This window comes from Mesocricetus auratus, unplaced genomic scaffold, assembly GCF_017639785.1.
Source record: "Mesocricetus auratus isolate SY011 unplaced genomic scaffold, BCM_Maur_2.0 Super-Scaffold_100029, whole genome shotgun sequence".
In the NCBI taxonomy this organism is placed as follows: domain Eukaryota; kingdom Metazoa; phylum Chordata; class Mammalia; order Rodentia; family Cricetidae; genus Mesocricetus; species Mesocricetus auratus.
In genome coordinates, this window is record NW_024429210.1 from 16,880,258 (window position 1) to 16,952,346 (window position 72,089).

The 72,089-nt window shown below is 38.0% G+C and overlaps 1 pseudogene; it reads right to left on the minus strand.

Moving 5' to 3' along the window:
• Positions 1 to 47,538: 47,538 nt before the first annotated feature.
• On the minus strand, positions 47,539 to 48,477 carry LOC101826612 (annotated as a pseudogene).
• Positions 48,478 to 72,089: the final 23,612 nt, after the last annotated feature.

Here is a 72,089-nt window from a genome sequence, read left to right on the forward strand (position 1 = left end):
TTTTCTTGCTCTCCTCTATTCTTCCCCCGACTCAATCTTCCTGCTCCCTCATGTCCTCCTTTCTCCTACTCTTCTTCCCTTATCTTTTTCCTAACTCCCTCTCCCCTCCCTCTAGGCTCCCAATTTGCTCAGGATATCTTGTCCCTTTACTCTTCTCTGGAGGACTGTATATTTCTCTCTTGGGATCCTCCTTGTTTCTTTGTTTCTCTGGCAGTGTGAATTGTAGTCTGGTAATGGTTTGCTCTATGTCTAAAATCCATATATGAATTAGTACATACCAGTTTGTCTGTTTTTGACTGGGGTACCTCATTCATGATGGTTTCTTCTAGTTCCATTCATTTGCCTGCAAACTTCAAGATCCCATTGTTTTTTTTCTGCTGAGTACTACTCCACTGTGTAAAATTACCATATTTTCATCATCCATTCTTTAGTTGAGAGGCATCTAGGTTGCTTCCAGGTTGTGGCTATTACAAATAAAGCTGCTATGAACATAACTGAACAGATGTCCTTGCTCTATAAGCATGCATCTTTTGGGTATATCCCTAGGAGTGGAATTGCTATATCCTGTGTGGTAGACTAAATCCCATTTTTCTGAGGATCTTCCATACTGATTTCCAAAGTGGCTGTATGAGTTGGCACTCCCATCAGTAGTGGAAAAATCTTCCCCTTTCTCCCCATCTTCTCCAGCATAAACTGTCACTGGTGTTTTTGATTGCAGTCATTCGGATAGCAGTAAGATGGTGTCTCAGTGTTTTGATTTGCATCCTTGATCAGTAAGGATGTTGAACACTTTTTTAATGTCTATCAGCCATTTTAGATTCCTCTATTGAGAATTCTCTATTTAGTTCTATACCCCACTTTTTAATTTGATTGTTTGCTGTTTTGATGACTACCTTAAGTTAATTGTATATTTTAGAAATCAGCCCTTTGTCAGATGTGGGGTTGTTGTAGATCTTTTCCATTCTGTTGGCTGCTGTTTTGTCTTGTTGACTGTGTTCTTTGCTTTTTAGAAGCTTCTCAGTTTCAGGAAGTACCATTCATTATTTATCTATCTCAGTGTCTGTGCTACTGATGTCAAGTTCAGGAAGTACAAAAGTATTCTCTTGTACCAGTTCATTCAAGGGTACCTCCCACTTTCTCTTCTAAGAGGCTCAGTGTGGATGGATAGTTGTTGGTGTCTTTGATCCTTTCAGACTTAAGTTTTGTGCACGGTGATAGACATGGATCCCTCTACATCCAGTTGTGCCAGCACCACTTTTTGAAAATGCTTTCTTTTTTCCAGTGTATATTTTTAGTTTCTTTGTCATAAAGCAGATATTCAGAGGTGTGTGGGTTAATATCAGGGTGTTAAATTTGATTCCATTGGTCTACCTGTCTATTTTTGTGCCAATACCAAGCTGTTTTCAGGACTATAGATCTATAATAGGGCTTGAAGTCAGGAATGGTGATGCCTCGAGAAATACCTTTAATGTACAGGCTTGTGTTGCCTATTCTGGATCTTTTGTTTTTCCACATAAAGTTGAGTGTTGTTCTTTCAAGGTCTGTGAAGAATTGTGTTGGTGTTTTGATGGGGATTGCATTGAATCTGTAGATTGCTTTTGGCATGATTCCCATTTTTACCATGTGGGTCGTACCTATCCAAGAGCATGGGAGATATTTCCATTTTCTGGTATCTTCTTTAATTTCTTCAAAGACTCAAAGTTCTTGCTATACAGGTCTTTCACTTGTTTGGTTAGCATTGTCCCCAGGATATTTTATGTTGTCTGTGGCTATTATAAAGGGTGATGTTTCTCTGATTTATTTCTCAGCCCATTTGTCATCTGTATATAGTAGGGCTGCTGATTTTTTTGAGTTAATCTTATATCCTGTTACTTTGCTGAAGGTATTTTTCAACTAAAGGTGTTCCTGCGTAGAGTTTTTCGGGTCACTTATGTAAACTATCATATCATTGGCAAATAGTGAAAGTTTGATTTCTTCCTTTCCAATTTGTATCCCTTTGATCCATTTTGTTGTCTTATTGTTCTAGCTAGAACTTTAAGTACAATAATGAAGAGATACAGAGAGAGGGGACAACATTTTCTTTTTCCTGATTTTAGAGGAATCATGTTGAGTTTCTCTCCATTTAATTTGAGGTTGGCTGTTGGTTTCCTGTATATTCCTTTTATTACGTTTAGACCTTTATCATGAATGGGTGTTGGATTTTGTCAAAGGCTTTTTCAGCATATAGTGAAAAGATCATGTTATTTTTCTTTTGCAGTTTGTTTATAATGTGGATTACATTGATAGATTTTCATATGTTGAATCATCCCTGCATTGTTGGGATGAAGCTCATTGGATCATGTTGGATTATTTCTCTGATGTGTTCTTGGATTTGATTTAACAATATTTTTTGAGTATTTTTGTATCAATGTTCATGAGGGATATTGGTCTGTATTTCTCTTTCTTAGTTGTGTCTTTGTGTGTCTTGGATTCCAAGGCAATTGTGGCCTTAAAAAGAGTTTAGCAATGAACCTACTGTTTCTGTTGTATGAAACCATTTGAAGAGTATTTGCATTAGCTCTTCTTTGTATTTCTGATAGAATTCTGCACTGAAACCATCTGGCCCTGAGGTCTTTTTGTTTTTTGTTTTTTTGTTTTTTGTTTTTTTTTTGGTTTTGAGACTGGACTGCTTCTATTTCATTAGAGGCTATAGGTCTGTTTAAGTTGCTTATCTGTTCTTGATTTAATTTGAATAAGTGCTATCTATCCAGAAAATTGTTCATTTTTAAAAAATTTTGAATTTTTTGGAGTGCAGGTTTTCAAAGTATGACCTGATGATTCTCTGGATTTCCTAAGTACCTGTTGTTGTGTCCCCCTTTTCATTTATGACTTTGTTAATTTGGATATTTTCTCTATGCCTTTTGGTTACTTTGAATAAAGGTTTGTCTATCTTGTTGATTGCCTCAAAGGACTATTTGTTACATTGATTATGTGTATTGTTTTGTTTGTATGGAATGTTTTATAGATGTCTGTTAAACCCTATTCTGTCATAACATCTATTATTTCCTTTATTTCTTTGTTAAGTTTCTCTCTTGTGGTCCTGTCAAGTGGTGAGAGTGGGGTGTTGATGTTTCCCACTATAAGTGTGTGGGGTTTTGTGTGTGATTTGACTCTTAGTAATGTTTCTTTTATGAATGTGGGTGCCTTTGTATTTGGAGCATAGATATTCAGAATTGAGGCTTCATCATTATGGATTTTTCCTGTGATAAATATGAAATGACTTTCTTCATCTCCTTTGATTGGTTTTAATTTGAAGTCTAATTTGTTAGATATTAAGATAGCTAATCAGGTTGCTTCTTGAGTCCACTTGATTGGAAAATCTTTTACCAGCCCTTTACTCTGAGGTAACATCTGTCTTTGAAGTTAAGGTGTGTTGCTTATATTCAGCAGAAGGATGGCGTTTGTGTTCGTATCCATTTTTTTAGCCTGTGTCTTTTATAGAAGAGTTAAGACCATTAATATTCAGAGAAATTAAGGACCATTCATTGTTAATTCTTGTTTGTTTTGGATTTGTTGTTGGTGACGGTATTTTGTGTGGATGTATCACACATTTTCTTTTGGCTTTTGGTAAAGTGGAGCTATCTATTGTCTATGTTTTTGTGAGTGTAGTTAACTTACATACATTGGAGTTTTCCTTCCAGAAATTTCTGTAGAGCTGGATTAATTGATATGTATTGTTTAAATCTGGTTTTTCATGGAATATTTTGTTTTCTCTATCTAAAGTGATTGAAAGCTTAGCTGCATGTAGTAGTCTGGGTTGGCATCTGTGATCTCTTTGTGTTTGTATCTATCCAGGACCTTCTGGCTTTCAGATATTCCATGGGGAAGTCAGGTGTAATTTTGACAGGTATTCCTTTATATGTTACTACACATTTTTTTCTTTGGTGCTCTTACTATTCTTCCTTTATTCTGTATGTTTGTTGTTTTGGTTATTATGTGGTGAGGGCACATTTTTCTGTTTTCCACTCTATTCAGTGTTCTGTAAGCTTCTTTTACTTTCATTGACATATCTTTCTTTAGGTTGGGAAAGTTTTCTTCTATAATTCTGTTGAATATGTTTTCTGCACATTTGAGTTGGGTTTCTTCACCTTCTTGTATACCTATTATTCTTAGGTTTGGTCTTCTTAAGGTGTCCTAATTCTGGGATATTTTGTGTTAGGGATTTGTTGGATTTAAGAGTCTGAACTGCTTTGTCTGCTAGAAGGGAGTAGACCTACTCACAGTCCCCAGGCCAAGAGATACCAACAAGGTCCTGTATTTATTTTTGATAGATTGCTTAACCAGGACTCAGTGGGTGATTTCTTTGTGTACCTGTCAAGAATTTTTAAGTGCAACTCCCTACTTTTGAATATAAAAGAGTTTTTGGCACGTGCATCAAGCCAGTTTTCCTCCTAGGTAGGTGTTGCTTGATATTTGTTCACACTATTAGTCTGAGACTCTCAATAAAATTTACCTTGAATCAGAGGGTGGAGTTAGGGAGTAGCTGATCAGAATTAGCTGTAGAGGTTTTGGAAGACCCAGGACATATAGAGAGACACAAGAATCACTTTTGGATCAAGGAAGGAGAGAGATGTCACTAGTGACTTCTCTGCTGCTTCTCTGATCATCCTGAATCCACCCTACTATATATAAGTAATAAAACATTATAAGTAATAACTTCAGTAAGGGGATAAGATTGCAAAGTTTGAAAAACACAATATGCTTGATTGTGAAATTCAGATCGATGATGGTATTTTGATGTATGTTGTATGTCATATTTGAGAAATTTTTATGCTAATTTTTGTTATGTGTTTGAAGTTTCCACATCCTGTGTTACTGCTTTGTATCTCTAGTATTTGTGGAAGCTAGGTTACTTCTCAGGTTCTGTCTTTGTTTTCTCCAAAATGATGTTTTATTTTGGCACTCCACAGAACTAGTTGGATGACTCTTCCATGATTAGCTGATAGAAATGTAGTTTCCCCCCTCATATTAACTCATTTTTGAGTGCTTTATATCTTAAAGCTACCTATGACTCCTTCCAGTCACAATTGCAATGTCTGCTTTGCTTATGGCCTCTTTAGTGTATTTGATTGAAGTAATGGGCTGCAGCATCTGAACTGAGAATGACATAGTTCTGTATTTTAGCACTGCTATACAAAAAGGTTGCACATATATTTAATATATAATGTAATATGTGTATATGTACATGTACCTATATTAGTCTTTATCATAAAATTTTGGAGAAGAGCATCTACATGGAGGACAAGAGCTACTGTCTTCCACTGTGGACCCACACCTTCTGGTCAGAATGTTTTCTCTTCCTCTCTGAGAACAGAAGATGAAAGATGGAGTTCAGAGTTCTTCATATATAAGTTCTTTAACAGGCTTCTATGTGTTACGCTTCTCTGTTGACAGATGTTCAGATGGATCATCTTCAAACCTGTCTTTCTACTTACTTGAAACAGACTTCCATCCACACTCTTCCATCTTTCTACTAAATGTGACTTAAACTACAGAGTAAATTTAATAGCTAAGTCAGTGTAGTCCCAGCTTTACAGTTTCCCCCATGTATGTTAAAGATGACAAACTACAGAAAAATGATCCATATAAAGGACATACTAGGAGAAAATATGACAAAGTAGTAAAAACTGTTAAAGTAAAAAATCTTTTAGGCATAATGTATTTAATTCATAGAGGAATTTTTATTAATTTAATTATTAAATGAATATTTTGCAGGTCAGAAGTGAGGAGTAAAGTTTTAAAATAAAAATGTTGGGTAGAATTTTATAAGAATTGCTGTTAGTAGCACTGTGAGCACGAGGCTTAGGTGGTATGCTGAACAAAGGGTCAATAAACAGGTTATGCAGGAATGCAATACAAAGACTTTTTCCTATATGTTGGAAATATAACAGTTTTCAAAAATAAGCATTATTTTATTTTTATGTATTTATGTATTTATTCATGCATTTATGTATGAATGTATGTGTTTAGATAGATCAATAGATAGATGATAGATAGATAGATAATCATTTTAATTTCCTGAGGTCCTATTTCATGAACTGCTTGTGACATATTCAGAGAGCTCTTACTTGAGTCTATATCCTCAATTGTCTTCACTAGTCTTTCTTCTATATGTTTCAGAGTTTTAGATCTAACATTGAGATCTTTGATCTATTTAGAACTGATTTTTGGGAAAAAAAAGAGATTTAAAAAATTACATTTCATTCGTCTGCATTTGATTATCCAGTTTGTCTAGCATATTCACTAAAAAGTAATCTTTTCTGCAATGTGTATTTTTGGCATTGTTGTAAAAAATCAGGTGGCTATAGTCTTGAGAAATTATATAGGTCTTGAATTCTATTCCACGTATCATTGGTTCCCTTTTTGTGCCAGTATTGGGCTGATTTTCATCACTATGGCTCTATGGTATAACTTGAAACCAGGGATGATGGTATCTCCAGTATTGTTTTTTTTTATTCAAGCCTATTTTGGATATTCTGTTATTTAATGTTTTTATATTAATTTTAAGATTTTCTAAAATTTCTGTGTTGGGGGTTCAATGGGTCATTGTATTTAGTCTATAAATTGCTTTGTTAATGTGAAGACTATATAAAGAATTAAAGAAATAAAGCCAAGAAAACAATTCCATTTTTAAAAAGTTATTAAATTAACAGAAAGTTCTCAAAAGAAGAAATATAATTGGCTAAGAAATAATTTTTTAAAATAATCACTATCCTTAACTGTCAGAGAAATGCAAAATATTAACTAAGATTTTTGTATTATCTCACTCAAAGTAGCTAAGGTTAATAAAACAAATGCTCTTGAGTATGTTGGGGACAGGGATTCCTGTGCACTGTTGGTTGGAGTAAGAACATGTATATCCACTAGGGAAATAATTACTGCCTTTATTCAAAATACTGTAAGACACCCCAAAGTGTGTTAGCCAACTATACCCCTCCTTGGCACATAACTAAATAACTTTATTTCCTACAGCAGAGACACATACTCATCAGTGTTTATCACTGTTCTCTTCACAAAAGCCAGGGCACAGAAATAACCTAGATGCCCATCAGCTGATGAATGCCCAGTGAGAGTATGGTGCCCAAATATAATGGAATTTTATTCAACTGTAAAAAAACAAAAGTATTAAGTATGCAGGCAAGTGGAAGAAGCTAGAAAACATTATACCAAAAGAAGTGACTCAAATTCAGAAAGACAGATATCTGATATTCTTACTCATATGTGGATTTAGCCTTAAATTTTTAAATTTCTTTGTTTAACATATAATGAATATAGAAGCTAGAAAACAAGAAGGGGCAAATGGTGTAGAGGAGGGAATAAAGATCTTAAAGGAAGTGCAATAGAACGCAGGTTATATGAAGCAGAAAAAGGAAATAATGAGGAAGTTGTCAATGGAAAAATGAAAAGTAGTGTGTAAAGGAGGAGGGAGAAGAGATAATTAACACTAAGGATTGTAAATGGATGTTTCTCCCCCCCCTGTCAGCTTGCAAATAACCAGTTAGAGGCATAATATTACTTATAAATATTTGGCCAATAGCTCAGGCTTATTACTAATTAGCTGTTACATTTTAAGTTGTCCCATATTCCTTATTCATGGTCTGCCACCTGCTGGTACATTTTTTTAATGTGGTACATTTATCTCTTGCTCCCTCTGCATCTGACAGTGTCTCCTTTGACTCCACTCTTCCTCATTCCATCATTCTCAGTTTGGCTTTCCTCCCTAATTGTACCCTTGTTCAGTCATTGGCCAATCAGCTTCTTTGTTGAGCCAATCACAGTGACGTATATTCACACAACATAAATGAATATTCTACAGCAAAGGCTGTTGAAAAGGAATTAAGGAAACCTATTTAAATATATATATAGTTACACATACATACATACATATATGCATACATACATACATACTCATGCAGAATAGTTTAGTTTGAACTACATGAAGCAGGGGATAAGATTCTCCTCAGAAGCCATAGGTTATCAAACAAGAAGTCTAGTTTCAGGTGTGGGATATCTTTCCTAGAAGTCTTGATCAGGCTTGTCCTAGACATCCTTACAACAGTATTGTCTCTTATTATTGCTCTTATTTGTCCACCAGAAATTGATAAGATCATATTATTGAGCATACCACATACTTGAGTCAAATGACATGGAAAAATTAAGTTTGTATTGATTAGGAAGCTTCTTCTCTGTTGGCAAGTTGTCATACTACCAGAAGTATCTCTGCAGGTTGTGAGGGGAAGAGGTAGGAGAGGGGTGTGACTCAACCAACAGTTATAACCAGATATGAACTCGGTGAGCTACAAACATGGATGCCCTAGATCAGCATGGCAAGATTTGCCCATGGGCCAAACAGTGTCATGAGTGTTAGGGGAGTAACTAAGTGCTTTCTGATTGCATTTATGCCTGAATCACAGGAAGAAACAAATGATTGCTGCTATAAATCTGAACAAGAATACTATAACTATAAACTTCATAGGTCTTAGGGGTGAACTTCCTACTATTTTGGTAGAGACATAGTATAAAACTGCCTTCTAAATTAGGATCTCTCTACCCTTGAATAATGCAGCTCTCAGACCTCATCAGAGAAGTTTCTTTGTGCAGAAGATATTGGTTAGCATAGAAATTCCCATGAGCCCACAGTGCAGAGAATAAATGTCTGTGAAGGACTCAGTCATGAATGGAATATCTATATCAAACATTTTTATCATGGACCATTGCAAAGGAGTAGTCAGTGAGAGTGTAATAGTGAGAGGTTGGGACAAACATACTGAAACAGTGTCTTCAAGAAATGACAAGGACTAGTACACAGATACAGACGCAGTAGCTGCGGCTTTCTGAAAGAGAGTTGGACAGGCTCAGTCCAATCACTATTCCAACACAGAGGGGAGAATGTCCCTTGAACACCTCTTTTATTAAAAGTGCTTTTTTATTTTCCCCTCTCTCATTCCATCCCAGGTTCATCTAACCCCAGGCCTTTCTGTCTTTAGAAAACAAAAAGGCAAAACAAACAAACAAATGAACAAAAAGTACACCCAAAACAACAGAACAAAATAAATCAAACATATAAACAGAGAAAAGGAAAAGATATATTGGGCCATAGTGGATATTCCAAAACCTATGAGCTTATGGACAGCAAAATTGTACTCCATAGGTTATGAAGGAAAGAAAGAAAGGAAGAAAGAAATAAAGGAAGGAACACGGAGGGAGAGAAGGAGGGATAGAAGGAGGGAATTAAAAAGGAGAAAGAGAACATGATGAGATGGGAACTATGAGGTAGACAATGGACCTGGGAGCATTTAGTGGCAGGAGTTGGGTGTGATAAAAAAAGTCTTGTCTGCATGGATGAAGTTCTCAAAGAATAATAATATATCAGTGGCACTGGGTGGTGGGGACTAAAGGAAGGCCGGGGACACAGGCCGTGTGGAGGAGAGCAGGCTTCTTTTGCACCTCAGCCCCACCCTCCCCTACATTTCAGTCTTGTAGTCTGGTGCCCACTTCGGTCTTGCCTGCTAAGAGAGCGTGTGTTCTTTAGTGCTCCTGGCAGGATCGAGGGCTGGGGTACCGGAGTCTTTGGAGTTGGTCACTGGCTGTATGAGGGAGGACTTCCCGAATAGAGATGGATTTGGAGCTGATATGTCTTTCGTAAGTGCCTGAATAAATAAGTCGGGCTGTGTGCACAGAGACAGTCTCATGAGAAAAGTGACTTTACTCAGTCTCAGCAAGATAGAAGATAACTTGAACCTGAAGCTTGACCGTTCAGTGTGTCCTTGTAGCCTGTGTAGCTGATGAGAAACACCTGCCAGTGAGGAGGTGGAGAAGAGGGACACAGTATTAGAACGTCAGAAATTACACGGCTCTTCATGGTGGAAAAAGGTGACGGCAAAATTCGAAGATGGAAGAGACTGGGTGGGTACAGTAGCCATAGTAACTTCACCCAGCACCTCAGGAGAGTGTCCAGGTCTGAGAGATGCTGTGGAAGCAGCATGGAAGGGACACTCTGTCAGTCAGAGGGTGTGTCTTAGGGAGAGTTAGTGCTCAGAGCACAGGCTTCAACTGTGTCACTCAGCTTGTTTTTACATCAGAAGTTTTAGTGGCACCCTTGCTGCCACTTGTTGCCATCTGCAGTTTCCGAGGTGGCAGCAGGGAGCACAGCAGGACACTGCCACCTTCCCAGGAGGCAGAGCCACTTCTTTGTCTGGATGGGATCATTTCTGGAAAATCACATTTTCTCCTAAAGGCAAAATGCTTGTAGGTTTTGCCTCTTACTTTTTATATACTTTTGAAGAAGCACTTGTTCCCCTTCCGGTATATGGGCTGATTTTTCTATAATAAAGTGTTTTTATTTGCGTAAAAAAGAATGCAGTGCTTAATGGCAATTTGAGAAATGCAAACAAAACATTACTTTGCAGTTTTTTTTTCCTATCGGAAGAATATAGTACTTGTTCTAAGAATGTGAACACTCTGAGTGAGAGTACATCAATGGAATACCTTGACTATGGCTAAAATATGATTTTAATTTGACGAGAAGGACTCAATGTCCTACTGCCAGGGGCCCCTTAAGGAACGAATATTATCAATTGGACTAGAAACTGTTCTTGGGATATTTTGGTGAAGAATGTGACTACTATCTACCCTTATCGAGAAAATGGGCCTATTAAGTGGTTATTAATGGTTACTTTTATGTAGATATGTAATGAAAAGGAGTAGGTAAACAAGGAAAAATACAAAACGTATACAGTTTAAGGAGAGACGTAGCACCAGGAAGTGTAATGAAGTGAATCCAATGCTCAAGGAAATAAAAGGTTTAAAGAAAAGCCTGATGCTAAATGGAAAAAAATGAGTGGTAAACTCAGGGCAAAACTCGACCCAGCTAAGTTTCCAAGTTGTGAAAAGGAATTAAAGGAAAACTTAAGCACTGAGGGAAACCATCAATTTTAGAAAGCTGGTGCAGAAATAACTGAAGGAGGAGGGCATGTTCCAGCCCCAGTAAGCAGTAGAACTTGAAGCTTCAGCCATGTGGTTCTGGCTCTTGAGTAAAGTATAGAAGAAAGGGATTGTGTAACTTCCCTCCATGGCTAAGGAAAACCACCAAGGCTATTTGTGTATTAGGGAATGTCCCCACATGGAGACCCGGAGAGAACATTCTTTGAAGTTGTAAAAGTGAAGCATGGATTGCCTTGGAGACTCCAAGATGTTAGTAATGAAAGATGTTAGTAAAGCTCTACCAAGGAGAGCTGCAGACCAGGTGTAGAACCAGCCCAAAAGAGAGAAGACTGTTGTAGTCACCAATGCTAAAAGGAGTTTGAGTTCTGAAGAGTGCATAATGTCAGAAATGGAGATGAAGAAATTGCACTTGGTCTTGCTGGTTTTAGGTCTTATTTTGGTCCAATATTTCCTTACTCTATTCCCTATCCTCCCTTTTGGAATGTTAATGTATATTCTATGCCATTGATTGTTGGAAGTATGTGATATGCTTTTGATTTTGAGTTTGTGGCATAATAGAATTAAGATAATGCAATGAGTCTCAGAGACTTTGGAATTTGAAAGCGTGTTGAGACTCATTGATTACGGAGACTTTTGATGCTGGATTAAATGCATTTTACATTATGATATAGCTACAAGCCTATGGGGGACAGAGAGTGGATTGTAGTGACTTGAATGAAAATAGTTCATATAGGCTCCTAGATTTGAATGCCCAGTAACCAGGGAGTAAATTAGGAGATGTGGTCTTGTTGGAGGCAGTGTCATTTGGGTTGGGCTTGAAGTCCACACCTAGCCCAGAGTCTCATTCTCATTTTCTGTCTGTCTGTCTGTCTGTCTGTCTGTCTGTCTGTCTGTCTGTCTCTCTCTGTCTGTCTGTCTGTCTGTCTGTCTGTCTGTCTCTCTCTCTCTTTCTGTGTGTGTGTGTGTTCTCTTTTTAGCTGCAAACCAGGACATAGCTCCCAGCTACTGCTCTAGTGTTATGTGTGCTGTCTTGCCATCTACCTTGATGATAATGAACTAAGCCTCTGAAACTTTAAATAAGACCCCAATTGTATGCCTTATTTCATAAAAATTACCTTGGTAATTGTGTCTCTTCACATCAATAGGACAGTAAGACACTGTCTTCTCATTACCTCTACATGCCTCATCCTTCTTTTCTTTAGTGTACCAGTCATTGGACTTATGTACCAGTAAATCCAGTATGATCTTAGCTGAGGAAACTTAAACATCTTCAAGGCTCTCATCTTCTAAGGTCATGTTTGCAGGATCTCCAGGTTAGGCTCTAGAAAAATCTATTTAAGAACCTATGGTTCAAATTACTATCTTCTTTCTCTTCACCTCATAAGAGTATGACTGCTAGATCATACTAAGCAAGTGTATCCTCAAACCAATCATTTTCTTTACACACATTGTAATTAAGATTTATTCTGTCTAGATTTTTACAAGGGGACTTGTATCTTGTTTTATGCTTTTTTCACCTTTTTCTTTTTCAATTTATGTTACTAGGTGTAGTTTGTTCTGGACTTTTACAACTTCTACATAGAGAATTAGAGATTTTCCTCAGACTTCTAAAGACCAACTAAGTTGTACACCCTTGGGATAACAAATGTTCCTCAAAAGTGAATTGTCACTCTTTTGAGGCATAGACTACAGTTATTTTCTTTTTCTTTTTCTTCTTTGCATCCTTATGACATCATACATTGGTCAATAAAATTGTTCATGACTACAAAAATAGATAATAATATTAAACACTAATCCTGATACATGGTGTTATCTCAGGAATACAATTATACTTCCCCCACACACACAAAGAAACAAGGAAAGAGGAGGGCCATGCTCTCAACATTTTGTCAAAGAGTTGTTACACAGCTAAAATGTTTAACTGCTCAGAACTAACAATTAAAATTAATAGAAATAAAAGAGCATAATGGTATCCAGAACCCCAGGCAAGCTGCTGGTGTTATGGACTGCTAACACTACAGTCCATAACACCAGCAAAAACCCCTTCTCTACCAGAGGACATGCCCATACCCAGAGCCCCTGCACCACCAGAGGTCATGCCAGCAGTCACAACACCAGCTCAGGAACCCTGCTGGACAAAAGGACAATCAGGCCACCAGAACTGCAGACTACTCCAGCAAGAAGACCATACAGGAACCAGAAACCAAGTGGAAAAGCACCCAAGCAACAAAGACAAATTCAAAAATTGACACATAAACTTTTAAATACCTGAAACCCAGATGCTTAGATGCCAGAATAAGACTATTATCAACAATATCTAGGGCAACATGTCATCTCCAAAGCACAGATACAATACTACAGCAAGCCCTGAATATTCCAGCACAGCTGGAGCACAATATAAGGACCTCCAAAACAACTTTATGAAGATGAGAGAAGTCCTTAAAGAGGAAATGAATAAATCACTTAAAGAAATTTAGGAAAAGATAAACAAAAACTTGGAGGAAAGGAATAAATTCTTTAAAGAAAGCCAAGAAAAAAAAGAAACAAATAGTTGAAGGAAATGAATAAAACAGTTCAAGACCAGAAAATGGAAATGGAGGCAGTAAGAAGACACAAGCTAAGGAAATCTTGGAAATGCAAAATTTAGGTAAGTGAACAGGAACTACATATCCAAATATCATAGCACATAGAGATGGAAGAGAAAATTTCAGCAGTAGAAGACATGATAGAAGAAATAGATATACTGTACAGAGAAATGTTAATTCTAATCTATTTCTGACCAAAACAACCAAAAAATCAAGGGCATTATGAAAAAAAGCCTAAACATAATAGGAATAGAAGGAGAAGATTCCTGGCTCAAAGGCACAGAAAGTATTTTTAACAAAATGCTAACCTAAAGAAGACATGTCTATAAAAGTACAAGAAGTTTACAGAATATCAAATAAATTGGACCAGAAAAAAGAGTGCTCTCGCTGCATAATATCGAGAACACTGAACACACAGAAAAAAAGAAAGAATACAAAGGCTGCAAGGAAAATGGCCAAGTAAAATATAAAGCAGACCTATTAGAATTTCCAGTAACTTCTCAATGGAGACTATAAAGCCAGTGTGCCTGAATAGATGTGCTACTTACTCTAAGAGATCACAGATGCCTTCCTAGACTAATATACCCAGTAAAACTTTCAATTTCTATAGATTCAGAAAACAAGATATTCCACAATAAAGTAAAATTGAAACAATACCTATCCACAAATCCAGTCCTACAGAAGGTACTAAAATGAAAATTCCAACTGAAGGAAGATAACTACAACATGAAAACATTAGATAAAACATCTAGAACAGGAAATAATCTCACAGTAGGAAAACCAAAAGAAGTGAGACACACAAACAAACACCACACAACACACACACACACACACACACACACACAGATGCACACATACACACACTACCAATAAAACAATAACAAGAATTAGTGATCATTAGTCATTGATATCTCTCAATATCAATAAATTCAATTCCTCAATAAAAAGATACAGACCAACAGAATGGGTATGAAAACAGAATCCATCCTTCCGCTGCACACAAATAACACACCTCAACATAAAAGATAGACATTTACCCCCATAGTAAAGTGTTGGAAAAAGATTTTACAAGCAAATGGACCTTAAAAAAAGTTGATGTAACCATTCTAACAAAATATACTTCCAACCAAAATTAATCAAACAAAACAGGAAAGGACATTTCATACTCAACAGAGGAAAAAAATGACCAAGATGACTTTTCAATTCTTCACATTTTTCACCAAACAAAAGGACACATAGATTTGTAAAGGAAACACTAATAAACTTTAATCACACATGGACCCTAAAACATTCATAGGGGGAAACTTTATAACCCTACTCTTACCAATGGAGAAATCATCTAGATAAAAATTAAAAAGAGGAATACTGTAGCTAACAGATATTGTGAACCAAATGGACCTAACAGATATTTACAGAACCTTTCAAACACTTTCTTCTTAGCACCTCATGGAACATTCTCCATAGCTGACCACATACTTGGCCTCAAAGCAAGTCTCAACAGACACAAGAAAATTTGGAGAATACTCTGCATCCTATCAGATCACCATGGATTAGAGCTGGATTTCAACAACAACAACAACAACAATAACTGAAACAACAGAATATCCATAAACTCATTGAAACTGACATTTTTCTATTGAATTAAAATATGTCAAGTCAGTAACAAATATAATAAATATTTCCTAGAATTCAATGTAAATGAATGTATAACATACCCAAACTTATGGGACATAATGAAAGCAGTGCTGAGAAGAAAGTTCATAGAACTAAGTGCTTGCGTAAATAATTTGGGGAAATATCACATTGGCAAATAAACAGCATATCTTAAATCCCCAAAACAAAATGAAGCAAACATGCCCAAGAAGAGTAGACGGCAGAATATAATCAAACTGAGGGCTGAAATTAATAAAGTAGAAACAAAAAAGAATTCAAAGAATTAATGAATGAAAGAGTTAGTTCTTTGAGAAAATCAACAAGATAGACGAATTCTTATCCGAATCTAAACAAAAGACAGGGAGAGAATATCCAAATTAACAAAATAAGAAATGAAAAAGGGTACATAAAAGCAGACTGAGGAAATCCAGAGAATCATTAGATCATACTTCAAAAATCTGTGCTCCACAAAATGGAAAATCTAAAGAAATGGACTATTTCTTGATAGGTACCATATACCATAATTAAATCAAGACCCCATAAACAATTTAAACAGAACTCTAACACACAGTGAAATAGAAAATGTTCATTAATAGTCTCCCAAACAAAGAAAAAATCCCAGATCAAGATGGCTTCAACACAGAATTCTATCAGAATTTCAAGGAGGAGTTAGTACCAATAGCCATCAAATTGTTATGCACAATAGAAACATAAGGGATATTTCCAATTTTTTAAATGAGATCACAGATACCCAAACTTAACAAACATGAAACAAATAAAGAATTACAGAGCAATTTCCCTCATGAACACTGATGTAAAAATACTCAATAAAATACTGACAAACTGAATCCAAGCACATATTTAAAAAGAAAATCCACCATGATCAAGTAGACTTCATCCTAGCGATGCAGGGATAGTTCAATATGTGAAAACTGGTCAATGTCATCCACCATATGAACAAGCTGAAAAAGCAAAAGGCCACATGATCATATCATAGATGCTGATAAAGCCTTTGACAAAATCCAACATCCTTTATTGATAAAGGTTCTAAACAGAAGGGGGATACAAGGCAGTATATAGCAAGCCAGCAGCCAACATCAAATTAAACAGAGAGAAACTCAAAGTGATTCCACTAAAATCAGGAATAAGGTAAGTGTCTACTCTCTCCATGTCTATTCACTAGAGTAGACAAAGTTCTAGCTAGAGCAGTAAGGAAGCAAAAGGAGATAAAAAGGATAGAAGTTAGAAAGATCTCCAAGTCTCTAAAGAAAGAAATTGGGGAAGAGATCAGAAAATGAAAGATCTCCTCACCCTATGGATTGGTAGGATTAACATAGTTAAAATGGCAGTTTTACAGAATCTCAACAATCTACAGATTCAGTATAATCCCTATTAAGATTTAAACATAATTCTTCACTGAATTAAAAAACTATACTCAATTAAATATGGAAAAATAAAACAAACAAGCAAAAAATCCAGCATCACTAAAACAATAAAGGAACTTCTAGAAGTATCACCATCCCTAACTTCAAGTTCTACTATAGAGCTATAGTAATAAAAACAGTTTGGTATTATCATAAAAACAGACACATGCATCAATGGAACCCAATTGAAGACATTGATATAAACCCACACACCCATGAGCACCTGGTTTTTGACAAATACACAATGGAAAAAAGAAAGCATCTTCAACAAATAGTACTGGCATACATAGATGGTGGCATGAAGAAGAATGTGAATAGACCCATATTTATCACCTAGTACAAAATTCAAGTGCAAGTTGATCAAAGACCTCAACATAAATCCAGTTACACGGAAGAGAAAGTGGGAAGTAGCCTTGAGTACATTATCACAAGAGACTATTTCCTGAATATAACACCAGTAGCACAGACATTGTGGTTGACAATAAATGACCTCCTAAAACTGTAAAGTTGTAAGGCAAAGGACACTGTCAATAAGACAAAATGGCAACCTTCACAATGGGAAAAGATCTTCACTAATCCTGCATCTGACAGAGGACTGAAACCGAAATATATAAAGAACCCAAGAAAGTAGACATGAAAATACCAAATAATCCCATTTAAAACTGTGATGCAGATTTTAACAGGATTCTAAACAGAAGAATTTCAAATGGCTAAGATATACTTACAGAAGTATTCAACATCCTTAGCTATTGGGGAAATGCAAATCAAAATGACACTGAGATATGATCTTACACATTTAGAATGGCTAAGATAAAAATGCTGTTGAAAGCCTATATCGAGCTGGGTGTTGGTGGAGCATGCCTTTAATCACAGCACTCAGCAGTTGGGAGGCAGATCTCTGTGAGTTCGAGGCCAGCCTGGTCTACAGAGCGAGTTCCAGGACAGCCTCCTAAACAACACAGAGAAACCCTGTCTCAAATAACAAAAAAGGAAAGAAAGAAGGAAAGAAAGAAAGCCTATGTTGGAGAGGATATAGGGTAAGGGAAACTCTCCTTCACTGCTTATGGGAATGCAAACTTGTTCAGCCACTTTGGAAATCAGTATGGTGGGTTTTCAGAAAATTGGCAATCAATCTACCTCAAGACCCAGTTATACAACTGTTCTGTATATACCTAAAAGATTCTCAGTCACACCACAATGACATTTCCTCAACAATGTTCATAGCAGCATTATTCATATTAGCCAGAACCTGGAAACAACCTAGGTGCCCCTCAACTAAAAAAAAATGGATGAAGAAAATGTGATATATTTACACAATGGAGTATTACTCAGTGGTGAAAAATCAATGACATCCTGAAATTTGTGAATAAATCGATGGAAGCAGAAAAAAATCCTCCTGAGTGAGGTAACCCATACTCAGAAAGGCATACATGATATACACTCATTCATAATTGGATATTAGATGTAAAGCAAAGAAAAAAAACCACAGTCCTAGAGAAACTAGGCAACAAGGAGAACCCTAAAAGGGATACATGAATCTCCCTGGAAGAGGAAATAGGTAAGGTCTCCTGGGAAAATTGGGGGCATGGAAGAGTAAAAAGGAGGGGATAGGGGTATGGGAACAATTTGGGGACATGATGGCAGAGGAGAGTCATGAAAGATATATCTTGATATAGGGGGCCATTATGGGTTTAGGGAGAAACATGGTGCCAGGGAAACTTCCAGGAACCCATAAGGATGACCCCAGCTAGAACTCCTAGTGAAGAGGGTGCCTGAACTTGCCTTCCCCTGTAATCAGATTGGTGACTACCCTAATTTTCATTTTAGAGCCTTAGTCCAATAACTAAAGGGAATAGAGGCAGAGATCCACAGCCAAGCACTAGGCGGGGTTCTTGGAGTCCAGTTGAAGAGAGGGAGGAAGAATTATATGAGCAAGGGGCATTAAGATCATAATGGGGAAACCCACAGAGACAGCTTATCTGAGCTTGTGGGAGCTCATGGAGTCTGGACAGACAGCAATGAATCTGGCATGGGATTAACCTAGGCCTCTGAATGTGGGTAACAGCTGTGTAACTTGATCTATTTGTGAGGCCCCCTAACAGTGGGACCAGGACCTGTCCCTGATGCATGAGCTGGCTCTTTGAAACCTATTCCCTCTAGTGTGATGCCTTGCCCAAAGTTGATGCAGAGGGAGGAGATGGCTTTGCCTCAACTTGATAAGCCACACTTCTTTGAATTCCATGGGAAGTCTTATCCCTTTTTTATGAAGATGGAGGAGAAATTTATAGCAGGTAGAAGGCAAGTATGGAGAGGGAATGGGAGAGGAGGAAGGGAAACTGTGATTGGTATGTAAGATGGATAGATAGATAGATAGATAGATAGATAGATAGATAGATAGATAGATAGATATACAGACAAGGAAGCAAAGAAAAAACCCACCTCCCATTTGCATCTTTTCAATACCTCTTTATTTATGCCAGTTGTAATGGCAGCTGCAGTGTATCATGAATCACACCTCCTTTTTCCAAAAACACTGCACCTACAAAATGTTCATTGCAATAAGTCATTGGTCTGTTTTAAGGCCTCTGGTTTTTGCTACACCATGATCACATCAAAACTCCTCTCAGATATCCTGTTGTTGCCAACAAATTCTGTTGCTAGGATTTCCACATAAAATACAAGACACTCAATTTGTAGTTAAGTTCCAAAGAAACAGATACATTCTTGTGAAAGCTGGTCTTTGGTAATATCACATGTTGCATAACAGGCTTTTCTAGGACACACTGGTCTACTTTTTCTCAAAATGAAACACAGAACAGACTGTAATTATTACACCACAGTCCAACTTGGAGAGCTAATGAGTTGGGGTTATTAATAGAAGTATGGATGAGGATCAGGGATGACTCATTGTAACAGCTGTATCACTGAAAAACCCAAGCCAACATGTGTGATACTCAAGAAAGGTACAAACTCAAAAATCTTTGCCTAGCTTTCAGGAAAATCGTATAAGAGTTTCTCTTTACTTTCACAGTTGTTTGTTCCTTTTCACATTGCTGAGGAGGCACCATGGAGAAACTACCATTTTTCTGTTCTCCAAGGCATTTATTCATTTATCTTGGGAATCTCTTGAACTGATTTCTCCCTGCTATTTCAGAGGACAATGATTGAAGGCCAGTTTTTAATGTTAATTTCATTCAAGCTAGAGTATTTGAGAGGAGGGAATCTCAATTAAAAAACAATGTCTCTATAACATCCGGCTGTAGGTAAGCCTGTAGGGAATTTTCTTAGTTGGTGGTTGATATGGGAGACCCACCCCCACATCATCTCCTCCTCTTGATTCCCTACCCTCTTTGAGTTCCTACTCTGACTTCTCTGGATGATGGACTGTGATATTGTCACACAAATCCAGTAGATTCTGTGTGACAAGTTCCACAGACTGAGACGATAACTTCAAAAGAAGGAAGTCTCCTGGAAACGGTTGTGGAACTCTCAGCCTAAGAAAAATATTTAGCCATAGTTCTCATGACAATCTCTGTTCTTCTATTCTTTTCTGATATTAACAAAATGTTCCTGAAAGCCTATGCTGACATTTTACACAAAAGAAGTAAATGAGAAAGCACCCCCTGAGACATGGTCACTGACCATGACCTTGTCTCCAGGAAAACCAGTGCGTTTTGAATCATTCACGTCATTCATATAAGTAAATAGTAATAGTATTAATAAAAATTTTCCCAACAATAAAATTTCATATGGCTGTACATGTGTGACCAAGAATGGTTTTAATGTTTGTTAAAGAAAGCTTTTTGACAAGAAAAAAAGTTAAAATTGCTCTATTTCAAAGACTCACAAGAACTAGGCAACAGAGTCAAACAATTGTGACTAGGTAACAGATGTCAAGCAATAACTAACCATAAAAATTAATTAACCCGATCTTAGAAATAGGTGGTTAGCTACAGTTAGCCTTGAATGATTTTTTGATTTATCATTTTATTAGCCTTGGAAAAGTTGTGTATTACAATGCCTTGTAATGATGATGTCATCTGTCTGCTTCAGTGAACACAAACTCTGAAAAGGCATGCTTTATTCTGGATAAAAAGCCTTGCTAAAAAGCTGCAAAATACACTCAGATTCAAACTGCCTCTGTGTTTGTTTCTGTTTGTCACAGCCAAATCCCACCTAGTCTTCAAGAACCCTCATCCCACGGACCCCAATACTCGGCTGGGGTGGTCTGTGGCAGATGCGAAACTATAAACTAAAATAAATCCCTTCTTCATCAAGTTGATTTTTGTCGTAGCATTTTATTGCCACAATATTAACTTTAATAAAGACAGAAAAATACAACACAGAAATATCCTCATATTAATTTCCTTTTCTTCTCTTGAAACTAAATTTAACTAGCTGTCATATTGTTTTATAGTCTCAAATGGCTATCCTGCTGATGGGTGGTCTCAGAATAAAATGCAATGTGAAGTAATTTGACTTGCCATGTGTATTATTGTACTGTGAGTGAGGACAAATAGTTGGCTATATAACAAGTTAAACAATATTTATAACTAAAATTCCCTATCAATCAGTAATGGGTGCTGATTTTGAAGGCCCTATACTTCATCAGAGGAGCACAAAGATACATTCCTTTTACAGTATTTCAATCACTTCTGGTACCATCAATTTACTAGTCCTCATCTGGAATCCATGGTGTCTGGGATGTAAAAGGAGAGGGATGGCAACAGCTTCTTGGGTAAGTGATACATCGTTTTGTGATACTGCACCTAACAATGCAGGCATCAGTTGCTTTAGAATTAGGGCTTTGATTCTGCCACCAAACAATCGTTTGTCACTAAACCAGTCACAGCCTCACAAACACAGCTGCTGGGGAGAATGCCATGGGATGCATTTGTACTGTCCCAACTGGTTTGACTGAACAGTTCCAATACATTACATACAAACAGACTCTTCTAATGCTATCAATTTCTAGTCAGTCAAACAAATCCCTTGTAGTTCTCTCTATACTACAAACTTTTAAGTGAAACTCCTCATTCTTTAATACCCTCAAATAAAAGTAGAAATCCAGATGATACTCTTCAATAAAATGCTTCCTATCCTTGAAATGCAGTTGGCAAGAACTTTAAATCCCAATCTGGAGAGCAGAGTCATATCAGCAACCAGAAATAATTACAATGAATCTACTGTAAGAGCATATCTTCTGCTTAAAAGCAGCCATTCTAAAATTACTCCAACAGAAAAAAAATGTGCTCATTAAAATTTAAGAAATTGCCAGGCATAGTAGCACACAGCCATAGCATTAGCATCCAGGAGACACAGGCAGGAGGGTTCTGAATTCCAAGCCAGCCTTAGGTACTTAGGGGTCTTGTCAACAAACAACAACAACAACAAAGTTGCAATCGTAAAATCTTCAACTACCACCAAATTAAGTTTTTGTGAAATACATGCAGCCACTCACAAGATGTGGAATGCTTTATATACTCTCTCTTATTCCTTTTATTTGGTATAATTTAACCCCTCTTTTGCTATATATGGAATACTGGGCATGTTATTTCACAGGATGTCAAACCACTGCATGATGTGTAAATATTGTGGAAATAAATGCTACGAACTGAATGTTTATGTCAGCACTCCCTCATTTACATGGTGGTGAATCCCCAAACTCCTGGACAATGTATTTAATAATTAGGTCCTTAGTTTAGATGGGATAAGGAGATGCTTTAATTCCTTGGTGCCACTCTGATTGTTCCTTATAAAGAAACAAGTCGTTTTGGGGAGAAGGCTCAGTTGGTAAAGAGCTTGCCATGTGATTACCTGGGAGCTCTAACTCCCAAGCCCACTGGAAAGCTGATCATAATGACATGGATGCTGACTCCAGAAATGAAGAAGCAGAGTCAGGAGAATCATGAGAGATCCTGACTTCAAAATAAACAAATGACAACTAAAACTAGCACCCCGCCACACAAATCTCAAAAACCATCAGCAACAGCAGAACAAAACAATATGAATGGAGCAATGTTTATTCCCACCCTTCCCTACCATGTGATGATACCTTGAGAAGGCAGACATTTCTGAAACCAGAGCAGGGCCATATTTTGAGGCCAGAAAAATAATCCCAAATGTTCAGTTCTCATAACTGTGAGAAACAATATGGATTGATTAAGCAAAACACTCTAGGGTATTTTGTCACATAGCTCAAACTGATTATGAGTTGAGGAGAGACATGACTCTTATGGGTGGTTGATGAAACAATATTTCACTCTGACCATGCATAGGAGAGATGTAGTGATGGGGTTTGGCCAGGTCTGTCAGTTAGAAGATGTACATACTTAAAATGAAAGAGACTACTTCAAATTAAAAACAAGAAAAAGTATTTTCTGAAGGGACCCTAACTGTCCTGATAATGGCAAACCTGGCCCTAGCAGAATTTGCCCTTCTCTCCAATTCCCTCTGCCTTGCTAAAACCCATTAGACTACATCCCTAGAGCTTGCCCTCAATATCCATTCCATTGTTTGGACACCTTCTTCTGAGGCTCACTAACATAAATCAATAGTGAATCATAAAAGTCCTTTAGATTTAAAGAACAATAAAAATATTACACAGAACTTTGCACACACAGATTCAACAACTTAATAAGGTACTGTCTGATTGCTTGAAAGACACAGAAGTTACATTTACAAATAATAATGTGAATTATATTAATAACCTTAAACTTCTTTAATTTCTATAGAAGTATAGAAATCACAATTTAGGAAGTGCCTACTCTCCAAATCTCCAGTCTCAGATTATTTCATTTGAAAATCCTGGAAAGCATGTTAAGAAATTTTAAACACAAAATCTACACAATTCCTATCCATTGAGTAGAAGAAACACCACTCTCCAGAATATTATGAGTATAATTTTTCACTGTATATAACTGTACATCTGTATGCAACAGTACATAGGATTATAACTGTGCATCTGTATACAATATAACTGTACATGTCTATAAACTGTACATATCTATATAATAATGTATAACTGTACATATGTATATACCTGTATATAACTGTGCATCTGTATATAACTATATATAACTGTACATCTGAATATAACTGCATATAACCACAATTAGCATTTCCCTTGACTGTAGACACAATAATCATAAAAAGGAGACATAATCCATTAAGTTAACAGACCAAACAAATCAGATCACACCAGTTGATTCAAAGAAAGTATTTTGTAAAATTGTAAACAACAACAACAGACAAAGAAAAGGCACTTCAAAAACTGAATAAAACAGCCACAGTTGACATCATGTTCAATGGCAAAAGGCTGTCTTTTCAGATTATTTATGTTTTCTCTATCACTATTTAATATAGCATTGTAAATCCATCCAGTATAACAGTTAGAAAAATAATTAAGAAAAACACAAGTCAGATATGAGGACATAATAGCTTTTGAAGATATAGAAAAATCTCAGGAATTTACAGTAAAACCTGTAGATAGATGAAGTCAGTTAGGTATATCATGTACAAACCATCTTACAAAGATGAATTGTATTTCTACATTTCTATAAACATGTGAACCCTGAAATTATTATTTAAAAGTCAAGTATTCCAATACAAACCTTGAAAAAAGTGAAAAGCAATTATTGGGTGAAAATGACAAAATAGTGATACATATACTGTGTTCATGGATTGTATGAGTTAAGTGTAATAATTATGCCAATTCAAGTAAATCATAGGGAAAAACTGAGACATGTAAAAAATCATAGGGAATTCAGAAATAAATACAATGAAGTCTGATTAATTTTTGAAAAATAGGCAAAAGCAATTAAATATAGGACATATAGCATTTCCAGCTAGCCATACTGAAACAATTTTATACTTGTTGTAATGGAGTTAATCTCAACCTACATCTCACACCTCATACAGAAATTAAATTGGATCATGGACTTAAACAGGAATCATAATATCATAAAGTACTTGAAAAATAAATCGCAGCATATATCATTTACTCAGTGCCTACCATGACTACATGAAATCTAAATGATGTCTCTCTTAGACAACCATTAGTTCCTCTTTCTAAGAGGGCTTTTCACATCAATTTGATTCATAGATTACTTCTACCAAATAAGAGTATTCAAGAGATTGTGAGGTAGTTGCTACTGGTGCTAATATATACTCAGGCAATATAGTATGATGGGATCGTGACTAAAATTTACTATCTTATATTCATATGAACACAATTTTGAAATTATATCGCTATTAATTTGAGAAACTAAATACTTGCAAGCTAATTAAAAATAAAAACAATTCATTGAAGCAGCAATACACTGTTTCAATAACTGGGCATTTAATTTCTATAAATTGATTAAATATATGTACAATAAGAACCAAGAACAGTCTATAAAAGAGCTAAGTCCACAGTTAGTAAAATCATGTGTGTATGAACCTCAAAATGTTTGCAGATGCTATAAATGGAATATCACATAAATACTTGGCTTATAAGTACTTCACTTCTATTTGTTTTCTCATAATAGTTTCCCTTATTTATGTGCTCTAATGTCACAAGAGAATGGGTTCTGGTTACCTTCTTCTATTCACAGCACTAAGGATAGAAGCATGACAGCAAGACAGCAGGGTCTCTTTTTTTCAGAACTAATAAAAATTTTATGGAGATCTAAAAGGAAAAGGTGGCTGACATGTTTACATGGATTTAATCTCCAGTTATACTAATGAAGGCATTCTGCATGTTGACATCTACTTTGAGTTAGTAATGGCTACCAAAAGTTGCCTAGGTTTTTTGTGAATTAGACACTTTGAAATATTTTTGGGTGTGTATCAGATTTTTATATTCAATTTAGAAACAAGCGTGCCTCACATGTCAATGCCAGCTCCCTCTCCTTCCCCTCATCCCCCACACCAAACAACAGCCCCCAATCCCCCATTACATCCACCCTCTGTTCCCAAAGCGGGGCCTCCATAGGAGATATCCAAATTCTGTCATATCATCCTCGGCAGGGCCTAGGCCCTCCCTAATATGTCCAGGCTGAGGGAGCATCTCTCCACGTGGATAGGCTCCCAAAGACCATTCTTTTGACAGGGATAAATGCCCGAGGCTCCATAGATTGCCAAGGCCTCCTCAATGACACCCACATTTGGGGGGTCTGGATCAGTCCAATGCTGGCCTCTCAGCCATCAGTCTGGAGTCTATGAGCTCCTTCTTGTTCAGGTCAGCTGTGTCTTTGGGTTTCACCAGACTGGTCCTGAATCCTTTGCTGATCAATCCTTCCTAGCTGCAACTGAGTTCCAAGAGTTCAGTTCAGTGTTTACCTATGTCTGCCTCTGCTTCCATAAGCCACTGGATGAAGATTCTAGGATGGCATATAAAGTAGTTGTCAATCTCATTATTAGGGAAGGGTATTTAAGGTATTCACTCCACTATTGCTTAGATTGCCAATTGGTGTCATCCTTGTAGATCTCTAGAAATAGCACTAGTGCCAGATCTCTCCTCAAATGTATAATGGCTACCTCTATTATGGTATCTCTCTTCCTGCTGTCCTCTCTTCTTCCCCCGACTTAATCTTCCTGCTCCCGTATCTCTGCCTCTCCACTCTTCTCCCCCTCTCTTTCTTCCAGCTCCCTCTACCCTCCTCCAATGATCCCAATCTGCTCAAGAGATCATGTCCAATTCTCCTTCTCCAGGGTACCAAGCATATCTCTCTTAGGGTCCTCCCTGTTTTCCAGATTCTCTGATGATGGAATTGTAGGCTGGCAATCCCTTGCTCCATGTCTAAAATCCATATATGAGTGAGTACATACTATGTTTGTCTTTTTGTGACTGGTTTACCTCATTAAGTATGATTTCTTCTAGTGCCATCCATTTGTCTGCAAAATACAATATTCCAATTTTTTTCCTGATGAGTAGTACTCCATTATGTAAATGTACCACATTTTCTCTATCCAGTCTTCAGTTGAGGGGCCTCTACATTGCTTCCAGTTTCTGGCTATTACAAATAATGCTGCTTTGAACATAGTTGAACACATGTCTTCATTGTATTAATGTGCACCTTTTGGGTAAATGCCTAAGAGTGGAATTGTTGGATCTTGTGGTAGACAGATTCCTGTTATCCTGAGGTATCTCCATACTGATTTGCAAAGTGGCTGTACAAGTTTGTACTCCCATCAGCAGTGGAGGTGTGTTCCCCTTTCTCCACATCCTCTCCAGCATAAACTGTTATTGGTGTTTTTTATTTTAGCCATTCTAGTATCTCAGAGTTGTTTTGATTTGCATTTCCCTGATGGCTAAGGATATTGAGCACTTTCTTAAGTTTCTATCAGTCATTTTGGACTTCTCTATTGAGAATTCTCTATTCTGTACCTGTTGGGGAAGTCTTATGCTAATAAAGCACTGTCTGGCCAATAGGAATCTAGATAGGTGGGGCTAGGAATCCAGGAGGATGCTGGGTAGGAAAAAGAAGAGGGTCGACATGTAACGCCATGGGTAGGAGCCAGGAACTATTCTCCGGTAAGAAACATACTTAGATTAACAATTATGGGGTAATTACTTAAGGCAGAGCTAGCCAGTAAGGGACAAGCAAGGCCAACAGCTTCATAATTAATATAGCCTCCTGTGTGTTTATTTGGGACTCATGCGGCTCTCGAAACAGGCTGGCGCGGCAGAGCCCAGGCGACTGGCGGGGGATAAACCAAAGTGGCTAGCAAGGAAAAAGCTTCTCTTAACATAATGGTGATCAGGAGTGGGATTGAATTTCCACGCAGAATGACAAAAGCTTTAAAGGAATTTTAGAAACAGAAGAACGGAGAGAAGCACAGATTTTTGGTAGCAGCATTTTTCTCAGGTGTGCTCTGTTTTGCTAACGACAAGCTGAGATTCACGTGGCTCGCTTACGGGAGTCTTCCTGACTCGACATAAAAAAAAAAAAAAAAACAGCAAGATTGTTTTAAGAGACTCTGCTAACGATTGAAAGGTGTGTACGTACAGCTGGAAGTGGCAGCTTTTGCTGGAGGTCAGCATGGACTGAGGCGGTAAGCTGAAATCATGCTTACGCCCGCCATCTTGGAAAAAAAAAAAAAGAGGCAGTTTAAACTGCCGCGGTTTTAACAGATAAGACACGTGGCCAGAAAAACATAAAGATTTACAGTAAAGTCAGACTTGGATGAACAAAACCTTTAAAGGTTTACAGTGTGTTTAAAAATATACGTGAGATTGAGAGAGAAAATGAAACGGCAAAGTGGTAAATAAATACAAAAGCTGGCGTTGTGGTGGCGCACGCCGGTAGGAATTGCTCCAGAGGCAGAGGCAGGCGGATTTCCAAAGAGACACCCTGTCTCAGAGAAAAAGAAATAAAAGTGAAAGAAATAAAGTAATAATAAATAAATAAGCCACGTAAAGATGGAAAATACACAGAGAGTCTGGATACTGTACGCTATTGTGTTTTTCAATTTTTTAATTGCTCAGGAAGGAACAGCTGCTAAAGTACACTTGATTATAAATGCTGCTAAATTAATCCAACTTCTATCTTTTGAAAATGACTTGACTTCAAAATTTAAGTATAAGGATATGTTACTCGGAAAAGGAGTTTTTGCTTATGTTTCTACAGAAAATGAAAAGCTGAGAATTCCTTCCAGGCTTCTGTGGTTTCACGAACCAAGACCCCCGGAAGCAGTGGACCAGGTGTTTCAACGACTGAGACAGCTAAGATGATACAGCTTTACAGACCCCGAAAATACGGACTTATACAGGTTTCTGAGTTTTGTCATGACCACCATGGTGTGAACAGCGCCCCCTTCCAGCAGGAAGCAGTTTGGAATGAGCGACGTCCCAATTCCCATCTTGTTTATAACTCTTTGTTTTCATTTAAATGGGATTGTTTATAATTGGTTAATGATCACAGCCAATTTTTTAATGGTAAAAAGGGGAATTATGGTATGGGTATTGCTTTTCATTTATTGATACAAATTCAAGGTCAATTTTGTGATGTTTATATTTCTCCTCTTGATTAAGCATTGTGCTTATACTGATCTTCTAAAATGTAATGCATAATTGAATACAGACTATAGATAGTTACTTATAATAGAATTTATAGTTAGGTAAGTTAGGTGTTCTAGATATACAGAAATATATTTGAGATAGATAGACAGTCTTCAAACCTCTCAAAGACCTTCAGAACATGGCATTTAAAATGGTTTAGGGTTTGTCTTGACAATGAGAAATGTCTGCTCCTGGCAGCACCAATTACGTGTGAGAGGAAGATGGGCATCGAAGAAACTTGTTATGGAATTTGCTTTCAACATGGCAAGATTAGCCATTTGGGCAAGAAACTGCTCTTGCCTAGATTGTTTGACTATTGTTGTATAATCTGGACATGCAGGACCCATAGGGATGTGACTGCTGAACTCAGTCTTACAGGGTTCCTGCTTCATGAAGAGTCTACGAGACTGTCGGCAGGACAAAGAAAAATGACTGACAGACTGCCAACGCAGATGGACAGTTTGAAATTTCCTGCTTTGCTGAGAAGTGTTCCAGACACATTGTGGCCTATGGGCTGAAGATGGATGCCCCAACGTTACAGAGGAACTTCGGGTGACTGTCCAGGCAGTAAGATATCTCTGTCAATCCTAGTGTTTATATATTATCCTTCTGTGGTCTTTGATGGAGTTGAAGACAGATAGTTATAATTATAGTTTTCCTTAGTTATGATAAAAGATAAGCTACATATAGGACTTTGGACTCACAAGGATGGGATGGATGATATTTTCATTAGATCTTGCTAAAATATTGTAACTATGTTCTTATTTGATAACTGTTCTGTCATATACAATTTGACTGTGTTAAAGTTAAGACCTTTCTTTTTGTTTAAACAGAAAAGAGGAGATGTTGGGGAAGTCTTATGCTAATAAAGCACTGTCTGGCCAATAGGAATCTAGATAGGTGGGGCTAGGAATCCAGGAGGATGCTGGGTAGGAAAAAGAAGAGGGTCGACATGTAACGCCATGGGTAGGAGCCCGGAACTATTCTCCGGTAAGAAACATACTTAGATTAACAATTATGGGGTAATTACTTAAGGCAGAGCTAGCCAGTAAGGGACAAGCAAGGCCAACAGCTTCATAATTAATATAGCCTCCTGTGTGTTTATTTGGGACTCATGCGGCTCTCGAAACAGGCTGGCGCGGCAGAGCCCAGGCGACTGGCGGGGGATAAACCAAAGCGGCTAGCAAGGAAAAAGCTTCTCTTAACATGTACCCTATTATTTAATTGAATTATTTGGTGTTTAGGAGACTAGCTTCTTGAGTTCTTTGTAAGGTTTAGAGATCAGCCCTCTCAGATGTGCAGTTGATGAAGATATTTACAATTCTGTGGGTTGCCTTTTTGTCTTGTTGACTGTGTCCTTTGACTTACAGTTTCAGGAGATCCCATTTATTAATTGTTAATCTCAGTGTCTGTGTTACTGGTGTTATATTCAGGAAAAAGTCCTCTGTACCAATTCATTCAAAGGTACTTCCCACTTTCTCTTCTAAGAGATTCAATGAGTCGGGATTTATGTTGAGGTCTTTGATCCATTTTTACTGAAGTTTTGTGCATGACAATAGACATGGATCTATCTGTGGTTTTCTACATGCCAGCATCAAGTTATCCTTGTACCATTTATTGGAGATTATTTCTTTTTTCCATTGTATAGTTTTAGCTTCTTTGTCAAAGATCAGGTGTTCATAGGTGTGTGGGTTAATATCAGGGTTTTCAATTCAATTCCATTGGTCTACATGTCTATGTTTATGCAAATAACAAGCTGTTTTCATTGGTGTGGCTCTATAGTAGAGCTTGAAGTCAGTGATGGTAATGCCTCCTGAAGTTCCTATACCATATAGGGGTGTTTTGGCTGTCCTGGGTCTTTTGTTTTTTCCATATAAAGTTGAGAATTGTCCTTTCAAGGTCTGTGAAGAATTGTGCTGGGATTTTGATAGGGATTGCATTGAATCTGTAGATTGGTTTGGTAAGACTGCCATTTACACTATGCTGATCCTACCTATGCAAAAGCATGAAAATCTTTCCACTTTCTGTTATCTTCTTTAATTTCTTTTTGTAGTGACTCAAAGTCTTGTCATAAAGGTCTTTTATCTGTTTGGTTAGCATTACCCCGAAATATTTAATGTTGTTTGTGGCTATTATAAAAGGTAATGTTTCTCTGATTTCTTTCTCAGCCCATTTATTGTCTATAAGTAGTAGGGCTACTGATATTTTTTAGTTAATTTTGTATCCTGCCCCATTGCTGAAGGTGTTTATCAGCTATAGCAGTTCCCTGGTGGAATTCTTTTGGTCACTTATGTAGACTATCTCATCATCTGCAAATAGTGAAAGTTTGACTTCTTTCTTTCCAATTTGTATCTCTCCTTTTGTTGTCTTATTTCTCTAGCAAGAACCTCAAGTACAATATTGAAGAGATATGGAGAGTGGAAAACTTGGTCTTGTTCCTGATTTCAGTGGAATCACTTTGAGTTTCTCTCCATTTAATTTGGCTGTTGGTTTGCTGTATATTGCCTTTATTTTGTTTAGGTATGTTCCTGTTATCCCTGATCTCTACATGACCTTTATCACGAAGGGTTGTTGAATTTTGTCAAAGGCTTTTTCAGCATCTAGTAAGATTATCATGTTGTTTTCATTTTTCAGATTGTTTATATGGTGGATTCAATTGATGGATTTTCATATGTTGAACCATCCCTGCATCCCTGGAATGAAGCCAACTTGATCATGGTATTGATGTTTCTGTTGTGTAATTGTATTTGATTTGCCAGTATTTTATTGAGTATTTTTGCATTAATATTCATGAAAGAGATTGATCTGTAGCTCTCTGTCTTAGTTTTGTCTTTGTGTGGTTCGGGTAACAAGGTAATTTTAGCCTCATAAAAAGAGTTCTGCAATGATCCTTCTGCTTCTATTGTGTGGAACAATTTGAAGAGTATTAGTTTTAGTTCTTCTCTGAATTTCTGGTAGAATTATGCAATGAAACCACCTGGCCCTGAACTTTTTTTGGTTGAAAGAGTTTTGATGACTACTTCAATTTCTTTAGGTGTTATAAATCTGTTTAAATTGCTTATCTGTTCTTGATTTAATTTGGGTAATTGATATCTATCCAGAAAATTGTTCATTTCCTTTAAATTTTAGAGTTTTCTGCAGTACAGGTTTTCAAAGTATGACCAAGTGATTCTCTGGATTTCCTCATTACCTGTTGTTGTGTCCCTCTTTTCATTTCTGATTTTGTTAATTTTCATGTTCTCTCTATGCCTTTTCTTTAGTTTGGATAAAGGTTTTTCTATCTTGTTGATTTTTTCAAAGAACCAACTCTTTGTTTCATAGATTCTTTGCATTGTTTTTGTTGTTTCTACTTTATTGATTTCAGCTCTCAATTTGTTTTCTGGTATCTACTTTCCTGGATGAGTTTGCTTCTTTTAGTTTTAGAACTTTGAGTTGTGCTGTTAATTCTCTAGTGTGGCTATTCTCCAATTTCTTCATGTGGGTACTTAGTACTATGAACATTCCTTTTAGAACTGCCTTCAGAGTGTTCCATAGATTTGGATATGTTGTGGCCTCATTTTCGTTAAATTCTAGGAAGTCTTTGATTTCTTTCTTTTTTCTTTCTTTACCCAGGAGTGATGCAATTGAGTATTGTTCAATTTCCATGAGTTTGTGAGGCTTCTGTAATTTATGTTGTTTTTGAATTCTAATTTTAAGCTATCATCATCTGATAGGATAAAGGGGGTATTCCTTTTTATATCTGTTGAGGTTTGCTTTATTGTGAAGTGTGAGATGGATTTTAGAGAAGGTTTTATATGTGGTGCTAAGAAGAAGGTATATTCTTTTGTGTTTGGATAGAATGTTCTATAGATGTCTGTTAAACCCAATTGAGTCATAGTTTCTGTTACTTCCTTTGTTTCTTTGTTAAGGTTCTTTTTGGTAGTCCTATCCATTGGTGAAAGTGGCATGTTGAAGTCTCCCACTATAAGTGTTTGTGTTTTAATGTGCCTTTTGATTTTATCAAGGTTTCCTTTATGAATGTGGGTACCATTGTGTTTGTGGCATAGATGTTCAGAATTGAGACTTATCCTGATGGATTTTTCATATGATAATATGAAGTGACCTTCTTAATCTGTTTTGATTAATTTTAGTTTGAAGTCTTATTTGTTAGTTATTAGTATAGCTACACCTGCTTGCTTCTTAGGTCCCTGTGATTGGAAAATATATCCCAATACTTAATAATGAGGTAGTGTCTCCCTTTGAAGGTGAGGTGTGTTTCTTGTATGCAGCAGAAAGATGGATTGTTTTTTCATATCCAATCTCTTAGCCTGCGGTTTTTTATATGTGAGCTAAGTTTAGTGATACTGAGGGATATTAATGACCATTATTTTTGATTCTTCATTGCTTTGGATTCGTTTTTGGTGATGTTATTGTATGTGAGTTTTTCCCCTATTTCTGGCTTTTGGTAAAGTGAGATTATCTATTGCCTATGCTTTTGTGGATGTAATCAATTTCCTTGGGTTGGTGTTTTCCTTCCAGAATTTTCTGTAGGGCTGGATTTGTGGATATCTATTGTGTAAATCTGGTTTTGTCTTGGAATATATTGTTAGCTCCATCTATAGTGATTAAGACCTTTGCTGGGTATAATAGTATGGGCTGGAATCTACGGTAGGACATTTATCCAGGACTTTCTGGCTTTCAGAGTTTCCATGGAGAAGTCAGGTGTAATTCTGATAGGTTTTCTTTTATATTTTTCTTTGTCTTTTTCATTTGCTCCTCTTAATATTCTTTCTTTATTCTGTATGTTTGTTGTTTTGATTATTATGTGGCAAGGGGACTTTTTTTTGGTCCAGCCTATTTGGTGTTTAGTAAGCTTCTTGTACTTTCATAGGCATGTACTTCTTCAGATTGGGAAAGTTTTCTTCTATGATTTTGTTGAACATTTTTTTCTGCACCTTTGAGCTGGGCCTCCTTTCCTTCTTGTATACGTATTATTCTTAGTTTTGGTTTCTTCAAAGTGTCCTGTATTTCCTGAATATTTTGTATAAAGGATTTGTTGGATTTAAGATTTTCTTTGGTCAATGAATGTATTCCCTCTAATTTATTTTCAGTGCCTGAAATTGTCTTCCATCTCTTGTATTCTGTTGGCTACGCTTTCATCTGTAGTTCCTGATCATTTACTCAGCTTTTCTTTTTCCAGCATTCCCTCAGTTTGTGTTTTCTTTATTGTTTCTATTTCAGTTTTCTGGAACTGAACTGTTTAAATTGTTTCCTTCAGCTGCTTGATTGCTTTTTCTTGGCTAGTTGTGGGAAACGAGTTCAGATCCTCTGCTAGAACATCCAGCTCCCTTAATTTCTGAGCCATCTCTCTAGCTACTCCAAAACATTATAACTGTTTAGAGTCATAGTAATCCTGTGACATAAATATTTGTTTACTTAAATAATATAATGTTTATATAAATGTATTTTACCCCAAAACTACACAAATGGCAAGTATCACAGTTCAAATTGGAACCAACTTCTTGCTTGCTTATGGATTCATGACCAAAGTTTTTGTTTGTCCAGTTTAGAGAAAATCTTTCTCCTTTAGTACTTGTTTCACAACAATGGACATTAATGGCATTAATCTTATGGGAGAATGCAAAGCAGGATTTATTAAGGATTATTGAGGAATAGTGAGAAATTAAAAATTGAGAGAAATCCTGAGTGTGGCAAGAGTATATAAGAAAGTGAACTTCTTGTCTAGGGTTGTCATAGGGGCATGGCAGAAATGGGACACGGGCTGAGGCTATTTTTATGGAAAATATTAATTCTCTGGAATATCAGTGGAAGGCCACATGCTCTATGCCTGCCATGGAGGCTCATTCAGAGAGATGATCATATGCTCCTTATGCACTTCACATACAAACAGGGGAGGTTGAAGCCCATCCCTTTTCTGTCTGAATTGTGCCTTGTTAGCTGCTTCTGCAAGCTGTTACTGCTTGTGTTAGCATCTCTAACCTGGAGGCTGTCTCAAGTGCTCTCAATTGTATTTTAATCGCACATTTATGTGGCCAGCTTGTAACTATATGTGACACAAAGCTAATTTTCTTAGTGAGCTAATTCTATCATAGGCAGGATGAGGTAGCTGTAATTGTTTCTCGGTATCTCTATTTAGCTGCTTGTCTGTGGGGTTATCCGAGGTGGTCTCCTAGGTGGACACTTCTTGTTAGAAGTCACATTACAGTTTAGTCTGGGCCAGCTAACTGTGCTAGAATCAAGAGTAGATGAAATCACAACAACATGTTACAGCTGCTCACAGTCTTCAGTCTTTCCATCACTGGCCTAGGACCTTATCGTTCTTACCTGTTTCTTTGGTTTCTTATTCATCTTCCTCATCACTCCAGACTCTGGCTGGTGGTAACTACCAAAATAGTTGACAAAGTTTCATTGAGATGACACAAAAAAACATTTGAAACTTCCTATGGCATCATAACCTCTCTATATATGAAAGCTGTGGTAGTAATCACTGTCTTTGTATATGTGTATACACAAAATCCAAAAGAAGAAAGTGAATGATAGTGTACAAATGCTTTGAAAATAAGTAAATTCTGCTGAGAATTTTTTACATTATGAATGTTGCTTACCTTGGTTTAATTTATTGTAGATACTAAGTATTTCCCACTTCCCAGTGAAAACAAACTCTTACACAATAGCTGTAGTGGTAAGTAAATATTGTAGAACACTGAACTCCTTTGTAGGAACTAAATTCCAGGGAGTCTATTGCAGTCTGCTAACAAATAATTTGTTCAACTTACAAGCAATGTTGAAGAAACTAGAAAGGTGTTGTTCTCATGATGGCAAGGGGATGCTTGGTCATCCATGCTGATTTTGTAATTTTTAAAAATTCAGCAAGATACCACACATGCATTCTTGACTGCTCTGTGCCTTAGCTTCCTTACAGTTATTGCAAAGGAATATTTTCAGGATGAAATGACTTCAATACATTTGAAATACTTAAAACAAGTAACTAGCCTCCAGAAACTTTTCATAAGAATCAGAAATTATTTTCATATAAGGCAGGGATAAAAATTGGACTTGGGTAAAGATAAAGGCATTGACTGAAATAAATTAGATTTTTAAAAGATAAAGTCTAAATGCTTTCAATTTGACCCCATGAGATGATTTGCTATTGGAGTGATACCACAGTTATGACGTTGCTAGATATCTAACCAACATAGTAAGATTCAAAATGAGAAAATAGATTATTGAGATTTTAGATTTATATTTAGTATTTAGAGACTATTTTGAAACATTTTTCTTCTTTGAAAAACAGGCAATAATTATACAAGATGAATTCTTATCTTGATTTTTCTCAAATTTACTAAACGTATAAGTACCTAGCACTGACTGAAGCATAGAGGCAAAGTCATTTAAAATTTATATTCCTAGTGACAGTGGCTAACATTTATTCCTACAGTCACCCTGGCTACTAGAAACCTAATGCATTTTCCTTCACATCCTGGAAGTGATCTCAGAAATGTCTAGAGATTGGTAAGAACAGTTACAGCTCACTTAGGTCCATTGTATCAGCAATCCTCAGGGTGTCTCTTAGGAATCTATATACTTAAACAACTGCCCTGTTCATTCTGAAGTAGTGGTCGCTTTTATTGCTAATCAAAGTTGTTTTTAGTATAATAGACACTCACAAGGTAAACTATTTGGAACCTCTAATTATTGTGTAAGTAACAGTGCTTGAAGCATGAGCCTTTCTACTATATTTGAAATATTTTAAATGTATAATATAATGTATTTTGATCGTATTGTTTGTCTTCCCAAAGTCCTCTCAGATTCTCCCCTTCTCCCTACACACTTACTGATATTATTTCCTCTAGCAAACAAAACAAAAAATGAAAAACAAGAAAAGTAAAGCAAACAAAAATCTCCCACCAAACAAAAACAAAACAAAACAAATAAATAAGAAATCTCACTAAGACATAACAATAGCAAAATGCACCCAAAACAACGTGGAGTCTGTTTTGTGTTGATCGACAACTCCTGAGCACCAGGAGTTGTCTAGAGTGTGGTAAATAGATCTAGTATCACTCCATTGGAGAAAACTGATTTTTCTTCTCTAAGCAGACATTAATTCTTGGTTAAGGGTTTGTGGCCACTTCCCTTCTTATCTGTCCTGGAATATTGTCTGGGTTGGGTTTGTACAGGGCTACTGCATTCTGTCACAGTCTCCATGAATTAACATGTGCACCAACCCTGCTGTATATGGAAGATGCTGGCTGTTTCTGTGGGTCGTTTACCACCTCTGGGTCTAGAGTCTTTTCACCACCTCTTCTGAGTAGATCACTGAGGCTGGTGGGGGAGGAAAGTTGGTAAAGTTTGAAAGTCTCTCATTGTCTGCCCATTGTCCCATTGTAGGTCTCAATTTGATTTCAATGTACTGCCAGAAGAAGCTTCTCTGATGATGGTTGAGTGTGCCACTGATCTATAGGTACAGCAATATGATGTCAGGAGTTGTTTTATTGCTATGTTCCTTTAGCAGGATAATAATAGTATCTTTGCCTTGGGTCCATGAACTACTTAGTCTCAGCTTCTTAGCTTCATTAACTGTTGGGTAATGGGCTCCATCTCATAGAGTGGGTCTTAAATCTAATCAGAAAGTGGTTGGTCACACCCATAACACTTTGGTTAGTCACACCCATAACACTTGTGTGGCTGCTGCGCCAGTATTTCTCAAAGGTTGTATGTCACAGGGTTCACAGCTGAATGATACTGATGATTACTTTAATTTTCTGTAAGGATACAGTACTTCCTAGTACTGTGGCTTTTGAGGAGATAATCTTCTCTTTAACCTTAACTTCTTCCTTCAACATAACTTCTGTGTGTGGCTTTGGTTTTCACCCTGGGTCTTTTCCTTTTCTGCTTACTGAAAGCTAGCTTCTATATCATCAATATTCATGGTAAGGCATCTTCAGGATGGCTTACATGAGTGCTTAACTGGAAATTATATCTTGTGTGAATGTAAAACCTTGGGAAAATAACATTAGATACTTCTGTAAGCTAAAAGTTTCGCATGGGACATTTCCCCCACATGACTCAGGGCACTCATCTAAATAAAAAGAAGAGCTATTGTGCATGCCTAGTGAGAAAACTTTTTCCTTTGTGACTGGTTGTTAGTTGGAGTTAGCTGATGGTTTAAGGATGGGGGCCTGTGTATACTTTCCCTCACAGTTTTGGAACCCCAGCTGGATTAGATCTATGCAGGCCCTGTACATACTGCCACATCTCTGAGTTCATATGTGTGTATACGTCTTGTGTCTAGATGGCCTTGTTTCCCTGATGTCTTCTATTCATCCTTACACTCTTTCCACCTCCTCTTCCACAGAGGAAGAGATTTGATGGACATGTCCTATTTGGAACAAAGTGTTGCAAGATCTCTCATAATCTGCATATTGTCATGTTTTGGGTCTCTGCATTTGTTCCCATCTACTGTAAGAGGAAGCTTCTCTGATGAAAACTGAGCAAGATAGTTATCAATGAGTATAGCAGAGCGTTGTCAGGATTAATTTTATTGCTACATTATTTTAGCAGAACACTAGTATTTGCATTTCCCCTAGGTCTCTAACCTATGTAATCTCCGATCCTTGGCCACCTGGACAGTGTCAGGCATGGGTTCCATCTCAAGGAATAGGCCTAACTTCCAACAAGATAGTAGTGTTTGGTTACTCCTACAACTTTTGTGGTATTATTGCATGTGTCAGGCAGGTAGGCTACCACTATAGATTGCAATATTTGTAGCAGAATTAATGATTCCTTTTCTTCTCTGGTAACATTCAGAGTATCTTCCGGTACCAGAAACACTGGTCAGTACTGATGAAGGCTCTAAGTAGGACATAGTTTGACCTTCCCATATTCAGTGAGTTATGACTTTACCAGTTTATGGAGAAAAAAACAGTAAATAGTGTTGCCAATAGAATGGTTTTTTTTTTTTACATTCCAAGGAATATCATAATTTATACTTTCAATGTTTTTGTTTTTTTTTATATTTTATTTTCCAGTTTAAATTTAGATAAGAAACGAGGTTGTTTCACAAGTCAGTTCCAGGTCCCTCTCCCATTCCCTCCCCTCCTCCCGTGCCCGCCCCCCACAACCCCCCCCATTATCCCCTCATTCCCCCAGGGAGGGTGAGGCCCTCCATGGGGGTGTCCATAGTCTGTCATTTCATATAGGGCAGGACCTAGACCCTTCCCCAAGAGTTCAGTGTGAGAGTGCACCTCACATTGTTCTATGGGAGTCCAAAGTCCGTGTGTATACTTGGGATGGGTACTGATCTGCTGCCCAAGGCTCAATAGATTCCCTAGGCCTCCTCACTGACACCCAGATTCAGGGGGTCTTGATCAGTCCCATGCTGGATTCCCAGGCTGATGCCTGGGATTCAAGAGTTAACCTTTGTCTGGTCAGCTGTTTCTGGGGGTTAAACCAGCCCAGTCTTAATCCCTTTGATCATCAGTCCTCCCTCTCTGTTACTGGCTTTCTTGAGTTCAGCTCAGTACTTAACAAAGGGAGTCTACCTCTTCTTCGATCAGCCACTAAATGAAGTTTCTGTTTCCCAGACTCTCTGGCCATAGGATTGTAGGCTGGCACTCCCCAGATCTATGTCTAAAATCCATATATGAGAGAGTACATGCCATGTTTCTCTTTTTGTGACTGGGTTACCTCACTCAGGATGGTTTCTTCTAGTGTCATCCATTTGCCTGCGAATCTCATGATTCCATTATTTTTTTTTTTTTTTTGCTGAATAGTACTCCATTGTGTAGATGTACCACATTTTCTCTATCCACTCTTCGGGTGAGAGACATCTAGGTTGCTTCCAAGTTCTGGCTATTACAAATAAAGCTGCTATGAACATAGTGGAACAGACATCTTTGTTGTATGAATGGGAATCTTTTGGATATATGCCTAAGGGTGGAGTTGCTGGGTCTTGTGGTAGGTTTATTCCCATTTTTCTGAGGAATCTCCATACTGATTTCCAAAGTGGCTGAACCAGTTGGCACTCCCACCAGCAATGGAGGAGTGTCCCCCTTTCACCACATCCTCTCCAGCATAAATTGTCATTGGTGTTTTTGATTTTAGCCATTCTGACAGGAGTGAGATGGTATCTCAGAGTTGTTTTGATTTGCATTTCCCGGATGGCTAAGGATGTTGAGCACTTTCTCAAGTGCCTCTCAGCCATTTTAGACTCCTCTATTGAAAACTCTCTATTTAGTTCTGCAGCCCACTTTTTAATAGGGTCCTTTTGTGTTTTGGAGACTTGCTTCTTGAGTTCTTTGTAAATTTTGGAGATCAACGCTCTGTCAGATGTGGGATTAGTGAATATTTTTCCCATTCTGTGGGCTGCCTTTTTGTCTTGCTGACTGTGTCCTTTGCCTTACAGAAGCTTCTCAGTTTCAGTAGGTCCCATTTATTAATTGTTGATCTCACTGTGTGTGTTACTGGTGTTATGCTCAGGAAGCTGTCTCCCAATAGAATGGGTTTTGAGAGGCTTACATTTGGGCCTTTTAGCCCACAACTCAGGTAGATGTAACCCATTCCTAACACTGAAAGTTTCATTTGGCAGTGACAGATGTCTAGTGAGGGGTTTGTCTACCCCACTGTTGGTCTCTCTCACTACCCCATTATTGGGTGATTCCATTTTATAGTTCTTTCATATATGTATGTATTTTAAGAAACTCATAGTGTGTCAGGTTTCCACACAGTTCTTCAAATGGCCCTTAGATTTAGCTTCCCCTCACTGCATTCCCTCCCTAACTCCCATCTTCATGAACCCTCCCCATTTGATCCTCCCATTTCAGTTCTTCCACCTGGCGGTTGTCCATCCATAACTATTTATTGTATTTTCACTTCTAAAAGAGATAATTCCCTCCCCCAATCTCCTATGCTATAGCTAGTGTCTGTTTTATGGTAACATGGATTGTACCCTACTTATTGAAGTCTTAACAGCAAACATCCACTTATAAGTGAATATATAATATATTTGTTTTTTGTATCTGGTTTACTCCACTAGCTCCATCTATTTACCAGTGAATTTTATGATTTTTTAACGTTAAGAAATGCTGCACTGTGTAAATTCCAAATTTTCCTTATCTATTCATCCATTTTTAAATATCTAGGCTATTTCTAATTTCTGGCTGCTTCAAATAGAACAGCATGGAAAATGGCTAAGCAGGTGTAGTAGGATATAGAGTCCTTTGGTATATTCCCAAAGTGGTATAGCTGTATCCTGAGGTACATCTAATTAGACCATTTCTAGGAATGGCCACAGTGAATTCCATAGTAGCTGTGTAATAACTGAGTGGTCCACTTACTCTACATCCTCATCAGCATTACTTAGTCATTCATATGTGTGTAAGATGAAATATCAAAGTAGTTTTGATCTTTCCTACCCTGATGATTAAGGATGTTGACTTCTTTCTCGGTCATTTTTGTTCTCTATTGAGAACTCCCTGTTTAGATCTATATTCAAGTTTAAATTGGCTATTTGTTTTCTTGATGCCCAGTTTTTTAAGTTCTTCATATATTTTAGATATTAGCCCTTTATCAGACATGGAGTAGGTAAAATTCTCATCACATTTTGTAAACTGTTGCTTTGTTCAAATGATAGCAAGCTTTGTCTTGCAGAATCTTTTCAGTTTCATAAGATCCCATGTATTAATTTTTATTCTTAGTTCCTGGGCTATCAGTGTCCTGCCTAGACAGTCTTTTCCTGAGCCAATGAGTTCAAGACTATGCTCCACTTTCTCTGCTGAGATCCTTGATTCATCTAGATTTGAATTTGTGCAGGAAGATAAGGGTGGATTCAATATCTTCTTCTACATGCAGCCATCCAATTTGAACAACACCATTTGTTGATGATGCTGTTTGATTCTTTGTTTTCCAGTGTGTATTTCTGGCTTTTTCATAGAAAATCAGGTGTCCACAGGTGTGTGAACTAATGTCTGTAACTTCAACTGGATTCCATTGGTTAATGTGTCTGTTTTTTTGTGTCACTATCATGTTGGTCTGTGCTGCAATTAGAGATGGCGATTCCTACAGCGGTTCTTTTATTATTCAGGATTGCTAAGGTAATCCCCCCAAGCCCTGCAGTAAATAGCCAAATAAGCTCAATGGTAGTTTTGTAGTTTTGGGTTTTTCTTGTTAATATATCATGTTTTCTAATTATTTTATAGATTTTCTGCATGAGTGTGTGTGTGAGCCTCTGTATGTGTTTCTTGTGCTTTTTATTTGGTTCTTTTGTGGTCTATTGTTTCTTTTGTCCTATTACATTTTATTTATTTATTTATTGGTTCTGAACTATTTTATCTTTAAAAAAAGAAATAAAGAAAAAGAAAAGAAGGAGGCCTGGGGACTGTGCGCTGGGGATCCCATTCCAGCAGGGTCTAGCCCACCAAGAGACTGCCAGTTTCCTAGTCCCTTTCTTCGCCCATAGATCGAGGTAGTCAGGGGCCTGTTTCCCACCTGCCTTCCTGTGTTCTGCTCAGAGACACTTGAGACAAGGGGACTGCACTCTGGGGATCCCATCTCAGCAGTCTTGCCCACCAGAGACTGCCACCACCCTAGTCTCTTCCTCTGAATGCTGATAGATGTAGACAGAAGTATGTTTCCTGTCCTGCTTGGAGCCACTTGAGGCCTGGCAGACTGTGCCCCAGGGATCTGATCCCAGTGGTCCAGCCAACCCAGATACTGCCAAGGCTCCTATACTAGTCCCACCTTCACCCCTGCAAAGAGGAGCATCATCTGATAATTGGACCCACTTGCTCTCACTAGAAGGGAACCTGTGACCTGTACCCACCTCCTGTTGCACCTACTGGAAGAAGGGATGGGAAGAAGACAATATAAGAACACATTCAGCAAAAAAAAAAAAAAAAAACAATAAGACACCATCAAAATCTAGGGACTCTACATCAGCAAGACCTGAACATCCAAACCCAGATGAAGCAGAAGAGAATGACCATAAAAAGAACTTCATGAAAATCATAGAGGCCCTCAAAGAGGATATGAGGAAATCTCTTAAAGAAATGAAAGAAAAAACACAAACCAAGAAAATACAAGAAATCAACAAATCTCTCAAAGAAAGCCAAGAAAAACCAATCAGAGAGATGAAGGAAACAGTTCAAGACCTGAAAACTGAAATAGACAATAAAGAAGCATAAACTGATGGAATGCTGGAAATATAAAAGCTGGGAAACCAACCAGGAACTACAGATGTAAGCATAATCAACAGAATACAAGAGATAGAAGAGAGAATCTGAGGTGTTGAAGATACAATAGAAGAAACACAATCATCCACCAAAGAAAATTTAGAATCCAACAAATCCCTAACATGAAATATCCAGCAAATATGGTACACCATGAAAAGACCAAACCTAAGGATAATAAGCATGAAAGAAGGTGAAGAAACACAACTCCGAGGTGCAGAAAACATATTCAACAAAATCATATAAGAAAACTTTCTAACCTAAAGAAAAACATGCCAATGAAACTATAAGAAGCTTATAGTACACCAAATAAAGTAAACAAAAAAAAAGTCTGGGAAAAGATTTTCCAATTAAATGGACCCAAGAAATAAGCAGGGGTAGCAATTCTAATATCTAATAAATTAGACTTTAAACTAAAATCAATCACAAGAGATGAAAGCAGTTACTTCCTATTCATCACAGGAGACATCCAGCAAGATGAACTCTCAATTCTAAACATCTATTCCACAAATACAAAGGCATCCACATTCATAAATGAAACATTGCTGAAACTCAAATCACACATGCAACTTCACACACTTATAGTGGAAGATTTCAACACCCCACTCTCACCAATAGACAGGACTTCCAGAGAGAAATTTAACAAAGAAACTAATAGAAGTTATGAACCAATTGAGTTTAACAGACATCTAGAGAATATTCCAGCCAAACACAAAAGAATATGCCTTCTTCTCAGCGCCACATGGAACCTTCCCTACAATCTACCACATAACTGGAAACATAGTAAACTTCAACGGGTATTTAAAAAAGGGGAATAATCACCTATATCTTATCAGACCACCATACTTTAAAGTTAGAGTTCAACAACAACACAAATTGCAGAAAACCAACAAACTCATAGAAATTGAACAATGCACAATTTCACTATTCCTGGGTCAAGGAAGAAATAAAGAAAGAAATTAAATACTTCCTAGAATTCAATGAGAATGAAGACACAACATACCCAAACTTATGGGACACATTTAAAGCAGTATTAAGAGGAAAGTTCATAGCACTAAAACGTGCCCACATAAAGAAACTGGAAAATAGTTACTCTAGAGAATAAACGGTTCAACTGAAAGCTCTGAAACAAAAAGAAGCAAACTCAACACAGAGGAGTAGATCCAAGGAAATAATCAAATTGAGGGTTAGGGTTAGGGTTAATAAAACAATATACAGCAAACCAATGGTCAACATCAAACTAAATGGAGAAAACTTCAATGCTATTCTTCTAAAATCAGGAACAAGACATTCTCTCCATACCTCTTCGATATTGTACTTGAAGTTCTAGCTAGAGCAATAAGACAACAAAAGAGGATCAAGGGGATACAAATTGGAAAAGAAGTCAAACTTTCACTATTTGCAAATGATATGATAGTCTATGTAAGTGACCTAAAAAATTCTCTACCAGGGAACTCCTACAGCTGATAAACACCTTCAGCAAAGTGGCAGGATACAAGATTAAAAAATCAGTAGCCCTATTATATACAGACAATAAATGGGCTGAGAAAGAAATCAGAGAAACATCACCATTTACAATAGCAACAAACAACATATATTAACTTGGGGTAATGCTAACCAAACAAGTGAAAGACCTGTTTAATAAGAACTTTGAATCTTTAAAGAAAGAAATTAAAGAAGATACCAGAAAAATGGAAAGTTCATCCATGCTCTTGAATAGGTAGGATCAACATAGTAAATGTGGCAATCTTGCCAGAGCAATCTACAGATTCAATGAAATCCCCATAAAAATCTCAGCACAATTCTTCACAGGCCTTGAAATAACAATTCTCAAATTTATATGGAAAAACAAAAGACCCAGGATAGCCAAAAAAAATCCCTGTACAATAAAGACATGTCTGGAAGCATCACCATCCCTGATTTCACACTCTATTATACAGCTATAGTCCTGAAAACAGCTTGATATTGACACAAAAATAGACAGGTAGAGCAATGGAATCAAATTAAAATCCCTGATATAGACCCACAAACCTAAAAACACCTGATTTTTGACCAAGAAGCTAAAGTTATACAATAGAGAAAAGAAAGCATATTCAACAAATGATGCTGGCATAACTGGATGGAGGCATGTAGAAGACTGCAGATAGATCCATATTTATCTCTATGCACAAAACTTAAGTCCAAATGGATCAAAGACCTCAACATAAATTCAGCCACACTGAACCTCTTAGAAGAGAAAGAGACTACTTCCTGAATATAACACCAATAACACAGACACTGAGATCTACAATTAATAAATGGGATCTCCTGAAACTGAGAAGTTTCTGTAATGCAAAGGACACAGTCAACAAGACAAAATAGCATACCACACAATGGGAAAAAACTTTACCAACCCCACATCTGACAGAGGGCTGATTTCCAAAATTTACAAAGAACTCAAGAAGCTAGTCACCAAAACACCACACAATCCATTTAAAAAGTGGAGAAAAGAACTAAATAGAGAATTCTTAATAGAGTAAACTAAAATGGCTGAAAGACACATAAGAAGATGCTCAACCTTCTTAGTCATTAGGAAAATTTAAATCAAAACAACTCTGAGATACCATCTTTTTCCTGTCAGAATGGCTAAAATTAAAAACACCATTGACAGTTTATGCTGGAGAGGATATGAAGAACAGGAACACTATTACAGTCACTTTGGAAGTAACTATGGCAGCTTCTCAGGAATACTGGAATAAGTCTACCATAAGACCCAGCAATTCCACTCTTAGACATATACCCAAAAGACACATATTCATACAACAACGATATCTATTCAACCATGTTCATAGCAGCATTATTTGTAATAGCCAGAACCTGGAAGCAACCTAGATGCCCCTCAACTGAAGATGGGTGGAGAAAATGTGGTACATTTATACAATGAATACTACTCAGTGGGGGAAAAATGGAATCTTGAAATTTGCAGGAAAATGAATGGAGCAAGAAGAAAACATCCTGAGTTAGGTACCCCAGTAAGAATAAAAAAATCATGGCATGTACTCAGTCCTATATGGATTTTAGACATAGAGCAAAGGATTACGAGCCTATATTCCACACTGCCAGAGAAGCTAGGAAACAAGGAGGACAGCAAGAGAGACATTCATGGTCCCCTGGAGAAGGGGAAAGGGACAAGATTTCCTGAGCTAAGTGGGAGCAGAGTTGGACAGGGATGGGAGTTAGGAGGAGGAGAAAGGATAGAAGACGAAGGGAAGGGAGGATATGAGAGAGCAAGTACATTGAGTCAAGGGAAAGAACAGAGGAGAGCAAGAAAAGAGATACCATAATAGAAGGAGCTTTTATAGGTTTCAAGAGAAATCTGGTACTAGGAAACGGCCCAGAGATCTAAAAGGTTGGCCTCCAACTAACAATCTAAGCAATAGCCGAGAGGCTACCTTAAATGCCCTCTCTGATAAAGAGATTGATGACTACCTCATCTGACATCCTAAAGCCTTCATCTAATAGCTGATGGAAGCAGAAGCAGACACCAACAGTTAAGCACTGAGCTGAACTCTGGAATTCAGTTGCAGAGAAGGAGGAGTAAAAGGTTCAAGACCAGGCTGTAGAAACCCACAGAAACAGCTGACCTGAACAAGGTGGAGCCCATAGACCCCAGACTGATAGCTGGGAAACCAGCACAGGCCTGTCCCAGACTTCTTGAACCTGAATGTCAGTTTGGAGCTCTGGTTAATCTATGGGGCCTCTAGTAGTGGATCAGTATTTATCTCTACTACATGAATGGTGTCTGGGAGCTCATTCCAGGGAGAGGGATACTCTCTCAGCCCAGACACATGGGGGAGGGTCTAGGCCCTGATCCAAATGATGTGACAGACCTCAAAGATCCCCCGTGGAAACCCTTACCCTTCCTGGGGAGAAGAAAGGGGTTGGGATAGTGGGTTTGTGGGGGGCAGGAGAGGAGGGGAGGGAGAGGGAACTGGGATTGACATTTAAAACAAGCTTGTTTCTAATGTAAATTAAAAAAAGAAAAAGAAAAGATATAAAAAGAACCATCCCCAGAAGGGAAGGTTCACGGTGAGCTCCTGCCTATCTTTCTCCTGGCTTCAGAGACTTCTGCAGAGGCCCCAGCTTCTCAGTGGCTTCTCTACTATTCATGGGTTTATCAGGCACCTAGCATCCTTCCCCACCTCTTGAATAAGCCTGCTCCTCAGAGTAATTAGGTGCATGTATCTTAACTTCTGCTACAGGGAAGGGAAGAACCGGTGGAGTGCTAGACCCACAGAGTGTCCACAGACCTCTACTGGGCACTCTGTGCAAGCATCAGGCAAGCCCAGATTTAGTGTGCGCAGTGCCCATGGATACAGCACATGCAATGTGCAAAAGGAGCACATGGGCCCAGGGACGACCCAGTGGGAGCAGGCAGAATGTCAGTACATGTCCACTTCTGTCTCACACCAGTCACTGCAGACTGCCCCACCACAGGGTCTCACTTCAAAGACAGGCTCACCAAACTCCCCCCCCAGTCCCACACCAGAAGCAGGCTGTAAGGGAAAGGGGCATGGGGTTATCAGCCTGATGCTCCTGGCCTATCTGCAGTTCCAGGCCCCCAAGACCCTGGATCCCCACAGTTAGTTGCTGTCATCCCTGATGTGAACCTCTAATCCATGGTGCCTTGACTGAGCTGGCTGTATGAGCTCGCAGTAGCAAGTTCTCACTTTTAAGATCCTCCACCTGCTGTCGAAGCATATCCCTATCTAGCTGCAGTTGATCTTACCCCTGCAATTCTTTATACAACCGGTGATCACTCCAGATATAATCACAGGATTTGGATAGGAGTCCACCTTTACTCTGTCCAGATTGGTGCTCTACATAGAGCGGTCTGGGATGATTTTAGACAGCTGCACAATCCAGTTGTCCATCTTGTCCTGGCGCTGGACCTCTATTTCATTATGTTGAGTCCTTCATTCTCATCTGGAGTTGTCCTGGGAGCCTCTGACTTCCGGGAATAAGGGTGGTTCCTGGGAGAAATTGAATTCTGGTTCTGTCCCTACAACACTTCTTGTGGTGACATCATCACAAAGAACTGAAACGTGCTGAGAGGAATTGCCTGCAACAGTAGAGCCTTTGAGCCGTGGGTGGTAACAATAGCAGTTGTACTTTCAAATGTGGTTCAGATGTGGTATCCACCACCCCACACACTCCTCACCTCCATGTGCCATCTCCTACTGCGGTGCTGGGAAAGTAAGTGTAATGTGTTTCAGCAACTGTTCCCTCCTAGTCAAGTGCATCATTACTGGTGAAAGCACCCTGGATCACTGCTTGGGTCATAGACTGAGTGGCAGGGTAGCCACTGATGGCGCCAGTGCCCCCTGTCTGGTCATCCATTTGCCCCTCAGACACCTGGATCATCCTATATATCACCTGGCTCCCATTCTAAGTTCAGAAGATGTACTTGACATTGGTGTCAGGGAAAGTAGCAGCTGACTGGATGCTGGCCATAACTACTGCGCTTCCTGAATCTGCACTATCCCCCCTTTGGTTTCAGGGGTTTTCTGCTGCCCCTTCATCTCTCTGTGAGGGGGCTCATCTGAGGAACTGCTCTTTTTTTGAAGGTCTTCGTATCTCCTGGTTCAAAGGTGCTAAATCTCAAATCGTGGTTGTACATCAGGAAGTGTTTCCTGAGCATTAAAAATATGTGACACAGAAATCAGCATAGGATGTTGTGGTTTTCAGGCTCAAAAGGAGGGCCAAGCAAACACCCTCGTCAAGCACCAACACTAATCAAAAAAAAAAAAAAAAAGATCAAGTTCTGAAAGAATCCAGGAGCCAGGACCTTGCCTGAGAACAGAGGAGGTGTCTCCCTGCAGGCCCACCAACTAACAGGAAGCACTCAGAGAGCTGAGCACCCACCAGGCACAAGTCCTGAAGCCCAAAGCCCGCGCAGTGACCCCATAGGCTCTGCTCCCCTCGCCCTGCGCCCCAGGGTCCTCCCAGGCCTGCAGGCTGGCAACTGTGGTCCTAGGTGGGATACTGCCGGAGGGTGGAACATTTACACGCCGGGCTGGCCAGGAGAGAGCTCTGTCCACAACAGGGCATAAAGAGCCAGGCATGTCCCCCTCCTCCAAAACAAAGATTTCCTGCCCTGGGGTTGCCTGCCTGGAATAAAAGGAAGCAAAGCCAAGCTGCCCCGCCTCGCTGCTCCACCTCATCTCCAGACTCCCACTGGCTCCTACTCACTCACTGACCCATTTTAGTCGCCCTTGTTTTTATTTTTAAGACACCTGATTGTATTCTAATGAGAAAGAGAAAGAAATGTACAGAAGTGGGGAGGATGTAGGAGAAGTTGGCGTTGGGCAAGCCATAATCAGAATATAGTATAAAAATCCATTTTTTAATAGAAAATATTTAAAAAAGAGAACTGGCTTCATCAGATGCTGTCTGCCTTCTCACTGAGATGCACTGTGACCAGGTTCCTTACCTTCCTGATGCCATGATTTTCACTCTATGATGGAAACTTTAGAAGTGTGACCAAAATAAATCCTTATTTCTGTGAGTTGCCCTATCGGGTATTGTCAGGAGTAACTAACACAACTTCAAGGCACAGTTACATCCTTAACACCTTCATAATATTTTCTTTTGAACAGGGTGTTATCAAACTGATCATCTCGACCTTGAACTCGTTCTGTTGCCCAGGCAGTCCTCTGACTTGCCCAGTCTTCCTCCTCTGCCTCCGTGCGTTTGGCACCATAAACCTCCACCTTGAGTCACAGTTCAGAAGTTCAACTGTTGAAAGCTTGTGCTTCACAGCTGGGCTCTAGCTCCAGTTTAGACGTTTATAGGATTTTAAAATATAGTAATATTTAGATTTCATATACAATGCCTTCTTAAGTACCCACTCCCTGTCTATCACTATGCTTTATGTTAGATTTTAAATGTATTAACAAATAAAATTCAGGAAGCAGAGTCTCACAGGGCTGGGAGCAGCTGTAGAACAGTTGATATGGAATGGCATCTGATATAAACATGGAGTTAACTGAAGGTGCGTGCCTCTAGGGAGAAAAATCTACAGCTTAGCTGACTTGCAGAATACGCTAGGATGCTTTCAAGAAGAGACATTCTTTGAACTGGATAGATCAAATTGTACCAGTCTGATGGACACATATGGGAGAGAAATCGTCTCTGGTTTAACCAGGAATGGTTCATGTGACAGTGAGGCCAGTGGGCAGAAAGCTTGGAAAATCATATTGGGCTCCAGAGATTGCAAAGGGCTGATGATGTTTGGGTGAGTTTGGATTTGACTCTGCAGATAGAGGAAATTTTATGAACTGGGAGATTGCTACTGTCAGGTATGAGATAAAAGACAATAGCAATGAAGGTGGAAGGCGACAGCTGTGGAACTGATAAACCACACCTGCAAAGAAAGTAGAAGGGTACATCTTACAAGGGAGATGATTCCACAGATGGGCATGGGAAAGTCTCCTTTGCAGATTCGCAGCTAAGTGATTATATACTTTTCATCAAAAGCTTTGTCAGGAGAGGAAGAGGTAACAGACCTGAGGGGTAGTTAGATTTTATGTTAGAAAATGTGGGGTGCACAATAACCCCCAGGTAAAAAATGCTCAGCTGGCAGAATGGAGCTCAGGGGATGGAAATGAACATGGTGTGGATATGGGTTCTTAGTCCCTGAGGCCTGGAAAACTACATCTCAGTATTCCTTTGCTTTCTGTAGGTTTCAGTTGGATTAAACACTTGGTTCATTTTGTCATTTTGACAAAGATCACAACAAGCCCCTTTGAAGGCAGCCAGGTGATCGTAAAGCCTGGATTCTCTCTTTCTGAGCTGAAATTAATCTTGAAAAAGAAAGTCTCAAATGTTTCAAATGTTGGTAGAGAAATCAAGATGGAGTCTAAGAGAAAAATCTCCAGTCTGAAGTCGGTGTTTTCTGCTTGCAGCTGCCTAGAAACAGCCAATAAACTAGCTGAGGAGGGACCCTTGGCTTCCTGCAGAGGAACTTTACAGGTGAAAAAAAGATGATATTTAAGTGTGGGGAAGGCAGCTGCCACCAGAGGGCAGTTGCACCTCAAGATGCGCTAAACAAGACAGCTCCTCCAGGGTTTTGTAAAGGAGTGCTTTGGTTACCAGGGAAATGTGCCCGGTGGCACCAATCACCAGGACAGCCAGGTCTAAAGGACAAACCCAGAGAAGCCAGCAGGTACCTATGCATGCAAGTGATTTGATCTGTTTACGTGGCAATTCAGAATAAACTAATTCACAATTTCTTCACATAGAAAATGAAGAAAACACCTTGCTCTATCTATAGCAGACTTCACTGGAGGGGTCAGATCTGAGTAGCAGCCTTCTTTGTAACTTAGGCGACTGCTATGATTACAGTCACAATGTCTACATTTTTGAAAATGTGCCTATCACCTATCAGTAAAGGTAGTGTCTCAAAGATGGATGAGAAGACAGCAGCACATAATCCATGTAGTACCAGCTGCTGAACAGTCAAAGAAGATAGAGCTCTCCCTTCAATTGCCCTACCACAATGCTGCAAGCTACATCAGACAAGTTTATACAACAGAGGGATAGAGTGTGCCTAGAAGAATATATCTGCTGTACCTAAATTGTCACATGTGGAAAATAGAGTGATTTGAGCTGTGTTTTGTTCCTCTGTCTTTGCTCTTTATTCTCCGCAAGTTCACTTCCTTGGATCAAGAATGCCTCTCAAGAGAATTGTGGGGGAGGAGAGGTCAGGAAAAAGACATGAAAATGCATGTAAACAGACATTTCTGTCCTCTTGTCCATCAGCTCAATGCAATACAGTGCACTTATTTCCTCGAAAAGCTAGCAGAAGCTATGGGGCTTTCTGATAGGCTGTGGGTCCCATGGGTCGTCATCTGAGACCCTTTCACATCTTAATCTGTTTGAAAGTTAAACCACATATTTTTCCAGCTGTATCTTTAGTAGTCATAGCAGTCTCCAGTGACTGGAAGGAGATGCCTGTAAGTCAGAATGAAAGAGGCCCAGCAAGGAGAAAGAAAAGGGTTGAACACTTTTAGATTTCCAGAGAAGAAAAACTATATAGAAGACACTCTCTGTCATAAGCTTAAGTAACAAATCTTTTTCCTCCCATTCAGCAAATTAGAGAATGAAATAGAGGAGGGATGTATTTACTGATCATCTCAAAATGAATGGCCCTATGGTCGGGACTTGAAGGTGGGGTTTCCTATTCTTAAGTTTTGAAGCTAATCTTCAGTAACAATAATGATGATGGTGCTTATTCCAATAGTTTCAGGCACCATTTGGTGGTTAATTACAAAATATCTGCTTTCTTCAGTATTGAACTAATGCTAAAGGTGTGATGCCCTCCATTGAAAACAGTAACTTTAAATAGCAGCAAATCCAGGAAGATTACCCTGTTTTACGGTCTTCCTCCCCACCTCTGGGTATCCCTACTTGGTTCTGTTTCAATAAATTGAACACAAGAGCATATGCAGTGCTTTGCTTGGTATAAATGTTTGAAAGCTGGCGTTGCTAAGCTCTGACTAATTTCAAATAAAAAAATGCTTCTGGAAAATGTTCTTGCTACAGCCTTCATACCACTGTTAACTGCATGGCTCCCAAGTAGAATCTGTTAGAAAGAAAAATGAACAGGTACCCAAAGCATATGATGCTGATTCTCTCTGCCTTGTGACAGTCACATGTTTTCACAAAAGACAGTTCAGGGCTATCTGACCCATGGAACATTAGATAGTTTGAGTTTATGATCATATTGTAATTGATCATATCTTTCACAGAATTTACATATTTTGAAAAGTAAAAAAAGCATGATTTGTTTAAATTCCATAATCTTAAAATTAGTTTACATATAGTATATACATATTGTGTGTATATCTTGCCTTGTGGAGCACAGTGGTCAAAGGTTCTGAATGTCCATGTTTGTGCTTAAATCTCAAACTTTAAGAGTAGCGTCACTTCACCCCCATGGAGGGCCTCACCCTCCCTGGGGGAATGAGGGGATAACGGGGGGGGGGGTTGGGGGGAGGGTACGGGAGGAGGGGAGGGAATGGGAGAGGGACCTGGAACTGACTTGTGAAGCAACCTCGTTTCTTATCTAAATTTAAACTGGGGAAAAAAAAGAACATGGTTCAGAACTAAGCAAACTAGGTATTGGTTCACTTGGTCTACACTCCACCTCTCTGGAAACCAGGTAACCATGATTATCCTCTTAACCCCCATCCTACTTTTACCATGACAAATTTAGAACACACCCTCACCATCTTTTCTGAAGAGGACTGTATATGCTGTTTGAGTTCCAGAAAGGATGCAAGGTTCATGATGTCATTTTGATAAATGGTATCAGAACAGAGGGCTGGACTTGTTATCGAGAAAAGCAAATACCTGAATGTCCTGTGCTAAGAAGTTGCTGCTCACCATGTGGCCTAAAGTTGGAACAGTCACTGTCTATATCACTGTTTCATTTAAAAATAAAATGCAACTATGCAGTAAAAAAAAAAAGAGTAGTGTCACTTTATTAACTAGAACAGTAATTGTTGGTATTTACCACATTTATGGTACTTTTGTACTTTTCTTTCTATTTGTTTTCTGTTGTGGCTGTATCAAGTCTAGACAAAATTAGCGTTTCAGAACAGCACATAGCTTGCATCTTTAAGTCCTGCAGGTCAAAGATTGGAGGGAGAGCTCAGCAGTCGAGAACACTTTCTTCTTCTGCAGGGAACCCGGGCTCTGTTTCAACCACCCACATCAAGTGGCTCAAGACTATCTGTATTTTCAATTCCAGGGATCCAACACCCTCTCTAAAATCCTTCAGGTCAGAAACACTAAATGAGGTGTTAAGGGCTGTTTCCCTCGAAGGAATCTCCTTGCCTTTCTCAGCTTCTGGAATCTTCCTACATTCCTTCAGTCATGGTCCCGTCCTCCATCTTCAAAGTCTGCCTATCCCCCCTTCTTCAGTGCTGTTTCCACTTCTGATTCTGACTTTCCTGCAGAAGACCCATACATATTCACAATCCTCAATTGCTCTGTGAAATTCTTTTGTCATGTAAGGCAACATACACAGACTTTACCTCCTTTGGGGTGAGACATTATGCTAGATGCTATAATCAAATATTTGTGCTCCATTCCTGGCTAAAATTAATATGCTCACAATGCTTTATACTCCTGAGACACCTTAAAATAATCAAATGCAGGTCATTCTGAAGTATTGTTAAAATGGTATGACATTCTTCACACTCTCTTGGTTTATGCACAGAATTCAGCACCAGTATTCTGGACAGTAGGGGGAATTGTCTGGGAAATTAACCAAATGAAAAATGCCCATTACAACCAAGTTCTCTCACCTTACCAGACTCAATCTCTCTAGAGACAGTAAACGCTATCAGAATTCTTTTGGATGCCACCTTGGGGAATATTTTCTAACACAATTAAAAATAATGTTTTCTATAAATACAGTTATATTTTAAAAAGAAAATGAGTTAAATATTTTGAATCTTAATATTTCCCTAAATTAGACCTATTTTTACAATTCATACAACATGAAAGCCCCAAGAATATGGTAGACAAACTGAGTTCTCATCCTCCATGAACTGAACTCCTGGAAATCAAGAACAGAGATGAAGCCCTCATTCAATTGTGTTCCTGTATCTGAGCAATGCTATGCAATGAAGATAAGATTTATTTTCTTGTAGCTGTGGAGGTTATGAAGACTGAGATAAAAGGTCTGTGAAGCATGTGTTTCTTAATTTCAAAGGGGAATTCGCAGCACCATAGCTCATAATGACCACAGAATGCCCCTAGTTTGGAAAAGCAAATTTTCTTTGTTCTAATTTTGCTTAGTGCTTCCATAGAAATTGAGCACACACACACACACACACACACACACACACACACACACACACACACCACAAGTATTTCATATAAAGATATTTTTTCAAACCTTACTCTTTCCTGTTACCTACACCAAATAAATAGAGCTATGTTTCAAGGACAATGAATCGGGAGATGAGACCTCTGTCTTCTCTGTATTTTGTGAGTGCTACATTTTTTTGTATAAGCCATTCTCTTTTTACCTGAATGGTTGTTATATGAAGTAACATTACAGGCCACCAGCCACTTCAGATGCACTTTGAAGTTTCCCTGGAGTTTTCAATGGATATATCATTTATTAATGCCACAGCAATATCTCACATGTATTGAATGCTTCCTACTTGCAATGGTGGGGATTGGATACTTTGAGGTGCTATGTCAGAGGTTCAACCATCATGATGCATATATAAAGATGTGGAGACAATCTTAACAATATGTGAGCTGATGTGTGGAGCAGGACTTGATGCGGGTACTCTACCAGGCATGTCTTATTGTAACTTGCTTGATGAGAAGTGTTTTGTCTCATGCGGGAACCTCTATTCTGAATACTTCACATCTTGGCCCTCAACTTATATACAGCACCTAGAAATTCAGAAGCCATATCTAGTGTGACCACATGTATATTTAGTAGATAGTTCATGGATATATTAGAACCCATTCACATATTTACATTGGGTAATACATCGTCATTATTCATCACCATTTTACTTCATGAATTCATGCTATATCTTGACTGTTGCATACTAATAATTTTTAAAATAGTTTAAGATGAAAGATATTTGAACTTAATCCATAATTTAAATGACTTCTGTAGGTAGATTCACTTTATTTTTAATTATTGTTGTTATGTTGACCTGTCCACTTTGATTAAACATTTACTAAAGTGGGAAGAGGAGTGAGGGTTTCTTTGAGGCAAGGTTTCTCTGTGTAACAACACTGGCTATTCTGGAACTTGATTTGTAAACCTGTCTGACCTCCAACTCAAAGAGATTTACCTGCCTCTGCCTCCAGTATATTAAAAGCGTGCACCAACCGGCAAATATGATTTATTTTTAAGGGAACTAAAAACACATAAAACAAAAAAAAAGATGAATGGTGGTAGTGTCAATAGGTCTATATGACCCATATTCATATAAGTCAAGAGATCTGATTAACAACAGAAATATTAGTGAGCTGATGAAATATAGAACTCAGATCATTTCTGCCAAGGCAGAGGAAAGGGGATGAGAAGAACGAGGAAGGGAGAGAGAGAGGAGAGAGAGACAGCACTAGAGAGAGAACAAATAATAACACAGAATTAAAATCATGTCAAAAGCAAAGCCAAAATGAAGAGTTGATAAAACTGTCTGAGAGAAAGACTCTCTGTTATGTGGTACTACACAGGAAGAGATCAACAACATCAGGTGTTTCTTCTACATAGGACTGACCAGACAGATGTCAAGGACTGGATTTTTCCATCCACATTTTATACTGGCAAACTAGCAAAGGGTTGGGTATCAGCTTCCATTTGTGTCATTCTAAAGGATATTAAAGTTGGCCTACTGAGTAACAGATTTGTTAAATCAGTAATATTAGACCTTGCTATTAATTTCCTAAGCTTCTATTAAAATCCTAGATCGTGTCATAAAATTTGTTTTAGACAATATTGTTATCTACTCACATTGCTGACTACTGACCCATAGATAAGTATATGAATCCACAGAGCAAAATACAATGTAATTACTTTTCTATACACTGGAACTATGGTTATTTGTTCATCTATTTTTTAGTAAAAGTAATTTCATGTGAGGCATATATACAAAATAACACATGCTCAGGTACAAACACACACACAGACACACACACATGCACACAGGCATGCACACACACACACACACACAGTGAGGACATAGTAAGAATTCATGCCTTAAAATGGTGACGAAGATAGACTTTATTAATTTCAGCCCTCAATTGGATTATTTCCTGGCATCTACTTCTCTGTGGTGAGTTTGCTTCATTTTGTTTTAAAGATTATATTTGTGCTATTAATGCTCTAGTGTGACAATTCTCCAGTATCTTCATGTGAGCACTTAGTGTAATGAACTTTCATCTTAGCACTGCTTTCAAAGTGTCCCATAAGTTTGGGTATGTTGTATCTTCATTCTCATTGAATTCTAGGAAGTCTTTAATTTCATTCTTATTTCTTCCCTGATCCCAGAAATGGTGCAACTGTGCATTATTCAATTTCCACGAGTTCGTAGGTTTCTGCAGTTTGTGTTGTTGTTGAATTCTAACTTTAAAACGTGATGGTCTGATAAGATACAGGTGGTTACCATTTTTTGTACCTGTTGAAGTTTGGTATATTGCCAAGTATGTGTTTGATTTTAGGGAATGTTCCATGTGATGCTGGGAAGAAGGTATATTCTTTTGTGTTTGGAAGGAATGTTCTGTCTGTTAATCCCAATTGGGTCATAGCTTTTTTTTTTGTTTTTTTAAGACAAGGTTTCTTTGTGGCTTTGGAGGCTGTCCTGGAACTAACTCTTGTAGACCAGGCTGGTCTTGAACTCACAGAGATTCACCTACCTCTCCCTCCCGAGTGCTGGGACTAAAGGTGTGTGCCACCAATGCCCAGCAGGTCATAACTTCTATTACTTTCTTTGTTTCTTTGTTAAGTTTCTCTATGGTGGTTCTGTCTAGTGGTGAGAGTGGGGAGTTAAAGTCTCTCATCATAAATGTGTGAGGTTTAATGTGTGATTTGAATGTTAGTAGTTTCTTTTATGAAGGTGGATGCCTTCGTATTTGTGGCATAATTGTTCAGAATTGAGACTTTGTCATGATAAATTTTTCCTGTGATGAATATGTAATTACCTCCTGTATCTCTTTTGATTGATTTTAATCTAAAATCTAATTTTTAGGTATTAGGATTGCTACACCCTCTTGTTTCTTGGGTCCATTTGATTGGAAAATCTTTTCCCAACCCTTAACTCTGATGTGCCATCTGTCTTTGAAGTTGAGGTGGGTTTCTTTTATACAGCAGAAGGTTGGATTCTATCTTTGTATCCATTCTGTTAGCCTGTGTCTTTTTATATGTGAGTTAAGACCATTACTATCGAGGGATATTAATGACCATTGATTGTTTATTCATGTGTGTTTTAGATTTGTTGGTGTTGGTGGTATTGTGTGTGTATATCCACCCCTTTTTTCTTTTGGCTGTTGGTAAAGTGGGATTATCTATTGCCTATGTTTTTGTGGATGTAGTTATCTTCCTTGGGTTGGGGTTTTCCTTCAGAACTTTCTGTAGGGCTGGGTTTGTGTATATATATTGTTTTAATCTGGGTTTTTCATGGAGTATCTTGTTTCTCCATCTACAGTGATTGAAAACTTTGTTGGGTATAGTGCTCGGGGATTGCATTTGTGGTCTCTTAGTGTTGGTAGAATATCTATCTAGACATTCTGGCTTTCAGATTTTCCATGGAGAAGTCAAGTGTAATTCTGATAGCATTGCCTTTATATGTTACTTGGCCTTTTTCCTGTGCTGCTCTTAATATTATTTCTTTATTCTTTATGTTTTTTGTTTTGATTGTTATGTGGCAAGTGACCATTTTTGTGTTCTACTCTATTTGGTGTTCTGTAAGCTTCTCGTACTTTCATTGACATGTCTTTCTTTTGGTTGAGAAAGTTTTCTTCTATGATTTTTGTTGAATATGTTTTCTGCCCCTTTAAGGTGGGTTTCTTCACCTTCTTCTATACCTATTTTTCTTAGATTTGGTGTTTTCATGGTGTCCCACATTTCCTGGATATTTTGTGTTAGGGATTTGTTGGACTTAAAATTTTCTTTGATTGATGAATCTATTTCTCTTAGTGTATCTTCAACACCTGAGATTCTCTCCTCCATCTCTTGTATTCTGTTGGTTATCCTTGTATATGTAGTTCCTGATCACTTACCTAGCTCTTCTATTTCCAGCATTCCTTGTTTTGTGATTTTTAAAAATTGTTTCTATTTCAGTTTTCAGGTCTTGAGCTGTTCCTTTAACTTTTTATTTGTTTTTTTTTCTTGACTATTCTTGCTTTCTTTAAGACATTTGTTGATTTCTTATATTTTTTGGTTTGTGTTTTCTTCCATTTCTCTAAGGGATTTTCTCCTATCTTCTTTGAAGGCCTGTATCATTTTCATGAAGTTATTTTTAAGATCATTCTCTTCTGCTTCATCTGCATTGGAATGTTCAGTTCTTGCTGGTATTGAGTCCCTAGACTCTGGTGTTGTCATACTGGTTTTCTGTTGTTGAATGTGTTTTCATATTGTCTTCTTCCCATCCCTTCTTTCAGTGGGCACAGGTGGAGTTTCTTCCTCTCCTGGTTGGTGGAGGTCTAAGATTCCCTTCTGGTGGGTGGAAGCAGGTCCAATACTCTGATGGCTCTCCTCTTCCTGTGTGTGGAGAGGGGACAAGTACTGGGATGTTGATAGACTCTGTATAGGCTGCTCTGCTGGGAAGGGTGCCCTGTGTGCAGGCCCCAACCTCAGGAGTCCCTGAGGATGGCACCAGAAAGGCAGGTAGGAAATAGGCCCAAATCTAACTCCTCCCCTGAGTGGAGATGGGACCAGGACGCTGGCAGTCTCTGGATGGGCTGGACTGCTGGGATGGGTTTCTCAAAGAGCAATACCAAGGTCTCAGAGCCACTGAGCAGGGCACCAGAAGGTGGGCCAGAAACAGGCCCAACCTTCATCTCTCTTGTTTCTTAATGTAGCATATCTTATGGTCCTGGAGCCTGCATAGTAGGGAGTGCCCAGATAACTCCAGGGATTTTTTTTCAGTGTCTTCCTTCCCAGTACTAGACTAGCAAGCACATGTAACATGTCTAACAGTTTAATACAGGTACTAGACACTGTACATGGAACAAACACTTTTTTTGGCCAACCTATCTCAACAGTCCCCAAGAATCAGACCTTCATTTCTCTGATTAAAAACTCCACCACACATGAATGTCTTCTTATACCTCATCCTCTCAACCTTGACCCATAGAATTCATATGTTATCATTGTTAATTATTTCCATATCATGAATATGTAAATGTTGTTCCTAGTTGAATCAGTTAATAAGTTGTAATGGTTTCTCCCTCATACGAATTCTTTCTATTTTCCCAAACGTGATCTATGTATTTGTTTGTTTGTTTGTTGTTTGAACTATGAACTACCAGTAAGGAGATATGGTCTGTTTCTGGAATCTCCACTGAGAACATTTGCTAGTGTTGAATTTTCTGCCCATCTCACTTTTCTATGAATGTACTTTTCTCACATGCTGTGGTTGTTCACCATGCTTGGTGCCGAGCTGTCTTCCTGGGGCCTTAGCTACATGTATACTCAAGAATTCCTTTGACTGATGACCTATTTAACTTCATGTTTCCTGCTGCTATGCCATTGTTTTTCTCTGTTTTATCCTTGTCTTGGTAGAACAGATTCTTTAGTGATTCTCTTTGAAAGTTTGTGTTAAACTTAACATATTAAAAATTCTATAATGAAACAAACATAGCTACTTGAATGCTGTTACTTTCATATAATTGTACACTATTTATGAAGTATTATAATCCATTTAGAAATGGTCTGAATGATTTAGAAAGATTTATTTAGGTTATGTGAAAATAAATATTTTGTACAATGGACTGAAGTTTCTGTGGATTTTTGATATCACTGGCAGAGACTAGAAACAATCTCCTATAGACACTGAGAAGCCACTTTATCTCTGTGCAGTGTAGAAAGAGATTCAACCATAATGAATAAAAGAGCCAACTGTGATTGGGAAAATATTGTGATACACACACACTCATGAGGCAGGAAAATGGCAGATGGAATATGAATAATAACATAATATGTATAATTATATATTATACATAATATGTTATATAATAATGATATGATAATGATAATTCTGGATAATATATAGAGCCTTAGGCACCTGTCCTGTTTCTTGCGGTGGCAGCTGAATCTCCAGATCTGCTCTTTGGTCTTGCTTCACAATGATCAGAGACAATTACTATTTTAGGCTCCTCTAAGGCTTGTGTCTAGTGCCTTGCCCAACTTGAAGGGTACAGATATTTTGTTATCATGTGTATTCTTATGTGACCTAAAATATCTTTGGTATTTTTCCATTTTCTACAGTATGAAAAGCACTAATTAATAAAATAACAAAAGAATATATCTTTAAACTTGGGAAAAACTGTAACAGCTTTTGCCTTTCACTGTTGCCTTTCACACAGAGAAGTGTGAAAGGCAACAGTTATTAAAATACCAAAATGAAGTAGTATTTAAATGTTATTGTACAAGTTTGAAAATCTTTTTATTATCTTTATACATTTAATTAAAATATAATTATACTACTTACCTTCCCTTTCCTTCTCTAGCTCCTCCCAAGTCACCTTCCTCCACCATCTTCATATTCAGTTAAATGCATTAATTTAAAATAAACTAATTTCCATTGCTTGTAAAATAAGTCAACAGGTCATAACATTAATGGATAAACTTCAACATTTGAAAAAAGAATCATATAAGAGGTCTTAGAAGTCTAGAAGGATCTAGACTTTGATTCTCCTGGTGAATCAATGAGAATGCAGATTCTCCAATGGGAGTGTCAGTTCTAAAAAGAAGAGAGAGTAGTTGCTCCTTGTTTCTAAAAACAACAATAGGAATCTTGCATCAGGACTATCTAAAAGCTTGATTTCCTTTCTCTGGAAGGATGTTCAGGCTGTCATCTGGCATCTCCATCCCCACTGGGGGAAGAAAATGATAACTTGTGTTGGCCAGTTATTGAGTGGCCATAAGAGAAGCACACATTAGAAGCCCAAGGGAAATTTCTTGAAGCATGGAATTGAGACTCTGGTTAATATTCAACGATAGCTTGTCATCAGTTGGCTGAGCCAGTCCTTTCTAGGAATATCTATCCCCTGTCAGTCACTCAGGCGACTGAAGAAGACCTGGTTATCATTTTAAATTCAATGTGATAGGAGGGAGTCACATTTAGAAGATCTAGCTAGCATATGAAGAATTCCTAAAATTAACATGGTATGAGATAATAAATGTTTATTACTGGTTATCTATTAAACCTTCATTTAATTTGTCACATAACCACAGACAACTGGTAAAATATTTGTATGTTGAAGTAAGAATGATGACAAAAAAATATCTAAGAGAAACTTTGTGTCATAAGTGGGTAGAAGTTGACGTGGCTTTAAAGATTACGGTATGGAAATACTGGGACATACTGTGAAGTACAATAGATATTGAAGGCTAAGGAAAATGTCATCAAAATCTGGAACACTGAGCAGTTATTAAACAGTGAATAAAAATATAGTAACACTGTCATCTGTGGTCACATGTCAAAAAATAAAATTAGTCTTTTTCTGTCCTACCAGCTCCCTAATAAAATAGAAAGAAAGAAAATGAACCTGAAAGTCTGCATATTTCACTAAGTAGATATCCAGCCAAAGTTTTAGGGTTGTTTTTTTCTGCTGCTTGTATTAAAAAGTGTGATGTGAGAATAATCCAGGGAGGGGTTTGTTGAATTAAAGCGAATCAAGAGTTACTGGTTTCAACTGGGCGGTGGTGGCGAACGCCTTTAATCCCAGCACTCGGGAGGCAGAGGCAGGAGGATTTCTGTGAGTTCGAGGCCGGGATGGACCGACAGCCTCCAAAACAATACAGAGAAACCCTGTCTCGTAAAACCAAGAAAAAAAAAGAGTTACTGGTTTCATAAAGTACTCATCTCTTCTGTTTACAAATAGCCCTTAAATTAAATCGATGTGTTTCAGGAAAATATTACTGTAGGGAATTCCCTAGAAAACATGGCAAAATAGTCACTTAAGCATGTGGTTTTAAAATCCTTTATTGAGATCACAGATAGATAAAAGTAATTCCGTTCAGGAAAGTTCAGTCAAACATAGGGATTGATAGGACCTCAGAAGAATGTGAAGCAAGTAAAGGATGGTCGTGCAGGTGGCTTTTTTCTAATATAGGGATCCCTCCAATATTGTTAGGAGGTCTACTACAATGTAAAGTAAATTATCTTATCTAAAACACAAGTATATTGTACTGAAGTCAATATAAAGCAGAATAACCTCAGCAGTCAACCAGTGTTTGAACAGACATGTTCTACAGCAAGAAACAATATTTCAATCCTTTCAGTTCCAAATGCAGACTCGCTTCTTTGATAAGAAGGGAGCACAGGGCTAGAGAGATGGCATAACAGCTAAAAGCACTTTCTGCTTTTACAGAGGAACTGGACCACATTCCGAGCACTCGCATTAAATGTATTACAACTGCCTATAACTCTAGTTCCAGGGCATGCAAAAACCCTCGTTTGGCATTCATAGTCACCAGGAATGCACTAGTGCATATACATGCATGCAAGTCCTCAGACATTTAAACAAATCCTTTTTAAAAAGTGTTGGTATTCATTAAATGAACTATCTTTCTTTAGAGTAGAGGTAAGAAATTAAGCTAAAAGACTTATTTTTCTGTGTCTTATTCCAGAGAAAAAGGAGGGGAACCGATTTTTTTTGTCATTTTTTGGGACTGAACAAACTAGTTTCTAAAACAAGGAAGTGTATTACAAAGTGGTTGACACTTTCTGTCTGGGTTACCTCCATTATTAAGGAGAGTTTTTAGCATTATCCTCCCTTGCATACTTTTATATGGCTTCATATGTTTTCAAAGATGATGAAACTTACTCTTTATTCTATAGCTACCTATTTTATGCCTGAACTCAAAGAAGAAATCCAGTTTGTTTTCAAAGGACATAGTTTTGATGTCATCATCACATGCTTTCTCTTTCCCTTTCTGTTATTCTAATCTTTTATTCTTTTCTTTGGTTGTTTGTTATCTTTTCTTACATTTGACTTTGAATTTAGGAGCAGTTCTCACAGTTCTATTTAAAAACGTATATTTAATGTGATCATCATTTTATCTGTATATTGAACATTATATATGAATTATAGCTAATATCTAAGTTTTCTGAACCTATTGTCTTGGTCTCAGAATACATACATATATATGTATATATATACATTATGCATGTATGTGTGTATGTAAGTATTTATAAATGTATACATTAAATAGGAAAAGTGCCACTTCAATATAAGTCTCTCAGATTTCATCTGATTTTGGATATTTATGTTAGAATTATGAAAGACATCTTGTTCTAGCCCAACTCATACTTCCTAATCAGTATGGGTTTTCCTTTCGTAACTTCATTTGCCTCAAACTCCTCTTCCCTGCATTCCAGGCTTGCTGATTGTTCCAGCTAGTTTTCAGACATGACAGCCGTATCAGCACTGAAGAACTTCCCAGCAGCTTTTCCGCACTTTTGTATTAATTATTCCCAATACTGTGTGGCCAGCTTCTCATTATTCATTGCCTCTAGAGAAGCTCCCTGACTACTCCATTTCAGGTCCCACACAGATTTCTAGAAATTCGCTGTTCTATTACTCTTTTATGGCCTTAATAGCATTTATTACTACTTGATTTTTATTGAATTTCTGTATTTAAGAGCCATATCCTTTCTGTAGAAAATAAACTTCAACAGAATGTAAACTTTATGTCTTCTTCAATACATTCAGCTTTTTAGACCTTACCCATCTAGTCTATTTGATGTTTCTCAATTGAGAATCATACATACTCACTTTCTTTGCTTAGACTTGCATCATTTTCTACCTTTGTTCTTCATCCCTGCTTGAAATTACACGCCCTGTGTTGTTCTTTAGAAGAGGTATTTCCTTCCTTTATGACATTAAGGTATTCTTGTAAATTAAATTATATTTGTTGTGAAGAAACTCTCATCCAGACTTCTTCCACAGAGCAGTGATATAATTTGGACATATTTTTCTAGATTGCTGCACTGATATTAGCTGAGGATATCTTTTTTGTATTCTCCTGACTTAATTGTTCCTTACTATCAAAAACTTGGTTTTAGATTATTCTTCTTCATTTTAAATCATTTTCTGATAAATTTGGTACCATTTTATTCCCTTGCTTAGTTGATCCGTAAGGCTGATTTAATTAGAAGCCAGGTGAATAAGCTAGCCACATAATATATAATCTGCACTGGCAGATTTGTGTGTGGGTAATCAGAGAAGTTTAGTCTTATTTACTGGAGGGGATTTTGTCATGACATCTTTAGCTGTCCAACACATTCCCTATTACTACATTGGTTATTTACCAATTGTTGCAGCTATGTTCTCCATAATTCATAAGCCCAGCTCTGGGAAAGCATCAAGACTCCAAAGAGTCCCATTACCATATATTTTTTTCTGTTAGTCAGCCTGGATTCCAATTTCACAGTTGTGGATTAACTTCTCTATGTCTGAAGCTGTGCTTCTGCCAAGCTTTAGCATACGGAGAGTCTCCAGTGTCTGTTTCTCTTCCTTTCTGCACTTTTCACTGTTGAGCTCCAAGGCTTCCCCGTAATTACTTGCTTAGTGTCACTCCCAGCACGTTCCTTCAAACACCCACCATATGAAAGGAGATAAAAGTCCATTTGTATTCTTCATCTTTAACACCTAAAGAAGAGTAATATGAGATGCCAAAATACAGTAAATAAACATGGTGAATATGCATCAAATGATGAGCAAAGAAGGAATGATTAGCTTGGAAACCTCTTCTTGATTTGTTATTTACTGTCTGATTACTTTAGCCAGTGTTTCTAAAAGTGTAGCCTGTCAATAAGATGATTAAGGGGACTTAACTCTATGGTATAGTTCTGTATGTATGAGGCTCTAAGTTCGAACTCCAGCACTGCATTAAGAATTAAATGAGTTGAATAAAAATGTAGCTTGCGTGAAGAATATGTAGCAGAGGTAGAAACTTGACACTTAGAGTGACCTTGCAGCCACCATGGTAAAAGTTTTGTCTGCTGTTTTGATATATGTGATGTTCCGTGTACAAATAACTAAGTCAGAAACTCAGATAAAAGTAAAATTTAATATTAAGTGGATGGCTATTTTAATGGGCACTTATTTTATTAATTCCTGAACTCAAAGGAGACATTATTCCGGGCACATTCTACTGAGTCAGAGTTCACCTAGAAACCAGAGGAGACTGAAGCATTTCTGCAGGCATTGCTAATGGAGCCCATTATCATCTTCACATCTTCATCCTCCATATGGAAGGCAGTTTACAGATGTGTGAAACAGTCTCAGGTCCCCAATGAGTGAGTGCTCATCATAGAAGACAAGGTCACTCATGAGGATCACTGAATCCTTAGCTGCCCATCACAGGCCCCAGGTAAGTTAGCTGACTCAAGGAATTAGAAAAATAGGCTTATCTTGCCAGGAAATGGGATCAGATCTGCCAAAAATACCAAATTGCTCCACATTCTGTGACACCTGCTACAGAAAAAGAAGATAGGATACATTAGCTCCCAGAAGTAAGCAGCCAACTGGGGACTTCGGCAAAAGTTTCAGCAGCTGTTGGTAATGGAACAGTTGTCTTCTTCGTGCACCAGCAGATGGAGTGACACACAGAGGCATTTTCTCATGCTGTTTCATAGAACTGCAATGGCTTCCTTTGGAAATTCTTTCTTCATGCACATATGAGAAAAAGTACTGAGGAGTGTTCAATAGAAGAATAACAGTGCTCTGTCTCCCTAAAATGGGATTGATAAATTGGTTTATCTGTTAAAAAATCTAAATATTGGAAGCTAATCAGATTCTGCAGTTCAATTTACATTTTCATGTGCGCATGTCTAACTTACAATATTATATAATACCCCATTTTGAGATTGGAAGATATCAGATGCCCACATGTGTTACCTGTAGCATCTGATCTTTCAAGCAGAGAATGCCCAGCAGCTGTGTGCTCATTAGAACTTCCTTAAAACAGATTTTTGTGATGCTCCTCCAAGTACTTATTGCAACTAGCTCTAAGTTTTTCAATTTGATTCTTGGGAAATATGAGACCACATATTATGTAAGACTTCTCTCTCCTAGCAAGAATGTAATACTCTACTGTAAGGAAGAACCACAAAATAGTAAGAATTAGATTTAAGCTACTATCAGGAAACTTACTTTAAAGCAGTGGTTTTCAACCTTCCTAAAGATGTTACCCTTTAATATAGTTCCTCATGTTATAGTGACACCCAAGCATAAAATTACCTTGTTGCTACTTCATAACTGTAATTTTGCTACAGTTATGAACAGTAATATAAATATCTGATATACAACCTCCATTAAATGGTCATTTGACCCCAAAGTCATTATGCCCCACAGGTTGAGAACTACTTTGAAGTTTAAAGGGATATACTAAATAACTTTCAATAGATGTCGTTTATAGTCCTGAGGACACAATTGCAATGTATCAATGATTGAGCAATTTCATTCTGTCACTTGTATTGTGTTTCATTTCCCATATAAAAATGAGAGGTTTTCATCTTACTCCTGTCAGAATAGTTAAAATCAAAAACACTAACCACAGTTTATGCTGGAGAGGTTGTGGAGAAAGGGGAACACTCCTCCACTGCTGGTGGGGGTGCCAACTCGTACAGCCACTTTGGAATTTTCCTCAGAAAAAATGAGAATAAGCCTACCACAAGATCCAGCAATTCCAGACTTAGGCATATATCCAAAAGGTACCCATTCATACAACAAGGACATCTGTTCCACTATGTTCATAGCAGCATTATTTGTAATAGCCAGAACTTGGAAGCAACCTAGATGCCCCTAAGCTGAAGAGTGGAGAGAGAAAATGTGGAACATTTACACAATGGAGTACTATACAGCAGGAAAAAAACAATGGAATCCTGAAATTTGCAGGCAAATGAATGGCACTATAAGAAATCATCCTGAGTGAGGTAACCTAGTCACAAAAAGACAAACATGGTATGTACTCTCTCATATATGGATTTTAGACATAGATCTGGGGAGTGCCGGCCTACAATACCATGGAGAGAGAGTCTGAGGAGCAGAACGTTCATCCAATGACTGATGGAAGCAGAGGCACACTCCTACAGCTAAACACTGAGTTGAACTCAGGGAACCCAGTGGCAGAGAGGGAGGACTGATGAGCAAAGGGGTTAAGACTGGGCTGGTTTAACCCCCAGAAACAGGTGACCTGACAAGGATTAGCTCTTGAATCCCAGACTGATGGCTGGGATTCCAGCATGAGAATGATCAAGACCCCCTGAATGTGGGTGTCAGTGAGGAGACCTAGGCAATCTATTGGGCCTTGGGTAGTAGATCAGTATTTATCCCTGGCATACAAATGAACTTTGGGTGCCCATCTAACAATGAGAGATGCACTCTCACCCTAGACATTTGGGGGAGGGTCTAGGCCCTGCCCTGGATTAAATGACAGACTATGGATACCCCCAGGGAGGGTGAGGCCCTCCCTGGGGAAATAAGGGTGTATTGCGGGGTTGGTGGGAGGGCATGGGATGAGGGGAAGGAAAGGGAGATGGACCTGGGATTGACATGTGAAGCAACCTTGTTTCTAGTTTAAATTTAAAAAGAAATTTTAAAAAAGAATGAGACGTTTTAGATAAAGAAGACATTAAAAGTCAGAAGGTAGACACAAATCTCAAGTATTCACTCCCACATTGGAGGCAGGCCTTTGATAGACATCTTTGCTGTATTTTTACTAGCTGTGGGTTGTCCCTATTCATCTTGATTTGTTACTGAGCTACTTAAATGTCATTAACAAGTGATCTTTCCTTTAGACAGAAACTAAATTGAATACTTAACAATGTGATGAATACATTGGTTTGGCTATGATAGAAGATTTACATACAACATATTTACCCAAACTCTTTTATCAACAAAAAAAAATAGTGTCAGACTTGGAATGGCAGGAAATTTGCTTATTGTATACTAAGACATCAGAAGTATAGGCAGACTTTGGTAGACAAATAAATGCACTTTTTATCCTTATTTTCTTTATTCTAATGAATATTATATCAGTCAAGGTTTTCTACACAATGAGATTTAATATAATATATATCTCTTACCCAATAAATATATATTTATTATAATGGCTTTCGGGCTGTGGTCCAGCTACTCCTACAAATTCCATCTACCAAATGAAGGTCCAGGAATCCAGAAGTTGTTCAATTCATGAGGCGGATGTCTCACCTGATCTTCAATATACAAGAGTATCTCAAACAAGTAGACTGTAATATTACTTAAGGAATGGACTTGTCAGTGAGAGTGAGAGCAAGCAGGCAAAGAGAGCAAGCTTCCTCCTTCCACATCCTTTAAATAGGCTGCCAGGAGAAGGTGTGGCCCAAATTATAGATTTATCTTCCTACATCACAAAATCTGGATTGAAAGTGTGTCTTTATACTTCAAGTAATTTAATTAAGAAAAAATTCCTTTCAGGCATACCCAGCACCTTGGGATTTAGTTAAATTGCAGATGTAGTCAGCTGGCACCAAGCATAGCTATTACAGTCAAATTGACAGCCAAGAATAGCATCACAGTCATAATCAATATTCGGTATCAAGAGTTATCTTCCCACAAGCTCTCCACTGTTTCTCCTGTCTAGTACACAGGGTGCCCATGGTAGTTTTAGTATTGTGAGTAAGTGTTCAAGTTCTCAGAACAAATGTGTCCTGTTTGCTTCTCTCTTTACTTAGCAGAATAATTTTGGATTTTTAAGCGTTTATTGATTCTAGTGTTACAGCATCATGGGATGTATAAACTTGGTCCCAAAGCTCCACCACCATTGACTTCTATTATGCATATAAATTCCTTTTTTAGTTACATTCAGACCTATTTCTCCCTCCCTTCTTCTGCTTACTGTATATATACACATATGCATATATGTGAATATACATTATATAGATACATATATATATGTATAAGATTCAGAACATTTTTGTAAACAAACTTTTTCCCTAGAAACTTTCCTATAGAGTCCTTACAAGTAATATCCTTGCATGATTTGCCTGGATATTGTGATTTTATAATTCTTTAGTGAAGATAAAGTCATTAAGATATGTTTTTGTAGATTCAAATTACAGCTATGAATACTACCGACTACATCAGCAACCTCACAGACAGGATACACAGTTGTACAAGGGTACATGACTGTTATTGGGGTAACCAATCACTCTGTGATTGAATTCAGGGGTGCTCCACAGGAAGGAATCCATGTCTGAGGCTATAAATCTAGTCGAAAACCCAAAGCATTAGAGGTAGTAGTCCCAAGGCAGAACCTAAAGATGTTGTGTAGTTAAATTGAAGTTTTCCAAGGCCAACTCTCTCACACAGTTTCCACAAGATTCTTTTTCTTTTTCATTTTGCTAGGCTTTTGATTTTTCTTTTAAATTTGGTTTTGCTTTGGGGAGGAGGTTGCAAGGGTAGAGGGCGGATATGAGGAGACAGGGAGATGAGTGGAATCAGAATATATGATGTGAAATCTACAAATGATTAGTAAAACTAAAATAAATAAAGTGAAGTACCAATCTTCTAAACATTTATGTTTGTTCTCAAAGGTAAATGCATCTCTTAGTGTTTGTCAGAGAAGCCCCTTTTTCTGATGAGCAGTGGTAGCTGCAGAATCACAGCTGCACAAAGTACTAGGAATAAGTAAACAGTCGGCTCCTTCGTCTTTTTTTTTTACAGTTTAAATTGAGATTAGAAACAAGGTTGCTTCACAAGTCAGTTCCAGGTCCCTCTCCCTTTCCCTCCCCTCCTCCCGTGCCCTCCCCCCAACCCCCCCATTACCCCCTCATTTCCCCAGGGAGGGTGAGGCCCTCCATGGGGGTGTCCATAGTCTGTCATTTCATATAGGGCAGGGCCTAGACCCTCCCCCAAGAGTTCAGGGTGAGAGTGCATCTCACATTGTTGGATGAGAGTCCAAAGTCCGTGTGTATACTCGGGATGAGTACTGATCTACTGCCCAAGGCTCAATAGATTACCTAGGCCTCCTCAAGACATTGATACCATTTCCCCTAACATGTGAAAGAAAGGACAGAAAAAAAATGTGGGAAGGACAATGGAGGGCATATAATTCTGCCCAATAATTGTTGAATAATAAACTGGTAGTAACTGCTGGTGCTTGTACTGAGGCTGCATTAGAAAGCTACCATCTGTCATGCACATACAGCTCTGAGCTTAATTTCTCATTGTCAACCTATCTGCTACTCACAGATTCTCAGACAGGAGAAACATTGTCTTCCCACTGGTGAGTCCATTGACCTCCAGTGAATAGGTCCAAACCAATAATGTCCCTTTAAGCAGTGGGTCATAAAAAATAAACAAAAAAGCCATTAATCTAGGAAAGGGAGGAGATTGTAAAATTTATGGAGATGGGACAGAGATGAGAGAGGTATGGAACAGATTAATTAGAATATATTATATATATGTATGAAATTATCAAAGAGGAAACTGAATTAAAAATAAAAGAAATTTCTGTTATGTAGTGTTTCTGCATTTAATATCTTACAGTCAAAGCCACTCAATTAAACAATGTTCTAGTATATCCCCAATTCAGATAAAAACAGACTCTAATTTGGATGATCACCTCTGCTTTGGCTGGCATATCCATAAATAAAATATTAAATAAAATACAACAAATTTGCTATATCTAATTTTTCTTGAGTTATACGCAATGATCTCCATTAAGAAGGTAATGAAAATAAAAATATTTAGTCACTTTTATGATTTTTAATACTTGAATTTATGCATTCTACATAGAACATTGCTTACAATAGTCTAAGCAAATTTATTTTAGAATATGTTGAATTTATACCATCATTTTTGTTTGCCTTTTGTTTTCTTTCTTTTTTGATAGCTTCATATGTATGTATGTATGTATATACAGACATATGTATATATAATATATGTATATTGAAGTTGTTTTTACTCCTTCCCCCAATTTCTCAAAGTGGTTATACCAACTGAGCAAATGATACCTTCTCTTATAGTGGCCATCAATAATTATTAGCTCTTCAGGAAGGGGTGGGTCCTCATTGGCTCCTCATCTATCCATGTTGGAAAATTGGAGGGTTCAATCCTGTGCATGTATCTTCAGCTGCTGTGTGTTTGTGGCTGTAATATCAGCACTAAATCTGGATGGCAATGTCATGAGTGTTTTCTCATCCTCTGATCATATTCTCCATGCTTTCTCTCTTGTGATAGTCCCTAGCTCTTTGGTGGACGAATTGATGCAAACGTCCAGTTTAATACTGAGTGCTTGTCAGTCACGTAGTTTCAGCAAATGTGAGTCTTTCCCTGTAAACAGAAGTTTCTCTTCCGCAGGCTAAGGAAGCTTTGGTCTATAAACATAACTATTTAGATGACCATTTAGCAGCATGTTCAGTCAGGGAAACAA